Here is a 72,089-nt window from a genome sequence, read left to right on the forward strand (position 1 = left end):
CAGGGCTGTGTGCCCAATGCAGCTATTTTTCATGTAAAAAAGAGACCATGCAAGCCCAGCTCACAATGTTACCATTGTCCTGTCTAGCACAATTCCAAAAGCTTTGCAGTGCAAGCTTGTCTTACTGTTATTTATTCAGAAGAGGCTGGGGAAAGATTATTTCCCATATGCTTTAGTGAAATAGAAACAAGAAGCTAGAATGAAATGGGCAGGGGGTGGAGGAACCACATTGATCAATTTGCACTGGTAAATGCAGTTTTAAAAACAACTGACAAGTTCCTCATTTGCAGTTTTCATGGAGTTAGAAAAAATTATTCTGTGCGAGTAACAAGCAACCCCTACTAATTGTGCAGCCACATCCCCAATCTGTTTCCTGCCACTCTCTCTGAGCTCACTTATAAGAAACTCAGATTGCATTTCTCGTATTTAAAATGCTAACAGCTGGTCTTATCCTGACCACCTGCTAATAGTCCTTGCTCCTCGAAGGGGTTTTTAGATCATTTCAAAGGAAGTTTTTCTATCACTGGCAATGAGCGCTGCCCAACAGCAGGGTGCCTTTTGCCCTGCATGAATAATGCACTGCTTTGGTTGATTTATTTGGCTGCAAGTCTCTAAAGGGACTACCCTGCAATGCATGTGCCCACGAAAGCTCATCACCTAATAAACCATCTTGTTAGTCTTTAAAGTGCTGCATAGTCCTGTCTTTTGTTTCAGCAAGACCAAACTAACACGGCTACATCTCTATTCCCATAAGTAACAGTCACTCTCCTGACTAGCCCTATGACATCCACTGAAGTCAATGGACCGATGGCAGGAGTGGCAATTATTCACATGAAATAACGCCTCCAGGATCAAATGATTAATTTGCCTTACTGGAGGACTGTAAGGGGAGAATTTGCAAATGTTTTTATTTAGCATTCACCTTTAGCAGCCTTAGTTAGGATATAAACAGGAAAAGGCGGATTGCCTTTCTTGTATAGCAAAGCAGGCTGAAGGCCTGTGCATTTACTGGGAAGGATTCCATCAATGGGCTCTTGGATAAAGAGACATTATTTGATCCCATTATGGGTCAATTCTTTCCCCTAACCCATTTTCCCCACCGGGAACTGAACACAGAAACATGTTGATACATCCTTATGGCAAAGCTGTACAGATACAAACACCCATTCAGCTAACGCTAATATTGACACTCTAGGACCCTAATTCTTGGCTACTGCCTGGGAGCACAAAGAGGGTCACAAAAAGGGTCTTTAAGCCTGAAGTCTGATACAACATGCTCATGGATTTCAGAGGCCCATAAAGTAGTTGAAGATCAACAACTATGCCCCCTTTCCCCTCATTCTTTCCAGGACTATGTGACGGACCCTCGAGAAAATTAGTATAGCTTAAGAGGATAAACAACAAGGTGTTTGGTGGCACCTTAAAGGCTAGCAATTTTATTATGGCAGTCTTTTGTGAGTTGCAACTCACTTTGTCAGATGCATGAAGTGAAAGAAAAAGTATCATATAGTAGGGATACAGAGATGGGAGTGTCACATCCCAACTAATCCAAATCCACTATGATTAAATTAGCTCTGTTGTAACACTCATCTCTGTATCCCTACTATCTGTATCTTTCACTTCATCATCTGACAAAGTGAGTTGCAACTCATGAAAACTTGTGCCATAATATAATTGTTAGTCTTTAGGGTGCTACCGGATTCCTTGTTGTTTTTGCTGAAACAGACTGATATGGCTCTTTCTCTCTCTGAAACCTGAAGAAGATAGATGACCTGCTTTTCTCCTTGCTGCATGATTTTTTAAAGGTCTAATCCTGTCTTCCTTTGACAGCTAACTTCTTTTTTAAATAGAACTCAGTCTTTGCAAAATAATTGCTCATATAAAATTCACAAAATGAATACAACTTTGACCCAAGTTAAAGAAACTTCAGCTCAAGTACTTTTCCTTGGGAATTTATAACGTTCTGCAAACTTTTCCATTTTGTCACTAAAAAAGGACCACAGCTAAATAGCACAAGATGAGCTCATTACTCTTTTCCCATAACCAATTCTGACCTTTTCCTTATTCCTTCAGAGGAAAATGTAACAGGCGCAACCACTTTACATAGGTCATTTGTTGCAATTAAAAATACAAATACATTTAAAGTACAAAAATGTAATTTTTTCCACTGATGGCACGTGAGTAGTTTCACCTTTGCCTTTATCTATGGCTATCAAAAAGCCCCATGTGTTACCCTTCCATAGCGTATCTGTGGAAGTCCTTAATGAGATTTGTGTAGGACTCACTAGCATTTTTGCCTTTGTCTGATGGATAGTGATGTTAGACTGACCGCCCAAATATCAGCACATGGGTCTAATCAACTTCAAGTTCTCGTTGTAAACTAGTAAAACAATGCTCCAAGGTTTCATTGCTGTTGAATGACCACACATTTTCCACTAACTGAAGAATTTTTATCAGAATAAAGCATAGTGTTGTTTTTCTCCCTTATATAAAATATATTTGCAGAAGACCAGGCTTTAAAGGAAAGAATTTTCTGGAAGGAAATAGTGTCTCTGAAGCTGCTATTGTTAGGACATCATTTCAAAAGCCAAATGGGCAAAACACTATATTTGCCTTCCCTATATGAATCATGTCACATAAAAATGTTTGCTGTTTTGTACAGTTTCCAACTCTTTGCATATTTTCCTTTGTTTTCCATGGTCTTGATGCAGGGAATCATCTCTATTCAGGATAGCACTTAGACACATGCTTAAATTTAAGCATGTGCTTAACTCTCACGGCAGTTCATGGAAGTCCATATACTTAGAGTTAATCCAAAGAACTGTCCTTGAATAGAGATGGGTAAGGGTACGTGGTTTCCTGAACAGGATGGCTATTATTACAGAAAAGACATGTAAAGTGGAACTGCACATTTTTGCCTGTTTTCAGTGTGAAAAAAACTCTTAAAAATAAATAAATAAATAAACCACACTCCCCACAAGACCCATCTTTGCTCATCAATTGGCCTATTTTCACTGGGGTATTTCAACTCTCAGCTGAAAAAGTTTGCAGTAAGAGGCCCATTTTAGAGCACATAATGAACTGGCAGTAAGAGGCCCATTTTAGAGCACATAATGAACTGGCAGGAGCCTTGAATTTTGAGTGATCTTTTATTTTGTTAGTTATTTTACACCAGAGAAATGAAACACCTGACTGCTTACTGATACAACATCTCATCAGCTTCTGCCTCCATTCATGCAGAGCCTCACCAATTAAGCACCAAGGAGTTAAGCTGGGTTTCTGCGCTCTCACTCACATGTGAAAGCTTACCAAGGTAAAGTTAAGAGCCACACAATTGTCTCAAAAGAGCAGCAGCAAGGGAATAGGCAAAATGTTGCCACACCCAAGGCCAATATGGTGACTATGGAAGTTAACCGCTTGTTTGGAGATTAAGCACATTGCAGCACAGTGCTTTGATAGACAGCAATCACAGGTAACTGTGCCAGGAGAGAAGTATTTCATCGGCATGGATGCTGGAGTGGTGCTGAACTTGGCAGGAGAAACTCCTGTAAAATAGTTGAACTGCTTTGACAGAGAAGAGAATAGCAGAGGCTGTTTGAGCATATTGTATTTTTCCCAATTGGTTCAGCCTTTATGTGTATGTAACTCCCGCTGACGCCAAGGGGAATTTAGTAGGAGACTATGACACAGGGAAAATAGTAGAGCACTCACTGCATATACTAAGGGGAAAATGAATTTATAGCCTCTCCCAGGGTGAAATTTGGAGCCTCCGTAGATGTCACAAACATTCCTGCTGGGGTATGCATCAAAGTGCCCTTCCAAGATTCCTGGTTGCCGAACTATCATACTGGAACCTACGGAGCTCAAATTTGAAGTTTTAGCCTGTTTCCGATTGTCCTGAAATAGCCTATTGACTAGAGCAAGTAACTACCCCGAGGCCATATTGAGCTGAGTAGGTTGTTGCCTTGAAGAACAAAGCCCTCTGTTTAGCCACAAAATGGGAAAAAACAAAGGCAGCAGCCAAACCAGATTCTCCATGTTGCCCTGCCAATGTGTCTGAACATTGCAGACTTAGAAAATACCACATTGCTTGAGACGCGTGGGTCCCCCTAATTCAGTACCATGTCTTCAGCAGGGGCCAGCACCAGTTGCTTCAGAGGCCAGGACCAGTTGCTTCAGAGGCATGCACAAAAGGCTGTAGAAGACAGTAAACCTTGAGCTGGAGTGACCAACACTAGATTTGAAGGAGTGAATTTCCCTTGGCCTGTCTCCTAACACGACCCATTACAGATTTTTTTTAAATGGACCTTTTCTCTGATTCTGTGCTGAAACCATCATTCCATGCCACATGGGCTACTCGAGGGGGTTTCAAATTAAGGGTCATGACCCAGGACTGGGTTGTGAGCTGTCAGGCACTGGGTCTCGCTGCTGCAGGGTGCTAAGGCAGTGACCTGCCTGTCCTGGCACTGCAGACCATGTTGTGCTCCAGAAATGGCCAGCAACAGACTTGGCTCACAAGGGGGGAGGGAGCAAGACTGCATAAGGATCCATGCACTGTCCCTGCCCTGAGCACCAACTCCACACTCCCATTGCTTAGTAACCTGCTGCCAGTTACTTCTGGGCCACATCATGCTCTGCAGTGCCAGGAGAAGCAGGAAGCTGCCTTAGCACCGCTGGCTAAGAGCTGCTTGAGGTAAACTCCTCCTTCTCCAGTCCAGCCCCCTCCTCCAAGCCATAGCCCCCTTCTACAACCCAAAATTCTTATGCTCAGCCCCAACCCATAGGCCACGCTTTAGTCAAATGATGTTAGGTCGCAGCATCAACAATTTTCTTCAACGGGGTCCATGAGGAAAAAAAAAGTTTGAAACCCACTGAGCCAAAGGAGGGTAAAATACATTTTGTCAAAACTGCGGGTGAAAGCCTCATCTCACCGACACCATTAACACAACTCCCCTGGGCAGGGGGCAGACACTCACCTTTCTTTCAGCACAGGGTTTCACTTTTCTGTTGCTCTCTTACAGCAATTTTTTTTCTTTTAAAATGTATGAAACTATATACAGCGCCCCCTTGTTTCCCTCTTGACTCTAGCCTCACGGAGCATTTTGGTCTCAGCATCCAGACTAACCTAGCCCAGGTGTGAACAGCCACACTGCACAGCTCCACCTGTGGTTCTGTGTCCTCACTGAGACTGCATTCACCTGTGCATGTTGCTAGGTCATCTGTTGGCTCAGTCCAAGGTTCTTTATGTTGCAGTAAGTGGAGCTGCTTTAGGATTCTTTCCCACTGACGTGTGGGGGATCTTGTCTGTCATGGACACAGGGGAGAAATTGTGGGTAGATACTAGGTGGCTAGCAGCACAGGAGTGTTTAGCCTGAATCCTCACTGCAAAGTGGGTGAGTTATTAGCAAGAATGACAGTGGATCTTGGGTTGTAAACTCCCCTCCTCCCACCAGGTAGAACTAGCCTAGGCTGAAAGCACCACTAAACTCAGGAGAGAGATCTGGGTGTATGGATGGGAGTAATATGCGGGTAAGAGCCTGTGATTAACTTTGCAGGGCCATTGCTCCATCACCTAGTACTGCAATGAACATACTTTGTTATGCTGTAGTGATATAAATTGGCTATATTTATGTAAAACAGACAGTATCTAAAGACCCCTATAGCAAATTCATAAGCTACCAAGTTGGTTTCCAACTGCTTAGCTGATAGCAATATGAGGTGGTTACATGAGACAGGCCTAATTTTTATGCTCCAGTATTTTTCTCAGTTGTCAGATTGTTTTTCCAGTGTAACTAACTAGGGTCAGTCACTTGACCTTGTTTCTGTGGGAGTCCTCTGCTCTTAAACTTGTACTTCTGTAGGGAAGTTATGGTCTCAGCAAGCATTAGTTCCTTCTTCTAAGGATCTTCCTTTTCCCTTATTTAACCAGATTATTCAATGATTTCCCTTTAGAAAACAAAAAGCAAGTTCAAAATCCTCATTTTGGCTCTCCCTGTCTCTCCAGCTGCTATGCTCTTCCACTCCCTTCCCCTTAATCTTCTCAGAAATCTGAGCAACACACTCTAACTAAAATTCCCTCCTACCCAATGGGGTCTTCCCCCTTCCTGTAACTCCTTTCTTCTTCCTCAGATCTGCCCTAATCCTAGTCTCTAGGGAAGTGGTTTTCAAAGCATGGTCCATGATTGTCTTGCAGGTGGACTGGAAGCTGATGGCTCCCCCCCACCCCACACACACACCACCTGGTCCCACAAACCAGTCCTACTCCCGCACCCCTCTCACCCAGTCCCTCCTCCCCCATTTCACCTTATAGAGGTGGCTCAGATAGTGTGCAGAAACTTGTTTTGCATTTAATGCAAGAAAAAGAACATTTCTCTCAGCTGGGCCACTAGAAAAGCCTAGATTTAATATTTCTGAAGAGAAATTATTATATTTGTGCCTTATTTGTTTTATATGGGCTAACAGATTGGCCCAACTGGGAATATAAAGGCTATAACTCAGTGAAGGAACGCTCCTGGCATGCTCAAGTGAGAGAGCTTAACTCCAGATGTTCAGAAAATGCAGCAGAACTCCAGGAGGGAAGGCAGCCTCATCTGCTTTCCAAGTATGAAGAGATTTATTCTATGCTCATTAAGCTCCTAGAGGCCTTAGGCACTAAAGTTAATTTCTTTGCTAATTATACTTGTCGCTCCTATTTCTTCGGATAGGTAATTAGTTGGGAGTGTGAAGACACTGTAAACTTCCACAAATCAGGGGAGAGGTTTGTGGGGTGCTTTCTGGCTAGTATGCAGAGAGGTCAAGGTTTGCCTTTTCGATTGTCTTTAGACGTCCTTCACCACTTGGTAGCAAGAATGAGTGAGGTAACTGATCCAACCTACTGTGCTGACTCCAGAGACTTTAACCTCAATGCAGTGTGATGGCCACTGGTGTATCCCCCTCAGAGCTTGCAGAAGTCTCAGGTTCCTCTGAGCCTTGTGAAGAGACTGAGTAGAGGAGCCCTCTGCATTGACCCCTGATGGCAGTGTAGAAGACTAGCACCTGAAGCCACTCAGTCTCATGTCCTAGTCCAGGGCTACTCAACTTTGGAAGCCCTGGGGGCCACAGTGATACTGACAGCACATGCTGAGGGCTGCAACTTAAGTGTGGTTGCATATACATGCAAATATATATGCAAATAGCTTCATTCACACTGACAGGCATGAATACAAAACACTTCCCATAATGCACCTTCTCCCTAGGGGCTAGAAACACCGACACCCTGTACCTGTCTGTTCTAGCCAGCCTGTCCGCTTGCATCTATCAATGCTCACACCGCCTGGGAGCTGTTTCATTACTGTGCAGTGTTCCCAGTGGAGGCCATGTTCAAAGGCTCCCACCCGCGGGCCACATGGTGGCTATGTCTATACTCACAGCTCCTTGCGCAAGAAATATGCAAATGAGGCTAAGTGTGGAATATCGCCGAGCCTCATTTGCATACCTAATAAGCCGCCATTTTTGCAGAAGAGGCTCTTGCTCCAGAAGGAGCTGTCTACACTGCCACTCCTTGTACAAGAAAAACCCTTTTGCGCAATGCTGTTACGCCGATCATTTTCAGGAATAACGGCAGTGTGCAAGAGGGTTTTTCCTGCACAATAAGGGGCAGTGTAGACTGCTCCTTCTGGTGCAAGAGCCTCTTCTGCAAAAATGGCAGCTCATTAGGCATGCAAATGAGGCTCAGCAATATTCCACACTTAGCCTCATTTGCATATTTCTCACACAAGAAGCCGCGAATGTAGACATAGCCGATGAGTCCTGCATAAACCCAAAACTGCACCGCGGGCCCTGCGTTGAATAGCCCTGTCCTAGTCCCTAGTACATAAACAGCTACAAAATAGCAGGGGTGGAGATGGGCCGAACCACTCCCATTACAGGAGCCTAATGTCCCACTTCTTGTGTATAGCGCTGCAATCCATCAAAAACCTTTCACTTTGTGAAATGGAGGTAGTCACGTGGTGGAAGCTTGAGACTCTGGTGAGAGAAACCTGCAAGAGGATTTCTTCCGAGAAGCACAAGAGCAAGGCCAGAGATGTTGAAAGATGTCAAGTCACTTGTAAAGAGGAACAGGATCCCACTAAAAATAGGTGGGAGTTTCCGAAAGGATTTTTTCCCCCCACCCCCTTTTTTTTTTTTTTACATTCAGAGCTACATCAACTAGCAAGGCAGTATTGTCAAGGGCAACCAAGCCTCTAGCCTCACTCAGAGTGACTACTACTGCTATAACCAGACAAGAGAACCCTCCACCTCCCTCACTCCCCGTCCAATTCATTCTGCAGTGCAGCCCAATTATGGCTGCGTAGGATTTGGAGAGCGAACTTTAGTGAGAGAGAACATGAGGGAATGGGCTTTTGTTTTCCCCCTCCCTCTAATGCAGCCATGATTTGGCCCCCAGTTTTTACTAGGCCAAATACAACCTAAGTTTCCAGAAAGTCCTAAGTCAAACTGTGCCCTCAAGCAATACACATCATGCTGCTGTCATTTGTCATATGTTTCTGATTTTATTGCTTTTTTTAAAAACCAAGAGTTATTAAAAATGAGTCATTTATTTGAAGGCTTCAGAGAGGGAGACGTCTCATTACAGATATGATGTATTTGCTGTCTCGGTTCACAAGATTGAAAAGTCAAATCCATATGTGTAAACAAACCCAAACAAAAATAGAACAAGTTCAGACCATAGATTATATTATGCAACTTCTCGAATATAAACAACAACAACAACACACAACAAAACCCTCCACCTCAGACTTGCATGGAAGACTTTCAAAACACAGAGGTGGGTGAGAGAAAGAAAAGATGTATTCTTTGGTTTAAAACACAGTATTGCTTAGAAAACATTCAGTGATTATGGATGGTCTTTAGAATAATCAGTGTTGGCATGTATGGGAATGATTTACTTGATTATGTACAATTATGGCCCGGTCATTAGGGTGAATATTTTCAAAAGGCAGCATAGGCTTTGGATGTTCTTCATTTTTTTTTTTTTGCACAATTGAGGCCATACTTTTCATCTTAATATGTAGAGGTGCTGAGAATCCACAATTGCAGTTGAATTCAGAGCTGGAAAGGTCTTGATTCAGAAAAATGTCTCTGTTCAGGATAGTTCTAGTTCCATCCTGAACAAGGACAGACCCAAGTATGTGCTTAAGGCTTTCATCAACCAGAGCTCTAACTGTTTCACTTTCCCTTCCGAAAAACAAGGCCCACAATGGCCACAAATCGAATCTTCAAGCAGCCAGAACCAGTGGTTACTTTTGAAAAGTGTTAGAAGACCGTAAAAGGTCAAAAACAAGCAAAAAGTGTTTAAAAAATATGGCTTTTTTTTCTCCTAGTCATTTGAGTGGAAACAAAATAAGTTCAAAGTTTGGTTTTTAAAAACAATTCTGTCCTTCAAAATGACAGCTCAAGCTGATTGTTCTTCTGAATGTTCCTCACTTTACTGTTTCATCCTTGCTAATAACCTGGAGTATACAGGCGCTGAAAAGGGGAAGGAAGAAGACAGATGTGAAAAATACAATGCACAGCAACATTTCATTCCATTCCCCCCCTCCCCCCCCCCCCACAATTCACACGAATGGGTTATGCTCATTGTGCATGTTTTGGGCTAGCTCCCGAGAGGCAAAGAACATTATAACTTCCACTGACAGTCCAGGGAGCTGCAGGGCTCAGAGCCTCTCTAGGATCTGGTCCTTTAAGTCCAAAGCATGCCCAATAAAAGGGGGCTCTGTTTCTGATCTACATGTCCAGTTTTTGGAACATCATTAAACACTGCTTGCAATTGTATTGTGGCACCTTGGGCTGTCCTGTGGCGCACAAATAGTTTAGACTCCAGAGGACCAAAATGCTTTTGTCTAACCCAAGTTATTAGACTTCATACAGTTACAGCTGGGTGAAATTTAAATGTCCTGTGATATACAGGAAGTAGGATGAGATGATCTAATGGTTCCATCTGGCCTTAAACTCCTATGAAATAAAACTTACTGTCTGGCCTTGTAACGCCTACAGCAGTGTTGGGCAACCTGCAGCCCATAGACCCCTTCTCTGCCCCTTCACCCATGTGCCTCTTATGCACTAGGGCACGGGAGCCCTGTACTTCCTACTCCTCTTCCCTCCCAGCACTTTTGGAGCACACCAATTTCCTAATTTGTGCTTCATCCCCATTTCTTCCCCTCCCTCCCACAGCTGGAACATTGTGAATCAGCTGTTTGCAGATGTTCAAGCTCTGGGAGGGAGGGAGGGGGAAGAGTGGAGACAGAATGTGAATCAGGCCATTTGGTACTCTAAAGTACTGGGAAGGAGGAGGAGGAAGTGGGGGAAAGTGCATGAGAGAGGCAGCAGCTAGGGGGTCCACAGGCTGTAAGTGTTGCCCAAGTGGGCTGTGGGCCACTGAGATGAAGGGGGGCCACTCATGTGGCCCACTTACTCTTCTTGGTGGACATCACTGCCCTACAATATGTGACCACACACCAGCATGAGGGTAGGTAGGAAAATATTATATATCCCTTTAGATGATGATAGCAGGTTCCCCCTGAGTATTTTATTCAGTATTTGTGAAAGAGGTTGAAGGCAGCCTAGCAGTGCATGTCTATTGAGGAAGGGACTGATGTAAAGTGATCAGTGGAAGTTGGTGACAGAGTTCAGTGGGTACAGTAGCAAACCAAGATATTTGAATTTGACTCATAAAAGGGAAGGCTATTCCATTGGTTAAAAAACAGAGGTGCCAAGGGCCACTGAACACTGGAAATATCCCAGAGAATACAAGAGAGAAAGTAAGATATTTTATTTACCTAGCCGAACACTCCTTTGGGAACCCTGTAAAAAAAGAATATTTTAAAAATAATTCTGACTCTTATCTCTATTGGACAGCAATTGATTTTTCCAAGTCTATGGAAAAGACCCAGTCACATTGTTTGAAACTATCTGCAAAAAAAAGTTTGTTAAAAAATGGTTTATATTTTTCACACTTCTAATGAGGAAGCCCATTCAGCAGCAAAAGCTAGAACAGAATACATCTGAAGCCTGTGTTCAGGGGTGTGAGTAGCAGGAAGCAGTTTATACTAGCTCTTCAAAGACAAGGCTGACTTCCTATTTGTGTTTTGAGTACATATGGACTATGATGTCTAAGGGCATGTCTAAACTACATCCTTCTTTTGAAACAGAGATGTGAATTAGACCTATCGAAATTGCAAATAAAGTTGGGATTTGAATTTCCCGCACTTCATTTGCATAATGGTGGCCGCACATTCTTTCGAAAATGGGTATTTCGAAAGTGAAACCGCCGCCTAAACATGGTTCTCTCTCGAAAAAAAAAAAACCTTTTTCGAAAGATCCTGTACTCTGAAGTTTAGAGGATCTTTTGAAAAAAGTGGGTTTTTTTTTCCCCAAGAGAACCACGTCTAGGAGGCGGTTTCACTTTCAAAATACCCGTTTTTGAAAGAACGTGCGGCCGCCATTATGAAAATGAAGCATGGGAAATTCAAATCCTGGCTTCATTTGCCATTCCGATAGGTCTAATTTACATCTCTCTTTCGAAAGAGGGATGTAGTCTAGACATAGCCTAAGATCACAATCCTGTATGTACTTAACTTTATACACAGTTACTTCCATGGATGATTGTTCACCACATTAAGCACTTGCCTTTGTAGGGCCAAACAGTAAAGTCCCACAATGATTTGGGTTCTACTTACTTAAGACACCTCACCCCTGTGCCGCTAAGGTCACCAGGGGAATTACAGATTTTTACAGCGTGCCATCAAATGGCTGGTGAAAAGACAGTCTCAGTGGAGGGACCCACAATTCTGCAACTCCCTTACCTCAGTGCTCTAAAAGCCCTTGGATCTGTTCGTAGCAAGAAACTGTCAGGTCCAGGTTTGAGGTAGTTATGGGGCATAGTATATAGCTTAATGGTGGGTAAGATTCTTCTACTTCTGCAATTGGTCAACAAATTCAACACATTATTTCTAGTTATTACAATTAACATTCTCTAGGAGTGCTTGGCAGATTACAAACAAATGCAGAGGGGATGCTTCCTGCAGTAGAAAATGTACTGGATCTGAACAGGAAAGAGAAAGAATGATGCAATAATGACATTTGAATACAACATATATTGCTGAGGTTTGCCACGTCTTAACAGCACCAGGATTTTATCTGCAGCACGTTATAAAATGTCTTTTTAAAATTTGTTCTTCCTGGCCTATGAGGATAGAACAAGAAGCAATGGACTTAAACTGAAGCAAGGGAGGTTTAGGTTGGACATTAGGAAAAAGTTCCTAACTGTCAGGGTGGTTAAACACTGCAATAAATTGCCCAGGGAGGTTGTGGAATCCCCATCTGTGGAGATATTTAAGAGTAGGTTAGATAAATGTCTATCAGAGATGGTCTAGACAGTATTTGATCCTGCCATGAGGGCAGGGGACTGGACTTGATGACCTCTTGAGGTCCCTTCCAGTCCTAGTATTCTGTGAATTGTAAGCAAGAAAGAGAAGACTGCTGAAAGCCCAGAATGTTATGTAATTAGTATTTTCATAAAACAGAAATTGAAGTTAATAAATATAATTATTCTTAAAAGTTGTTAATAGGTTTATAATTTCTGGAGTGTCCTGGTGCGTGAGGTACATTTTGTTTACCTTGGATAATGAAGATGCCTGTTTGAAGATTTCTAGTGCGGGGTCTGCAGGTTCATCTCCTCTTTCTTGAGGCCTAAAAGCTGAAGGGGACATTTAAACATCATTAAATATATACTTAAAAAATATTTCCTGCTTCCTTCTTCTAGGGTTCTGTAGATGAAATGAGCACAATACATGAAGGCCCTGATTCATTCCTAGTCAGGACAGCACTTTAAGCATGGGCTTAACTTTAAGCACATGCTTAACTTCCACCCATTTCAGCAGCCTGCTTACATGTTTAAAGGTAGGAACGTGCTTACATAGCTTTCTGAACTTAAATGTGAGCCTGAATAGGACTCAGATGAATAATATTAATTGTGACACCACGTGTGGTAAAAATACTTTAAAAAACCATGGGATAATGTAACTGAACTGCATATACAGACTACATGACGGATGGTACGTTGCACAGCTGATCAGAAAATACTATCAAAAGGTGACAACTGTACCTATTCTGCTAATAAAACTTATAGAACTAGGGCATTAGCTACAGCAAATACAACTATACAAATATTGCTTCCTAAGAAACCTGCACAGAATGCCCATTCTTTTAACTTTCTGCCGAGAGAATGTATTTAGTTTTATAAAAATAATGAGCAGTCCTGTGGCACCGAAGGGTGTGTCTAGACTACATGCCTCCTTCGATGGAGGCATGTAGATTAGACAAATAGGCAAAGGGAAATGAAGCCGCGATTTAAATAATCGCGGCTTTATTTAAATTTACATGGCTGCCGCGCTGAGCCGACAAACCGCTGATTAGCGGTTTGTCGGCTCAGCGCACTAGTCTGGACGCTCCGCGCCAACCTGAAAGCCTTTTATCGACATCCCCGTTATGCCTCGTAGGATGAGGTTTCCCGGGGATGTCGATAAAAGGCTTTCATTTCGACAGGGGAGTGTCCAGACTAGTGCGCTGAGCCGACAAACAGCTGATCAGCTGTTTGTCGGCTCAGCGCAGCAGCCATGTAAATTTAAATGAAGCCGTGATTATTTAAATCGCGGCTTCATTTCCCTTTGCCAAACAAACAAATCTACATGGCTCCGTCGACGGAGCCATGTAGTTTAGACGTACCCTTAGAGACTAAACACATTTATTAGGTCATGAGCCTTTGTGGGTAAAACCTACTTCATCTGCTACCCGATACTTTTGATTTATAAACAGTACAAAAGACCACTGAAATTCCTAGCCAGCAACCCATGCAGATTTCTATAGCTAGAAATGTTGACCTACCTGCTGGTTGTAAAACAGTATTCACGGCATAAATTACACCATTAGTGGCCATGATATCAGATTCAGCAACAGGTTCCTTGTTGACGTTTACTACATCATTTTTCTAAAGGGGAAAAAAGTAAAACTACCATTTAACGGATAGACAACCCCCCAAGCCTTTACAATTAAAAATCAACAGATAGTCTAGTAGCATCTTAAAGACTAACAAAACATGTAGATGGTATCATGAGATTTTGTAGGCACAACCCACTTCTTCATCTTCATTTTCACAAAAGCTCATGACACCAGCTACATGCTTTGTTAGTCTTTAAGGTGTTACTAGCCTACTCATTGTTTACGTTTTTCTGGTTACAGACTAACTTGGCTACCCCTCTGAAGCTTTATAATTAAGTTGGCTTTCTACAGAGAAAACAGACTTTTCTTGAGCTCTCAAAGCAAAGGTTACTATTTCAAGACTCTCAGCTCCCTGTAATTATACATCTCCCTGCTAGGGCCGGTGATGGCACTAAGCGGGAGCATGTGTCCCTGTGGATACTGTTCTAACATTATCCAAGAGATCACAACCATTTTCTTGAGACAAACCAGAAAACAAAAAGCTCCAAAGAAACTTCCCAATACACACACACACACACACACACACACACACACACACACACACACAAAACTTACAGAGCTAATTTCAATTTTATCACCCTGCAGAGTCTTCATTCTCACAAGAGCGCCAACAGCTCCACTGACCAAGATTTCCTCCCCAATATGATACTTCAGAATGGCAGCAAGTTCTTTGGCATTCCCTGGCAGACAAAACAAATAGTTACAGAACAATGTTATAGCTTATTCCCTACACCCTGTCACAATTTTAAGAAATAAAAGCCATATGCATACATAGGTGAATATATATGGGTATATCTACACTACAAAGTTAATTCGAACTAACGGACGTTAGTTCGAATTAACTTTCATAGGCGCTACACTAGCGCTCCGTTAGTTCGAACTTAATTCGAACTAGCAGAGCGCTTAGTTCGAACTAGGTAAACCTCATTGTACGAGGACTAAGCCTAGTTCGAACTTACTAGTTCGAATTAAGGGGTGTGTAGCCCCTTAATTCAAACTAGTGGGAGGCTAGCCCTCCCCAGCTTTCCCTGGTGGCCACTCTGGCCAACACCAGGAAACTCTACTGCCCCCCTCCCGGCCCCGGAGCCCTTAAAGGGGCACGGGCTGGCTACGGTGCCTGTGCCAGGTGCAAGCCTGCCAGCACCCAGCCAGCAGACCCTGCACCTGGCACAGCTCGAGCCAGCCACCCGATGCCCCCCAGCCCTCCCCCTCTTCCTGGGACCAGGCTGGCGGCTCCCAGGAGCTTGCCCGGGACCACAAGAGGCGGGCACCCGCCTGGGCTAGTGCGGACATCGTGGACCTCGTCCACGACCTCCGCACTAGGCACAGGAAAGTGGCCGTCTAGGGCAGGAGAGCTGCCAGCCTGGCCACCCAGGAGCAGGTGTGCATGAAAATCAAGGTGGTCCACTGAGACCCCCGACCCTGAGCCCTGAGCTGTACTGGGTCAGACCAAAGGTCCATCTAGCCCAGTAGCCTGTCTGCCGACAGCGGCCAACCCTAGGGATCCTGGAGGGGATGGACTGAAAACAGTGACCAAGCCATTTGTCTCGTGCCATCCCTCTCCAGCCTCTCCAGCAGAGACACCACTCCTACCCCCTGGCTAATACCACTCCATGGACCCAACCTCCATAACTTTATCTCACTTCTCTTTAAACTCTGTTCTAGTTCTAGCCTTCACAGCCTCCTGCAGCAAGGAGTTCCACAGGTTGACTCTTTGCTTTGTGAAGAACAACTTTCTGTTACTAGTTTGAAGCCTGCTACCCATTCCTTTCCTTTGGTGTCCTCTAGTCCTTCTATTATGGGTACTAATGAAGAACTTTTCTTTATGCACCCTCTCCACCCCACTCATGCTTCTATAGACCTCTATCATATCCCCCCTCAGTCTCCTCTTTTCTAAGCTGAAAAGTCCCAGTCTCTTTAGCCTCTCTTCATATGGGACCTCTTCCAAACCTCTGATCATTTTAGTTGTCCTCCCCTCTTCCACCCTCTCTCTTCCGCTCTCCCACCTCCTTTTCCCAGTCTCCCCGAGTTTTGTTCAATAAAGAGAGATTCTATTTTTGACCACACGTTTTCTTTATTTTGTACATCAGGAAGGGGGGCTAGGGAAGGGTAAGTGGAAGGAGGTGAGGGAGGAATGCGGTACGAGCCCCCGATGGGGAGGACTGGGCTGGCTCTGCGGGCTTCTGGGGGTGGAAGCTCTCCTGCAGCCCCCCAATTGCCCCCTCTCCCCAGATGGCAGCCTGCGGCAAGTGCAGCCGGTCTGATGGCCGAGTGGTGTGATGTGCCCAGTGTGAGCACTCAGGGCACTCCAAGCCAGGACTGCTTTGCAAGCGGGGCACCCCTGAGAACTGTCTGTCCAGGGTGGGGGTCGGGTCCCTTTAAGCACAGCCCTCGGCTAGCCTGAGATAGCAGCTCCGCGCTCTAAGTCCTCCTCTGATGCCCTGCCGGCACTGCTTCCGGCCATCCTTAACCCTGGTTCAGGGTCCACTTAATGTGGACATGCTAGTTCGAATTAGCAAAACGCTAATTCGAACTAGTTTTTAGTTCTAGATGCGTTAGTTCGAATTAGCTTAGTTAGTTCGAATTAGCGCTGTAGTGTAGACATACCCTATGTGATACACATATTTATCTCTCTAATATCAAGAACAACATGGCTAAACAATACCACATATGCATATAAAGTCACATCTTCTTCTACAGAAAATCATTCACCTCTGGCAGCAAATGGAAAGCATCATAGATAGCGCAAGAGTACAAAGGTATTTCAGGAAAGTAAAATGTAAATATCCAATCTGGAACTGGTTAGAGTATCAGGGTTAGCACTCATAGGTACACAAAATATCCTAGGATCTTTACCAAGCACAAACAGACAGGCCCAGAGCTGTGCAAATAACAGATTTTTTTTTTTCAGTTTCCTGGCCAAGCAAGAGGTGGGACAGGAGTGAGGGGAGGGGGGGAATTGTCTAAAAAGTTTGTTTCAATTTGAGTCCCCCCCGCCCCACACACACACTAATTCAAAACAATTCAACCAATATTTTTTAAAAAAAGATTAATTCCAAATCAAAGTATTTTACACACATGGTTTTGGGTCAAAATTTCATTTGAGGTTTTATAAAAACTTTTAAAAATAAAATGAAAGTAAAATTCTAAGCAAACTTTGTTTTGAGTTGAAAAATTGAGATGATGTATTTTAAAAAAAAGTTGAAAAACATCTATTTTTTTTTAAACTTAAACCATCCAGTGAATCAGCACAAACTCATGAAATGTTTCAGTTGACACAAAACTGTAGCTTTTAGCAAAGAAAAAGTTTTAGCAGGAAAATATCACTCAGCTCTAGAGACAGCTACTGCAGTGCCCTTGAACAACATACTGAGGTATTGTGTAACTGCTTCCAATAAGTTTCCCATCTTTGTACAGACCAGTACCAATCCTGTTTAGTTTATGAAATCTAACAAGATCACAACTCAGAGCCACTTCTAGTCACTTAAGCAACGTCTACACTGCAGAGGTGTCCCGAAATAGCTATCCTGCGTCTTCACAGTGCACCCATTATTTTGAAATATAATGGGCTCGCTATTCTGACATCCCTGTAAACCTCCTTCCATGAGGATTAAGGGACGTTTTGAAATAACAGATTATTTTGAAATTATTAAATAAACTATTCCCAGATTGACTCAAAATAAGGTATGCAATTTGTATAGCTCAAATTGCATAGCTTATTTCAAGATACAGGTGCAGTGTAGACACACCCATAGTTTTTCCATCATGCCTCTCAAAGTATTTTCTCTCTCCCAAGTTAAGAGTGTTTCTTTCTATTACAGGCAGTCTTATGTCGGATCTTTTCTCGCCCTGGAGGACGCGGGCGGCAGGACCGCCCAGATGGGCCGCGGTCCCGCAGCCTGCATCCTCTGGGGCGAAAAAAGCTGCTCCGCGTTTCCCTGGTCTGCTGTGGGGGTGGCCCCCCGGGGACGCCCCCCAGCAGACCAGGGAGACACGGAGCACCCGGGCGGGGGGACCGCCCAGACGCGCCACGGTCCCGCCGCCCAGGTCCTCCGCGGCTTTGCTCCGCGTCTCCCGGGTCTGCTGGGGGGAACCCCAGCAGACCCGGGAGACGCGGAGCAAAGCCACGGAGGACCCGGGCGGCGGGACTGCGGTGCGTCTGGGCGGTCCCCCCGCCCGGGTCCTCCGCGGCTTTGCTCCGCGTCTCCCTAGTCTGCTGGGGGGGACCCCAGCAGACCAGGGAGATGTGGAGGACCGGGGCGGCGGGACCTTGGCGCGTCTCGGTCCTGCCACCCGCGTCTCCCTGGTCTGCTGGGGGGGGGCAGCTAGTGCGCCCCCCCAGGAGACCAGGCTTTTCTCCGGACACCTGTGATAGAGCAGCTGGGGCACTGCCGGTTGGTCCCGCAGCGCCGGTCTCAGCGCTACTGGAGCAACCCAGCAGCACCCCAGCTGCTCTGCCCCAGGCGTCCTGACTCAGCCGCTGCTGGTCAGTTTCAGCAGCGGCTGAATCAGGACGCCTGGGGCAGAGCAGCTGGGGTGCTGCTGGGTTGGTCCAGTAGCGCCGCTCCTCGGCGCTACTGGAGTAACCCAGCAGCATCCCAGCTGCTCTGCCCAGGGCGTCCCCAAGTCAGCTGCTGCTGAAACTGACCAGCAGCTGACTGCAGGAAGCCCGAGGCCGAGTTGCTCTGCCCCGGGGTTCCTGGAATCAGCCGCGGATCAGTTTCAGCAGCAGCTGACTTGGGGACGCCTGGGGTTCTTAAGTTGAATCTGTATGTAAGTCGGAACTGGCGTCCAGATTCAGCCGCTGTTGAAACTGATCAGCGGCTGATTCCAGGAAGCCCGGGGCAGAGCAACTCTGCCTCGGGCTTCCTGTAGTCAGCCGCTGGTCAGTTTCAGCAGCGGCTGAATCTGGATGCCAGTTCCGACTTACATACAGATTCAACTTAAGAACAAACTTACAGTCCCTATCTTGTACGTAACCCGGGGACTGCCTGTACTTGCTTCATTTCCTGGCATTGGTTGGGAAAAAAAAAAAAAAAAAAAAAAAAAAAAAGGAGGAACTCAGAGAATCTCATCTGCTATTTCAACAGATCAAAACTGTTGCTGATACAAATGTTATTTATAAATAGATGCAATGCTTGTCCATAAGGAGATCAGTTGTGGCATTGGGTGAACATTAGTAACATTAGTTCGGACTAAGGGCTTTAGTCCGAACTAACGCATCCCGGCACGCACTTCCTGGTTCGAATCAGCTGTGATTCGAACTAGCGTGCCGGCGAGATCATGTTAATGGAGCACGGGATATTTAAATCCCCGCTTCATTAACTACTTCGATTGTCTCCATTTGCATCCCTAGTTCGAACTAGGGATGCAGTGTAGACATACCCAAGATGGTTTATTAGGTGATAAGCTTTCGTAGGCCAAACCCACTTCCTCAGATCCAATTATGGAAGAAAACAGGCACGACCATATATACCAAAGGGATATATATATCTATATCTATATCTATATCTATATCTATAGTGTGTTCACTTTTTTTGATTGTATCCCTTTGGTATATATGGTCATGCCACTTTCCTTCCACAAATTGATCTGAGGAAGTGAGTCTGGCCCACAAAAGCTCATCACCTAATAACCCATCTTGTTAGTCTTTAAAGTGCAGCATAGTCCTCTCTTCAGACATCAGATAGGATTCTCTCCTGGGGCTTTGGATCAGGCCCTGGAAGAACCAGGATGGTGTATCCCTCTCAATTTATTTCCTGTTAGCCAGAGAGTCGTGCAATAGTGGACATCAGCCGCTCTCATTTTCTCCTCAGAGATGCCAGTGCCAATAACTAAACTCTAGGTCAGACAGAACATGGGATGCTGAGGGCCAGCTTGGTAAAGATATTCAGGCACATAACTTCCACTAACTTAATGGGAGGTAGGCACTTCAATCCATTTAAAAATCTGGACCGTGGTCCATAATGAAAGCAGCCCATTTAGCCAGATGTCTATTTCATTTCAAGCAGCTTCATAGCAAGAAACAGCAAGTCTTTTTCTCTGTGGTCCATATGAGACAGTTCCCTCTGTATATTCCTGCCAGCATGATTCACTTCACCTTCAGAACCATAAGCTAAATATTTGTCTACAAGAACCAAGAACATTCCAAGCACTCACATCTGGGGTATTTCACTCAGGGGCTGGTTACAGTAGTTACAAAAAAAGAGTTGTGAAATATTTATATGTATAAACACTAGAATGACTGTGCAAGGTGATGTAAGAGATTACTGCTCTGTGCACTTAAAAGGATAGTCAGCTACCATATGCAAATGATGAGGTCACTGCTTGGTTGGATTTCAAAGTCTATTTATACTGAAAACCTGGCATTTTTTCCAAACCACATCCATTTTTTCAACCCAAAAGTGACCATATCCTGTTGCTTCCACAGAAGATGGCTGTAAAAGTTCCCATGCTTTTTCCGTGTCATGTCTGAAACGTCTGTGCTCTACAGGAGTCTGGTCTTTATCTTCCTCTTAGTCTTTACTTTTCTTAGTCCAGAATATCAGTTTCTTTCTTATGGACAGATTGTTTTTCCTCTTTGCCAGCTATTCCATTATACCCATGTACTACGTGCGCACACATTACATGTGTGCGCACACATGTTCGTGTCTTCAGCCATGGAGTGACTAAATTTCATTTCACTCAGTTTTGGGTAGGACACTGCATGACAAATGCTTGGATGGGGATCATAATTTCCATCTTCAATATTAAAAATTTGTCTTTAAATAACCAGGATCTGCGTGGGTCCACACTTAAACTGCTGTACTCTGGGGGTGTGTCTAGACTACATGCCTCCTTCGACGGAGGCATGTAGATTAGCCAGATCGGAAGAGGGAAATGAAGCCGCGATTAAAATAATCGTGGCTTCATTTAAATTTAAATGGCTGCCCCGATCTGCCGATCAGCTGTTTGTCGGCAGATCGGGGCAGTCTGGACGCGATGCGCCGACAAAGAAGCCTTTCTTCATCGGCACAGGTAAACCTGGTTTCACGAGGCTTACCTGTGCCGATGAAGAAAGGCTTCTTTGTCGGCGCGGCGCGTCCAGACTGCCCCGATCTGCCGACAAACAGCTGATCGGCAGATCGGGGCAGCCATTTAAATTTAAATGAAGCCGCGATTATTTTAATCGCGGCTTCATTTCCCTCTTCCGATCTGGCTAATCTACATGCCTCCGTCGAAGGAGGCATGTAGTCTAGACACACCCCAAGTGTCCTTAATACAGGAACACCAGTGGCATGGAGGAGGAAGTGGCTCTGTGTGTTGTTGTTCCCTAACCCCCTCAGGCCCTGCAGTGCTCTCTCTGCCCTCACAAAATCCTTAGTCCATCATATCCTACTTCCCAGAGTTGCCAGATTAAAGAGGTTTGAATGTACAAAGCTCACGAGAAGAGGGCGCAATGATCCTTCCATCATATATATTTACAGGAGCTGCACAAGCAGACTTCAGGCAGGCTCACAGTCCTTGTAATCCTGGCCTGTGAGAACCAGAGACCTCAAGAGTTTGTCTAGACCAGGCCTGCACAACATGCGGCCTGCAGGGGCTCACTCTGTGGCCTGTGCCGACCCTGGTCGGTGCGGCCCCATCTGATCCGCCGGCTGGATGGAGCGCAGCACCGCCAAGGAGGGGGAAGTGCAGTGATTCTCGCCGCTGGGCTACCGGCATGCAGCTCCGGCGTGAGGAGGTAGGGCGCGAGCCAGAGGGCGGGACGCCGGCAGATGCCAGGATGCTAGCGTGACGTGGCGTTGTGATGTCACGGCTGGCAACCACCAGATTCAAAAAGGCTCCGGCAGCCCCGCAAACTGGAAGGCAGAAGCCAGGCAGGGGAGGAAGACAGGTCAGGAGAAAGGGGCAGGCACCAAGTGGAGACACATGTGGTTTTTTTTTTTTGCTCTACAAAAATTTTTAGCCTGCGTGTTCGGTATATTTTAGGAGAGCATCCCTACTTGTGGTCCGCAGCTGTTTTCTTTGGAGTAATATAGCCTTCGCCGCTTCCCAAGTTGTGCAGGCCTGGTCTAGACTACAGGGATTTTTCAAAAAAAGGCCTTTTTTCAAAAAAAAATCTTCCCCTGTGTCTAGACTGCTGCCGCGTTCTATCGACAGTAAATTGAAAGGATGTGGCAGTTTCTGACCACAGAAAACCTTGTTTTACGAGGAAGAATACCTTTTTTTGAAAGTGCTCTTTCGAAAAAAGGCGCTATGTAATGCAAACTGTGCTTTTTCGAAAGGTTGCATCCAGACTGCCTGGATACTTTCTTTTGAAAAAGTGGCTTGCTTTTTCAAAAGTACTGATTGTAGTCTAGATGCTCTTTTTCGAAAGAGGCTTGCAGTCTAGATGTAGCCCAAATGCCAACAGCATTGCTAGAAACATGGAGAGATGAAGCACTTGTGGCTTTCAGCCTGTCTATACTTATCCAGCAGGACTGAGTCCAGGCAGAGAAATGCACACTGTACCAATGTATCCTCAACATTCCCGGAGGTTTTCTATCTGCTTCACTGGAAAATGTAAGACCACTTTTGGATGCCTAGTGATTACAAGCTTTCTGTTGGCCTTCAGCATATATAAATTGGCTATGCAGGAGGAGAGCTTTCAATGAATTTTAAGGATCAAAGAATGCAGCACTGAAGACATTTATCCCAGTCAATCCTTCAGAGGACTTTCAGCATTAAACAACATTAAAATCATTATCTATGGCTATTTACCCATAAGTTTGTTCAGTTCTCCTTGTGGCATAGCTTGGAAAGCTTCGTTGGTTGGAGCAAACACTGTGAAGGTACCTGCCCTATTCAATGCCTCCATAAGACCTGCAGATTGGATGGCAGCCACCAATGTACTGTAAAACACACACAACACACAGCTGTAAGCACTGCTTAATTTGCAATGAAAGAGGAACCAGGGCTCACACAATGTTGTACATTTAATTATGCAGCCATCCCAGAGCAATGAACTGCCAAGCCTACAGGTGCCAAAGCTCAAATTAAGCACAGGTTGTAGGTTTAAGCAAACGAAGCCTTACATTTATCATTTTTCTAACTGCAGAGTAACTGCTGTAATGTTAAAGCTACAAAATATAATAGGTTCTGACAAATAATTTAATTCACAAGAAGTTAAGGCCTAATCCAAAGTCCACTGTCGCCAACAGGAATCTTTCCCTACGGCTCTGAAACACGCTCTTCTCGTATTAACATATGGACGATTCTTCTTTTAGATCCCAATCCCAGCCCCCATTGAGTTGCTCTGGGGCCCTTTGATCATTGGAATCAAGGATACCATTGGGGAGGCAATAGAACAATTATGGACTCCCTTTTTAAACCCCATTTTTTATTTAAAGTTACGCTGCTTTTAATTGAGGGAGACATGCGCTTGGATGGCGATTCATTAACAAGTCACTAGGGGGCTGCACGCGCTGCTCGCCAACCCCCCTCTCGGCTGGGGGCGGGGCGCGCGGCAGGCCAAGGCTGCACCAGCCCAGGTTCTCCCACTGGTTGGGCTCAGATGGTGGAGGGGACCCAGCCCCAGCAGCTCCTCACTGGTGGCACAGCTGGAGCAGCTGGCCCCAGCAAGCCGCTGAGGGCAGAGGTGGAGATGGAAGCGGGGCTGCAGGCTGACGTCATTTGTCGCCCCGCAGGAATGATCAATGAAAATAAACAATAGGAATATTTGATATATGTAGTGTAATGACTACAAATCCAGAACAGAAATTGCTTTGAGAGCTGTGCTGCTACTGCAAGACTAACAGCAAGAACAAAAATTCACATGATCTTTTCCAGTGGTTTTCAAACTTTTTTTTCTTGTGACCCAGTTGACGAAAATTGTTGATGCCCGCAACTCAACATAACACTTGATTAGAGTGTGGGCTCCGAAGTGGGGCGGAGGAGGAGAGCTTTGGCGTGTAGGAGGAGGCTCCAGCTTTGGGGGTGGGGAGTCAGAACTGGGGCAGGAGGGGCTTACTTTAAGCAGCTCCCCGTCAGCAGTGCGGCAGGGTTGCTAAGGCAGGTTTCATGCCTCTCCTGGCACCGCAGGCCATGCTGCACCCCTGAAGCAGCCAGCAGCAGGTTCCCAGCCAATGGGAGAGCGGAGCTAGTGCTTGGGGCAGGAGCAGTGCATGGAGTCCTGGACATCCTCCACCCTTTCCCTGCCTAGGAGATGGGCCTGCTGCCGACTGTTTCTGAGGCACAGTGCAGCGTGTGGTGCTAGGACAGGCAGGTAGCCTGCTTTAGCATCCCTATTGGTCACCTGGGCCCCCTGCAGCAACGAGACCCAGTGCCTGACATTTCACGACCCACTTTGAAAGCCGTTGGTCTATTCTACAGGGGTTCTTATATTGCGCTCGTCATCAGTGTCTGAGCACCTCAATGAAGGTGCATTCAGCAATGCGAGTACACACCTGAAGCGCCGGTCTGCTTTTAGAACATCCATAACTGTTCCTACTGGGGGAGTCAACATTCTGTCCACTGTAAACAAGGTGCCAAACCTTCCTCTCCTGTCGTGGGCAGCAATACAGACGTTCTCAATGCAGAGGTTCTGCAAATATAAACACAGGCAAAAGAAATAATAATTTGAAGGGATAGAAGATTTTAATTGTTACATAAGGGTGTGTCTAGACTACATGGCTCCGTCGGCGGAGCCATGTAGATGAGTGTACTCAACAAAGGGAAATGAAGCAGCGATTTAAATAATCGCCGCTTTATTTACATAAAAATGACCGCCGCGCTGTGCCAATCAGCTGATTGTCGGCACAGCGTGGTAGTCTAGATGGGGATCAGCCAACCCCAGAACCCTTTGTCGTCAGATCCTGTAATCCTCGTTGCACGAGACGACAAAGGGTTCTGGGGTCAGCTGATACCCGTCTAGACTACCACGCTGTGCCGACAATCAGCTGATTGGCACAGCGCGGCGGTCATTTTTATGTAAATGAAGCAGCGATTATTTAAATCGCCACTTCATTTCCCTTTGCTGAGTACACTCATCTACATGGCTCTGTCGATGGAGCCATGTAGCCTAGACACACCCTTATTGTTTGCATTTTTCCCCGTACAGACTTCGTTCAAGTTAACTATTTTTTCCCCACTTATTATGTAATTTAGCCCTTAACAGGCTCACACGTTTCACTTGAGGGCACCATTTGGCCTTCAGAAACTTTCCTACAGATGATGATGGATGGGAAAGGATGAACACAGCTCGACTCTCGGATTCTAAAATGAGTTTTCAGATCTCTGCTAAAATTCTGGCCCCACTGAATTCAGTGGCAAAATCCCATTGACTTCAATAGGGTCCAGTACTTCACCGCTGATGTGTTATCAGTGAGACACTACAAACCTGGAGCTCCCATTGATGCTATTTTACTGAAGCGCTTTGCAGAGCAACTGCCCTGCTACAGCAACAATACTGTCTCAAATTAAGAAAGCGAGTTCAATAGGTACTCACATTACGGTACACAAACACTCTCAGTTCTTTGCCACCCAGAGTTTCTAGCTTCTGTCCATGGTAAAGGTATTTAGAAGAAAGCTGTTCTTTCAGAATGTGATCTAGAAGCAAATTCTTCGTGTTGCTATTGATAGGAGGTGTCCCATCTGCAACAAAAAGCATTTTGACACTCAGGGATTCATTTTAACAGTATCATGAAGACTCTACATGGATCTAAATAATAAATACGGTATCTGTTTTGCGTCTGTTTCAAAAACAGTCCATGCACCCAGCTTAAGTGAGAGAGGTGATATGTGTTTGTTCATGCAGAAACCTCAATGAAGGAAACAGTGATTAACAATAGCAAAAATCTGATACAGAACTCTGGTTCCTCCCAGAAGCAAGATTGTGACCAGAACCAATGGAACACACAGAAGATTTCCAAAGTTTACCTTTGAACACGGTGTTTATTGGGGCAAGAAGCGTCACACGCTCACTTCCAGTGAGATGAGAGCTGAGATCCGCTTGTTTAAAAAGGTCAACAGATATCGAAACATCGGATTCTTTACCTAACTCAAACAAAGTTTTAGCTAAGGAAAAAACAAAAAACATATGTTAAAATATACAAAATGTTTTAATAATTTGTGTCAGCATGAGCACCATTTATTCGTCATTAGAAACATATTCTAATGAAAAATGCATATTGCTAGAAAGCAAATGGATACAAAACTACCACTCATTAGCGCTACTGATTTCCAGAGTATGTCGACTGGGATTTCCAAAGACACTGGAAAAAAATTATGTTTGTTCCCTCTGGGGCATATTGCATTGACCACAGTCAGAAGCCAGGACATTGACCTAGATGGACTGTTGGTCTGACCTAGTATAGACATTCTTAAGTCCAAGAAAGTTAGACACTGAATTTCAAAGAAAGTTGAATGTTTCAACTGTCTCAGGCACCTCTAGAAATCCCCACCTTGTTTTTTTGACTGACGAGAATACCTACCTTCTCTTTGCCCTCTGTTCGGTTATTTCCAACGAATCCTTCAGTAAAGAACTTTAGTACTTGAAATTAAAACACCCCATTTAACTGTAGTGATACATCATTCTATTGAAAAAAGCATATGTCCAAAGTAGGGTTGGAGAGGAAGAGCATAAGGAGACTACCTTTGAAAAGGTCCATGTTGACCTCCCTAAAGGATAATGAAAAACTGTGTATTTGTGCATGTAAATTCAGGTAACTCAGAAGCCAATTATCCCATGACATACACAGTTACCTAATTTGTATGCAGAAATACAGGCTTAGTGTTGAAGACATGTGTGTCTGCATGGGGATGCTTGTTACATTCCCCGGTGAAAATTCCATCATAAAATATATTAAAACCTGACAACATGTTAAAAACCACTCAAAACAAAACAACCCCACAATATACCGATGAGTGGTTTTACCTGAGTCTGGAATCAGCAGCTCATTAACAAAGTGCACTACACCATTGGTCGCTAAGACATCCTTGTTCACAATGATAGGTCTTCCATTCAGGGTGAGGTCATCACCAATGCAGCCAACTTCCAACGTGGTACCGTCCAGAGTCTCCATGGACAAGCCAGCAATAATGGCCTCAGAACACATGGCTGATTTCAATATGTGATGGTTTAGTAGGTCTGGGCGAAAGAAAACACACATGATACATAGACTTTGGAAAGCCATTTTAGCAATTATTATGCATAGTGCCTACAAGTCCTAGTCAAGGACCAGAACCAGTAAACTGAGTGCTTGTGGGCCACTCTGGAGATTCAAATGCTACCCACCTGATTAGCAGAGTAGCCAGAGCCTGCACGATGTTTCTATTGGTGATGCACATTTGCACATGGCTTGGTGCACTCAACAAAATGTATTCCGTACATGGATGGAAAAATTAGGGGGAAACATTGGCCAAAATCCTATACAAAAAGGCTGTCCCAAAAGAGCTTGCAGTGACAGGTAAGATTTTACAGTCTATGGGCCACAAAACCTGCCCAAAAAGGAGTAACTGACAGTACTCTAGACTTTTTATATAGAATACAATCCAGTTCTTGCTACATTAGTGAAGATTTAAATTGAATTCTCTCTCCATTCATGTAAACAGGCAGACATTGCCATCTGTTAGGAGCAGAACCTTCACTGTGCAAGATGTGGATGACTATAATAGGAATGCAAGTGACTAGTTGACTACTTGCTAAGCCTAGGCTTATTGGGTAGTCGAGTCACTACTCTGCTAGTCGCTCCCCTCCCCCCCCGCCACCTCTGTATCAGAGGCAGCAAAGTGGAGGGGAACAGGAGCCATTGTTGGGAGGAGCTGGTTTAAAAGCTGCGCCTCTTCTTTTTAAATGTAGTAAGAGTCCCCAGACAACTGACCCCTGGACAGCCCAGTCCCAGACCGCTGCAGCTCTGCTTTTTAAATGTACAGGCAGTCCCCGGGTTACGTACAAGATAGGGACTGTAGGTTTGTTCTTAAGTTGAATCTGTATGTAAGTCGGAACTGGCGTCCAGATTCAGCCGCTGCTGAAACTGACTGCCAGTTCTGACTTACATACAGATTCAACTTAAGAACCCCAAGCATCCCCAAGTCAGCTGCTGCTGAAACTGATCAGCGCTGATTCCAGGAAGCCTGGGGCAGAGCAACTCTGCCTCAGGCTTCCTGTAGTCAGCGCTGGTCAGTTTCAGCAGCGGCTGACTTGGGGACACCTGGGACAGAGCAGCTGGGGTGCTGCTGGGTTGCTCCAGTAGCACCGCTCCTCGGCGCTACTGGACCAACCCAGCAGCACCCCAGCTGCTCTGCCCCAGGCGTCCTGATTCAGCCACTGCTGAAACTGACCAGCAGCGGCTGAATCAGGACCTGGGGCAGAGCAGCTGGGGTGCTGCCGGGTTGGTCCAGTAGTGCCCAGAGCGGCGCTGCAGGACCAATTGGCAGCGCCCCAGCTGCTCTGCCCCAGGGTCCAAAACAAAAGCCTGGTCTGCTGGGGGGGGGGGGGCACACTAGCCGCGCCCCCCCCCCCCCAGCAGACCAGGGACACCGGGAGCAGAGCCGCAGCGGCAGCGGGGTGCCGCGCCTCTGAGGCTTTGCTCTGGCAAAGTCTCAGAGGCGCGGGACCCCCCCGCGGCTGCGGCTTGAGTCCCGGTGCCTGTGGTCTGCTGGGGACAGTCCCCAGCAGACCACAGGCACCGGACTCAAGCGGCAGCAGCGGCGGTTCCGCGCGCTTCTGAGGCTTTGCTGTGGCAAAGCCTCAGAAGCGTGGGAACCCGCCCGGTGCTCCTGGTCTGCTGGAGACGGTCTCCAGCAGACCAGGGGCACCCGAGCAGCTTACGAACGGGGCTTTCTCCCCCGGAGCTCACAGGTAGCAATCCGCTACCTCGACCTCCGGGGTGAGAAAGCCCCGTTCGTAAGTGCGGATCCGACATAAGTCGAATCCGCGTAAGTCGGGGACTGCCTATAGTAAGATTTAAAATGCTAGGCTCTTACTACATTTAAAAAGCAGAGCTGCAGCGGTTCCGGAGCCAACACAAGTCGGGACTGCTTAGTTCTGACTCACGCTGCCCTTGGAGCTATCCTCTTCATCGACTAGTTGATTAGGCAATGGAAATTCCATTGGCTACTCGATTAGCTTACTAACCACAATTTAACATCCCTAACCTATACTAAATTCAGGAGAAACCATCCTCATTTTGAGGCCACCTAACTCGCAGCTGCCGAGGAAGCAGTTAAATGGAATGGAGGCTCCACTCTTGTCCAAGGTATGGGTCTAACAACTGTTCAGAGCTATATCAATGGAAAACCTGGGAGGAGCTACATTGGCTTCCGCAAGTGTCTCCAGATTCATCATGTCAAAGTTGAGGGTAGGATTTGGCCTGAGATATTTAACTTCTCTAGTAAAAATTGATAATCATCTACTGGCAATAGATAAAGGCTGGAGACCAGTCCCTGACTAATTCCCCGTTGTGCTATCCCAGTAATTCAAAGGGATGCATCCAAGAATTCCCCTCAAGTAGGCTCACTGCTACTCCCTCTCAATCTTAGATGAGATTGGAGTGAGTGACATGCATCCCCAGGCTGCACAACAGCTCCTAGGGGGCCACTACCAGCAGCTCAGAACCAGTTCTAACTTTTACCTGGACTGAATCAGCCACCAGCTAGAAGGAGCACAAAGGTGGTTTAGCCCACATCCCACACAGAGCAACGATTGGCTGGATCCAAGGATTTGAGTCCACGTGGCTATTTATATGGACTGGTAGCTGTTGAACTGATCACATGAGCAAGGCTGCTTGGCCCAGAATTTTACTATATCATTAAACTGCCTGGATGTTTCTAACAAGAGAAATTCTATTTCCTGTCTACACTGTAGCCCAACGAGTGCACTTGTTCGGATCTGAAGACAGTAATTCTTTGTGGCCCATACCCTGCCCCATCCCACCTGGGTGCAGAAGGTCTTCTACACAGCCAAAGAGCTGTAGTTCCACTATGGCATGTGAGCACTGGCAGATGGCAGGGCATTTACACCTGCTGAATGCCATAAAGCAGGGTTCTCGGGACAGTCACACACACTCGCTCTGAAGCAGTAAGGTAAAGCTGGAGGACGGGCTGCTTCGTGTGACTTCAGATCCTTTCCCCACTCAAGCAGAGATAGCTGAAGGGTCTGGAGTCATATTCTCTTATCTCCTGGGAAATCCCAGCCTCAACTGCTCAGTGAACCAGCTGTGTGCTTTGGGGAGTGCATTGCTTCCTCTCTTCCCTCCCCTTCCTGCCTCCCTGGAGTTCTCCTGTGCCTACTTAACACACGCAGTGTGGTGCAGCATGGGGTCATTAACACAGCTCCTTGTGTTTTGTCCTAAAGATAAGGCTGCGCCATCTCACATTAAAAAACAAAACAAAGAATGCCAAGTGGATTATTCCAGTCCATGTCAGAGAGAATTAAGGGTTAATTCTCTTATCAGAAAAAATACTTTTCTATCTTTCAACACAGTTGGTAAATGGTCATTTACCTTTGAGAGCTTCTGGGTCCCCAAGGATCCTGTTCAGTGTTTCTTGTGGGATCTTCTCAAAGGCTTCATTGGTTGGAGCCAAAAGTGTGTACTGACCATCATTTTCTAACAAAGTATTAAGACCGGAAGCAGCCACAGCAGCCTTTAAAGGAATGGGAGGAGAGAGCTAGAACACACTCAAGAACAAAGGAGGAAAACTCATGTGTTTTCACCTAGACAAAGGCTATGGACCAGACTTTTAAAAGCATTTGGTGCCTGCTTGCATTTGTAGGTGCCAAAATACCTTTAACAAAGCTAGCCCCACATACTTAGCAATATCTTACCCTTCAGGCAGGCAATGTTTGGAACACATCAGTCTGGAGAGAAACTTCCTAACCAGTGGTTTAGGGCTTTCTCCAATACCCAATGAAGTCAATGGAAAGGATCCCAGTGACTTCAAACAGCACTGGCTCAACTCCTTAAGCTGATTAATTAGGAAGTGTCTGTGATTAAAAGTTAAAATTAATCTAAAAGATGTGCATTCACAATTAATACTTTAGTTTGGCATGTTATCTTGGTCAGAGTTTCTGAACAGTAACTTCTAATGCCAGGACTTCCACAAGAAAATAAGAGTGAGGCCTGGAAACATTTAAAAAAAAAATGTACCTCTATAACTGTCAGTAAGAGGTGTGATTTGATACTGTCACAGTTACACCAGAAAAAGCCTCAGTGTAGCTAGTTATACCAATGTACGATGCTTTATACTGGAATAGCTTAGACCAGGTCTACATTCGGAGGCAATGTCAAACTAAGGTACACAATTCCAGCTACATGAATAGCATAGCAGGAGTCGACATATCTTACTTTGAGTTAGTTTGCATCCCCACTGCAGGGGGTTGATGGGAGCACAATCAGCTGTTGATTGAGCGGGTCTTTAGTAGACCCACTAAATCAACCCCTTGGATATTGAGTTCTGTAGCACCAATTTCCCGGTAAGTGTAGACAAGGCCTTATTCTGATTTGGAATAAGCATAAAGCAGTAAAACTTTAAAGTGCAGACAAGTCCTTGGTGACATCTAGCCCACTGATATTCAATGGGAGTTGGACACCTTTGAAAATCATGAATGATAGCATCAACTATCCCATGGTGAAGCCCTGAGATGAACTTACCCGAAGAGTTTCAAGACTCTCCTCAATCTCAATGACTTGCTGAATAGTGTTTGTTGTGGTGGCGATGACTTTATCTATCAGATGGACCACTCCATTGGTTGCATGATGGTCTGCTTTCAAAAGTCTGGCGCAGTTCACGGTCACGATCTGCAGGGGAGATAATCCAGAGAGGATAGAGTTCAACTTATTAAAAAAGAACCTAACAATCCACAAACTGCATTAGTACCAAGAAAAGCTAAAAAAAATGGGTGTAATCCTTTGTTTCAAAGAGAATGCCATGGTAATAATTATCAGGAGGCAACCATGTCTTTCTGGGAAACTGCTCTAAGGGGCTATATTACAAACCATTCCTCTATCGGGTAACTCTACTGTTTGCCATCTCTGAGGCTCACCAGCATGCAGCTTGTTTAACATGTCCCACTATGCAGGAAATAAAAACAAATTACTAGCCAAGCTAAAATTGCACAGAAACTACAAGATCCTTCCTCACTCGAGTGAATATTCCAGTGACTGCAGTTTTCCTGTAAACAAGAATTACTCAGGTGAGTAAGGATTGCAGGATGAAGGCCTATATCTAGAAAGATCTCATTCAATTATATTCTGAAGATGTGGTTACCCTTTTTAACTGCTTTTGGATACCTTTAATTACCACTAATTCATATGTGCTAGGTTAGATTCATTATGTAGCTAACTGCCTTTTAGTTTCATACTTAATACTATAATGACTCTGAAATCATGCTTTTCAATCCATGCTCCTGGAATTCAGCTCTGTAACCAGAAGTTCAAAACCATATTTGACATAATTATACTGCAGCAAATCCACTCTCACTGTAGCATGAAGTATAAGCAAATACACTTGGGTAAGCATGCTGATGTTTACATAACATTACTACAGCATCATCTATGGAACTAACCGTGTATAAAAATTCAAGACAAGCTCCTTGTGCACCTACATACTGAACCAGGTGTAGGTTGCACTCTCTGGTCTGGCATGATTTTAGTTAGTTGGATAGACACTTATCGTGGGTGTGACTACGTTTTCTGCAGTCCCATAAAGTTTGTTTACAGCCACCAGTCCTGACTCTCAGTGTTCTGTGTTATTATTTAGCTCTAATTTATCCCAAATGTCTTCTAAGAGCCCAGTGGTAGTGTTGGCAATGCTGCTAAACAATATTGACTTCCTGTGGTTTGGCAAATTGTCTGGTTTGGCACCGGACAGATCCTGAGGGTGCTGCACTAGAGAAGTTCTACCGGTATTATATATATTATTACCCCCATCTACTTATTTATATTTCTTATGTATATCCAAGCATCTCTATTAATCGTGGGCAACTTGTGGCTCATGCACTCCCTGTCTGTCCCCCCTCCCCTAAGCACCTTTCACACAATGGAGCCCCACACTTCCTAGTCCTCCCCCTTCCTCCCAGCACTTTCGGAGCATCACGTATCTGCTGATTCATGCTCCATCCCCACTCCTCCCTCTTCCTCCCAGAGCTTGAACATTGTGAATCAGCTGTTTGCGGCTGTTCAAGCACTGGACAGAGGTGGAGGAGCAGGGATGCAGCATGAATCAGCACATACACGATGTTCCGAAAGTGCTGGGAGGGTGGAGGAGGAGGAGGACGTGAGGGGCTCCAGTGCCCCTAGTGAGCAAGAGGCACATGGGCAGAAAGAGAGGGGTTTGCAAACCACAGATGGAGCCCAAGAGAGCCACAGGTAGCTCACCCAAGGGTGGCCTATGACTATAGGCTGACTCGGCAGTCGCCTAGGGCGCCGCCTTCAACGGCTCCCGATGATGATGTCACAGGGCGCCCGATGATGACGTCACTCCATTGACGGACACGCAGGCAGGGGTGCCGATCATGTGTTCTGCCTGGGGCGCCAGCTACTGCAGCCTGCCTCGGGCTGCTCCTGAGCTTGCCACTAGCAATCATGCAGCCCACAGAGAGGAAGGAGGGCCAATCCTGCAGCCCCCCGCCCCTTCCCCGCACTCATCTTGGTTGCCCATTGCTGATCTATATTCTGCTCTGAATCAGCTCCTTCATGCACTCCACCTTACTGCACTAAACTGAGCTCCAAGAGAAAAGAGAATCAAGCAGAGTCTACTACATGTTGTGACCTGTATGCTCACTTAATTTGGGGCTCAATCCTATGACATGCAGAGGGCCTTCAATTCTCATTGAGGTCAATGGGTATTGATTATCTTCCTGAATCAGACCCTCTTCCTCAGAGTTTTTGGGTCTATTTATCATTAATGTTTTACAAAAATAGTACACTATAAAAATACTGGGGTAACTTGGCATAGCACCAGGGATTTGCTTCAATTTATTCCATTTGTGGATCTGGCCCCCACTGTTATAATAGCGCAAGTAATTCACTTACTCCATTAGGATAGTGGTGGATCTGAAGATCAATATTCTGGTACATTGAAGGAAGAGACATTCCATGTTTCAGCTCATCTGTTAGCACCCGTCTGTTCACCATATGGTAACGAAGAGCATTTAGCAGTTCAATATTAACATTGCTGACCAAAGAATCCAACATTTCCTGAAAATAAGCAGAAATCAAAATATTGCCTGAAAATTACTTTGTGTCCTTACATTTAGTGGAAATCGAATTCTGTCCATAGCAGCACCCCTGTCTTTAAACACAGGGATCTTCCAACATGGATCCTTACTCCTAAATGGACTTCTGCAGAATGCCACACAAGTGTGAAGTTCCCTGGAAACACGTTTCACTAATCTGTTAATCAAAATTTTGTTGAGGAAAAATAGATCTAATATTATTTAAAAACTAAGTTGTGCAAACCAAAGGGACACATTTGTTTTGTACTTTACAGCCGTAACTTTCCAGTATACTTAGCCATATCTTTGTATGTCTCTAGCCATAACCTTTCATTTATGATCATCACTTGTATTGTGGTAGTGCTTAGAAGGGGCATCCTGGAGGTGGGGTGAGTCCAGCATGGCTTAGTGGCTAGGGCATTGCCCTGGGGAGTGGGTGGTGGGTTCTAGTCAGCCCTGTTTCCCCCTGGGAGCAGATAGGCAAACAAGGTTGGTGCTCCAATGTGCTACATAACAAAAAGATGGTCATGGCCCAATATCTATTTATTTACTGTTAAAAATATACACTTTTGGAGTAGTGTCAGCAGACCAGCCAACGAGTCTGAATTCTTTCTCTCTGGTCAGGGCGGCTTGCACACTTGTGCGACATGTGGTGAATGCTTTTCCATTCAATGTGTCATTGAACTATACAACTCACTGTCACATGAAGCTGAAGTCAAAAACTCAAAACGAGAGATTGGACATTTATATGCTTCACGAGAATATCGAGAGTTATCTTAATTAAAAAGCCACAAAAAACCCACGAGAGGGATAGCAACACTCATGCTTCAGAACTTAAGACAATCTTTAACTTGCTGCTGGACTAGATGGACCTAGCTCGGCTCAAACAAGGCAATTCCTATGCGGAAAGCTTACGTTGCCTATCAGGACTGTATCTATCATGCAGACAGAGGACTCTGCTACAAATCTAGACCATTTGGGGAGAGGAAGAGAAGGAAAATGGATTGAATCTTACAGCAGGTAAAGCTTTCCAGGCCTCATTGTTTGGGGCAAAGATGGTAAAACTTCCAGGTCCTTCGATTTCTGGTCTCAGGTTCGAGCTGTCGGAATAAAGTTGTGTGGTGGAGGCTCCAACAATCCCCAGCGTTTCATAGATGTTTGAAAGCGGCAATGCTGAAAGAGGAAAATATCAAATTTGACCACAGTCGTTCTAGCAGGCAGCCACCCCATCTCGCTGCACACCGCTGAATTAAGGACAGAGCTGCTGGCAAAAATATATCTGGAAATGCAACATGTCAGTGAAGTTAGACATTAGGAGAACTATTTGATATAGGTCTGTGCGCTCCTCTCTATTTCCCATGCTTTATTGCACCTGCCCCAAAACTTTGCAGTCCGAAAATGGAGACAGAATCTGATCTTGATTACAGCAGCATAAATCCAGAAATGGCAACCTTACATGGAGGCCCTTTGGATTTATATAAGTGGAAAACTACAGTCAAAATCTGGCCCAAATAACTGGGGTTACAAACTCAAGAACCAAAAGCAGTGGAACAGTTTCACTTGGTCAGTCATCAGACCCGATGTTGCACATTTTTCCCTCGTGGTTCATATTTAGGGATGTGGGCTTGAATTTGGCAGCTTAGATCTTGTACATTTTCTTTTTAGGAGATGTAAATGTACCTCCCTGCAACTGCCCGATTCCCCTTGGGACGCAGTATATCTTCCTGGAGAGTGATGGTGTTACTTTCCCTCAGAGCTGCCCTGATCTCCACTTGGACTCCCTAATATCCTCCCCTCACTCCCATAGAAGCTGCCTATGGGAGATACTGAATTAATGCGTAATAGGGATGTTAACATGTGTTTATTTTTGTAAACTGCTGCTGAAATTTTCATTGGTTACATGTTTACACGCGTCGGGGGCAGGCTCCTGCCTCCCCCCCCCCCATGATGTTTTCCCTCTCCCCCATGGTGCCTCTGCTACGCTCCTGCCTCTGTGGGAGGCAGGTGGTTCGGGAGTAGGGGGTCTCATGTGTACCGGCTCCTGGCTCACCCCTTCCCCTGTGCTGCTTCCTCGGATACAGCAGGGACATCATGCCCATAAGAATGATTCAAAAGAGATGGCAAAGCAAAAACTATTTCTTTTTTACTATAACTGGCGGGTTCCCTGCCTCTTTTTTCAAAGTTACTGAAGTATAGCAAATCCTTTGCTAAATGCATAATCATCAAATCAATAAGCATGCTCTGGAAGACCTGTGTGCTACTAAAGATAGTTTTATATTACATTTCCAATAAAGTTATATTTCCCATTGCAATGCGTATTTTTTAACAGACTATACTTAGAATAATTGTGTTCAATAGTTTGAAGTGGCTAGAACATTTCTCACAACTTTGCATGTCACTTCTGACAAAGTGGGCTCTAGCCCACGAAAGCTTATGCCCAAATAAATGTGTTCATCATTAAGGTGCTGGTTGTTTTTGCCCACACAGATTAACATGCCTACCCCACTGAAATGTTGCAGTACTGTAGCTAATGCGTGCCATAACTTTGTGCTCCGCTTGGTGGGTTTACCCATTCATGGAGGTGAGTGCCCAAAATCCCGCACAATCCTAAGGATCAAATTCATTTTTCACAACTGTCCATGCTCAAGTTGTAGAATTCTAAAGCATCTATAGAAACAGAACACATTTTTACCAGCTGGGCAGCCTTTTTCTCCAGGTACCTTTTCATATCCAGGGCAGCACTCGTAGCTGATCACTCTGTAAGAGAGGGAAAAGACAAAGCAGATAATAGCAAACAGTTTTTCAATCCATGCTGCTTCTATTCAGGCAGCCCAAGATCATCATGGAAGAACAACTGCTGTTGTAACCTTCGGCTACATTTCCAATGTATGCTGTGCTGAGGATCTAAAGCAGATCCTTCCTGGTGAAATAACTAGCTGTTCTTTGGGCACGACTACCCTTAAAATACTGCATTAAGGCAAATATATTGATGCGGTGAGGATGTAGTGCTTACGTGAAGTTGCTCCTGCTCTGATGGGAGAGGTGATAGCTATGACGACAGGAGACGCCCTCCTGCCAACGCAATGCTGTCTATACTGGCGATTAGATCAGTATAACTACGTGGCTCAGATATGTGGATCTCTCTGACGTAAATCTATAGTAGACCAATGTTCCTTCTAACCTTTTCCATCCATGTGCAGAATAATTTTATGTGAACTAAGGCATGTGCAAATGTGCACTATCAGTAGAAACAAAATATTTAGCTCTGCTGGGTGCTCTGCTAATCATCTGGGTGGCACTGGAATCTCTCCTGAGTGGCTGCACAGGCTCACAGGAACATTGGTGTAGTCTCAAGCTTCAGTCTTTGCAATATCCCAGCATAAAACAAACAATATTTCCCTTGATGGTTTGTTCACTACATATCCAAACAGGGGGCTACAAAACAATCTTAGAATGCTAGCTGAGAGAGTAGAAATGGTAACTGATTCACAACGACCATCGCAGCAGGATTAAGATTTTTATTTTATAAAGCAGCCTGGAACTTGGCCTGCTAAACCCAGGGTTGTGAGTTCAATCCTTGCAGAGGCCATTTAGGGATTTGGGGCAAAAATTTGTCAGGGATGGTACTTGGTCCTGTTGTGAAGGCAGGGGACTGGACTTGATGACCTTTCAAGGTCCCTTCCAGTTCTAGGAGATAAGCAATCTTCATTAATTTATAACTCAAATGTCAGTCTTTTTTTTTTTTTTTGGTAGCTACACTGATTCATTTAAAAAAATTGAAGTGTGTTGGATGCAAATTATATTTCTGATGCATGCAGGGACCTACAATGAAAAAGAATTATGAGCCATAGTGGACAAGGATGTAAAATCCTGGTTAATTAGTTAACCAGTTAAACCTCAGGTTTATTATTTAATGAACCCCAAAATCTTTACAACAATGATGCTATGGCAACAAAAAACAACATACAGGATTCAAGCCTCGTCTTCATGCAACATTACTTCCTCACAGGAGGTGAGGCCATACCTTCAAGAACCAAAATAATTGTTCAGATTGCATGTTGCTCTTCTAAAGTCCACAGCTCAATTCTATTTTCTTCTATGGCAGAAAAGGTGTAAGTTGACTGACACTGTACATTAAGGGTATGTCTAGACTACAAGCCTCTTTCAAAAGAATCTTTCAAAAAAGCTTTTGAAAGAGACGTCTAGACTGCAACCACTTCTTTCGAAAAAGCGAGCCACTGGATTCTCTCTTTCAAAAAAGCTCTGTTTGTATTCAAGAACGCCTTTTTTCAAAAGAGCACTTTCAAAAAAAGGCATTCTTCCTCGTAAAATGAGGTTTACCACAGTCGAAAGAACTGATGCGTTCTTTCAATTTACTTTTGAAAGAACACAGCATCAGTCTAGACGCAGGGGAAGTTTTTTCGAAAAAAGGCCACCTTTTTCGAAAAAATCCTGTAGTCTAGACACACCCTAATAGTATGACATGTTTGAGGCAGAGGAAAACTTATTCAATGTTAGTAGTGTTCATTACTTTCTTTGGCTTGGAGTTACAATGTGGTTTAAACAATATCTGGAGAACTCAGCAACAGTCCCTTGTGCCTATTTGGTAAGGAATGATGCAGTAAGAGCCAGTTTACTTTACCACATTAAAACAAGCTATTTTGGTATCTCGTGGGCTTGTGTACCACATTTAATCACAGTTTGAGTAACACACTGCAATTCTATTAGAGTTTACTTTAAAACAATCCAGTGGTCAGCCCAACTCTTTCCTTTAGAAAAGCCATTAGCTCATTTACAGCAAGCTGTAACAGAGCTTTCAGTTTCACCCAAAGCTTTGGAACTTTATTAATTGGCAGGGCCGATTTGTTCACTGACGGCAGTTATTTACAATGAGTGGGAAGGAGAGTCTGCAATATTTTATTCACACTGACAACAGGCGCCAGAAAAAAAAAAAAAATCACTGGAAGTGGCAAACTTAAATCCATAGCCCGTGCGTAAATTACTGCAATATGTGAACCAGTCATTGGTAACATTTAATGAAGTTCCAAGGATTTATAGCAGAGACTAAACCACTGATTGATTACAGAACTGTCAATTTCACTTCATCACCAAATACTTATTCTCTGCCTGGTCTGTTATATAACGAAACAGCCCCAGCAATAAGCCAGATCCTCACCTCACTGGAGTCAAGCAAGTAACATTGATTTACAGAGATTTACATAATTAGGACACTGCCATTTGTTTACCGTTCAATAAATAAGTGAAGGCAGATGACATGTTTTCAGATCTGTGCCCTGAAGAAAATGTGCGTCCATATCAACAGGAGGGGTGGGGGAAATGCAAACAGAATCTTACAAATTTGTTTTTTCTCAGAGGTTTGTTTTACTTTATCTTCTCTGCTGTTCGACGCGGACAAAACAATGTGATCTTAGTGTCGCCACAGTGGAGAAAAGCAAGCATCCCTCTTACAAAACATTCTTCCCCCACTCCTGCATTTCAAAGTACAATTGGACTGGAGGTAAGTCTGACATTGCAACCCCAAGAGCTGAGTTTCAGAGAGCCGGGTTACAAAATAAAGGAAAATCCAGAGCCTTCATCATTTGAACACTGTTTAAAAACAAACGAACAGTGAAAATGCCTTGAATTTAAAATAGAATTATTCCTCTGAGTTATTAAGCATCAGTAAGTGAAACAAATACCTGCACTTCTGTGACAGCAGCAAATAAATTCTGTGTCATTGTTTCCTAACCGCATTACAAAGCAAATCCAGACTGACTGTCTAGACATTATATATTCCACGCGGGAAAGCATTTGCCTAAAGCAATCACTTCCTTGGGCTATTTGGGATCCTAACACCCTGCAGTTCCACTTCTCAGTTACCCTATTTTCCATGTTCATTAGTAACACACGCTTTTGTCTCCCCTTGCCCTGCCCCCATAACTCTACCTAATTTCCATTTCTCTTTTTCCACCAAAGAAACTAACTCAAGTCTAGACAGTTCCTCAGCGCAGAACTGTAATCGAAGGCAGGGAGCTGATGAAACAGAAATCATCCCCAGGCTCAGCATCACTATTCTTGAGCTCTGATGTACGTCATTAAAAGGTTTATTTACAGATTGATTACAGATTAATGAGCTATAGCCAACAGAGCAGGAAGCTGCTGATACGCATCACAGAAAATGGTCTAAACGCTTTCAAGGAAAACACTGAAGGAGGCTGCGCCCAGCAAGCCAAAGGCTGCTGAGGGTGGTATAGTTAGAACATAAGAACGGCCGTACTGGGTCAGACCAAAGGTCCATCTAGCCCAGTATCCTGTGGGTGTGTCTAGACTACATGCCTCCTTCGACGGAGGCATGTAGATTAGCCAGATCGGAAGAGGGAAATGAAGCCGCGATTAAAATAATCGCGGCTTCATTTAAATTTAAATGGCTGCCCCGATCTGCCGATCAGCTGTTTGTCGGCATATCGGGGGAGTCTGGACGCGATGCCCCGACAAAGAAGCCTTTCTTCATCGACACAGGTAAACCTGGTTTCACGAGGCTTACCTGTGTCGATGAAGAAAGGCTTCTTTGTCGGGGCATCGCGTCCAGACTCCCCCGATCTGCCGACAAACAGCTGATCGGCAGATCGGGGCAGCCATTTAAATTTAAATGAAGCCGCGATTATTTTAATCGCGGCTTCATTTCCCTCTTCCGATCTGGCTAATCTACATGCCTCCGTCGAAGGAGGCATGTAGTCTAGACACACCCTGTCTGCCGACAGTGGCCAGCACCAGGTGCCCCAGAGAGGGTGGACCGAAGACAATGATCAAGCGATTTGTCTCCTGCCATCCCTCTCCAGCCTCTGACAGACAGTTGTATCGGCAGATAAAAACTGGAACCTCTTACTCACAAATGAGCACGCCATTGGGGCCCTCAGTCAAAGATACTAACTGGAATGAGGTAATGGCTCTAGCGGTGACTCCCACAGTACCACTTTCTGCCTCTGCCGAGAGTGAATCCTATAGTGCCGGTGGCCTTGCAGCTATTGGAAGGCATCACTTACCAGATGAATGTGCCTGGAGAAGCCACTGTGTGCACCAAATATGCCCATTGTCTTCTCACCTTGCTATCTATTTCCTAATTGCTTTCCCACACTATCCCATTTTCAGTTTTAAAAAACTGCATATCCCTCATCTCTCTCCCGTTGTGTCTCATCACCTGCTGCCATCCTTTCCTGCCTCTGGCCAATGTAATGGTCAGCTCTTCCAGGTAAGGGCCATCCCTCTTCTTTCACTTCTGAGAGGGACCATACTGAATTTTTAAATTGCTGACATCACAACATCCCTGGGGAGGCCAAATCAGGACTGTAGAAGAGTTCTAGCCATCAGCAGCCAATCAGAGGGCACCAAATATTATTACTGGCCAATGGAACGGATGACAGCCTAGAACACGCTATCAATCCCAACCATCAGGGTCAGAGTTCTGATCTTCAGTTGAAGAGTGGCCAGCTCCATATCAGCTGGAAAAGTAAAAAATGCTGTACATCCCTCTTCTCCAACCTGGAATTTGTGTGGCTATAGCTATTTAGGTCTTTCTATGGTGCTCAGACCTGTGCCACAATACATTCTAAGATACTTCAGTCAGTACAGAAGGTGGGTTGTTAAGTATTAACACTGTAGGCTGTAGCCCTTCTTCTCCAGAACCTCCCCTATATTCCTATTAGCTTCTGGGACAAGCCAAGTTGTTGATTTTCATCTATAAAAGCCCCAAAAGGTTTACATCCTGACTATCTGAAGGAGGCCTCATGGGGAGGTTAGCTGGGGTAGATTATCCCTGTAAGCAGGTGAGATCAGCTAATGTGCCCTTGCTCTAAGGATCTTGGTGCCACAAGCAAGGAAAGTATTAAGTAGCTCTGGCTGTGAAATTGGCTCTTGCAGTCCATCAGAGCCAGATTCTAAGCTTCAGAGCATGAAATCAGGCTGACTGCTTTTAACTTATGAAGACTGATGCTGCGGCGATCGATCTTCTGGCATTTGATTTAGCGAGTCTAATAAAGACTCACTAAATCAAATGCTGAGGGCACCCCAGTCAATGCCAGAACTCCTACTCCTCACAAGGAATAAAGGAAGTCAATGGGAGTATTTCTCCCATTGACCTCCCACTGTGAGGATAACAACACTAAAGCTTGGTTTAAGGTACATCGACTCCAGCTACATTTTTTACATAGTTGGAAATGTGTACCATAAATCAACCTTCAGCTGTAGTGTAGACCTAGCCTTACTCTTTAAGGTGTCACAGAACTCCTCATTGTTTTTGTAGATATAGACTAACATGACTACCTCACTAAAACAGTACTTCATTGGCTATCCTTGTCTACACTTACCCAGACATCAGTACTCCACAGACTGATCTTCCAGGGTTTGATTTACCAGGTCTAGTAAAGGCAGACTAAATCAAATGCTAATGGTGCCATCAATGACTCTGGTACTCCACTGGGTTGTGAGGAGTAAGGAAAACTGATTGGATGGCTGCAGTGGGGCCATCTCACAAATTTGATTTAAGGTCCACTGACTCTAGCTATGCAGTTCTCACAGCTGGAGTTGCATATCTGAAGTCAACTTTATCCTCCAGTGTAGACTTGGCCTTTAAGAGTGAAAAAGAAGTGCTCCTCCTAATCTATAGAACAGTTGTTGGTAGCTGTACTGTTAATGTCTAGGCAGATGAAACTGCAGAAAGATAAGTGTAACGTAAGAGTTTTTAAAGATATCTCTAGCAAATGGAAGGTTCCAAAAGAGAACCAAATTCTGCCCTCTGTTAAATCCATGTACCCCCAATTTAAGGCAACATGTACTTTTTAGGCAAAATTTTGCCCATAATAAACATAATCCAGTATGAGTCTGTATGAGTGTTAATAAACAGTGTAAGCATTCAGTTAGGTTTTGTTCTTATACGGCTATATATTACATAGTTTACAACAAAAATCATGAAATATACTTCGCAATTTACAGCACAAGCCAGTGGTATGCTATTTGACAGCACTTGAGTTTGCCAAATACAGTGCATGTTTATGATGTCTGATCATTGGTTACAGATCATTACATCTCAGCAAGGCTGGTGCCAACTATGCGGGTTAAATAAGCAATCCCGTCAGAATGCCCTCATACAAAGAGTGTTTGTCATACGTTCTGTAATGCCTTGTGACCACAATTTCCTGCCCTCCCAGTCAACTAGTTTTAAGTAAAATCTTTGTAGTTCTAAAATCTGATTTAATTTTCAAAAGACTATGCTGTAAAATCCAATATGCAGTAAAACTTGCACCGAGCTTTCTCCATATTTTATTAGCCATTGTTTCCTGCTGTTGTGTTGTTAGGGTCCAAAATTAAAATTTAAGTGCATTTTTCAAAGCAATAAAAATAAGCACAACCATACATTACCAAATAAAGTTCCATTTATAATAATTTCCTGTAATTAACCCCACATGTTTTGTTTTATAAACAGAATCAGAGACTTGTTCTTTTCCTGAGCTGGAGAAATCACATCAGACAAATGAATAATGTTAATTCAGCTCAGGAACACAGGAAAGTGCGAAGGGGCAGCTTTATAAGACCAGTAATTTTTGAAGGCTACCTTTTTGTTCTTGACTAAACTTCTTACTGTTCTGTTATGCTCAGGATTCCAAAAGCATAAGGATCCAATAGTGCTGCCATTGGATTTCGGAAAATATAAATACAGATAGATAAATAAAATATCCCTTTGCCTTAGTATTAACTATGTAACTGAAAGTGGAAAATTGTATAATTACTAAAGCAAAGATCTTGCTCATTATGTCAAAACAATATCAGACATCTTGCTCACTGTTTTATCCCAGACCATCTAATTTCTTCCAAAAAGCACAATCCAACTCTTTAGCAAAGAACAGAACACCAACAACGCAGTCAAGAAGGCTGGAGCCACATTTGAGCCATCTGTTGAACTGTCCAGTTTTATTCATCAGACACAATATATTACACATATGCTCAAATATTTCACAGCAATGGTGGAAAATGACTTAAGGGTATAAGCCTGTAAGAACTTACTAGCAGGCGTGTGTCCCCTACCATAAGCAGTCTGTTGATAACTATGAGACAACCCCATCTAATACAAGTTAGATGGGGCTACTATAAGGTGGGTGCATAACTGGCTGGATAACCGTACTCAGAGAGTAGTTCTTAATGGTTCACAATCCTGCTGGAAAGGTATAACTAGTGGGGTTCCGCAGGGGGTCTGTTTTGGGACCGGCTCTCTTCAATATCTTCATCAACAATTTAGATATTGGCATAGAAAGTACGCTTATTAAGTTTGCAGATGATTCCAAGCTGGGAGGGGTTGCGACTCCTCTGGAGGATAGGATCATAATTCAAAATGACCGGGACAAATAGGAGAAATGGTCTGAGGTAAACAGGATGAAGTTTAATAAAGACAAATGCAAAGTGCTCCATTTAGGAAGGAACAATCAGTTTCACACATACAGAATGGGATGTGACTGTCTAGGAAGGAGTATGGCAGAAAGGGATCCAGAGGTTATAGTGGACCACAAGCTGATTATGAGTCAGCAAAAAAAAAGTGATGCTGTTGCAAAAAAAGCAAACATGATTCTGGGATGCATTAACAGGTATGTTGTGAGCAAGACATGAGAAGTCATTCTTCCGCTCTACTCTGTGCTGGTTAGGCCTCAATTGGAGTATTGTGTTCAGTTCTGGGCACCGCATTTCAAGAAAGATGGAGAAATTGGAGAGGGTCCAGAGAAGAGCAACAAGAATGATTAAAAGTCTAGAGAACATGACCTATGAAGGAAGGCTGAAAGAATTGGGTTTGTTTAGTTTAGAAAAGAGATGACTGAGAGGGGACATGATAGCCGTTTTCAGGTATCTAAAAGAGTGTCATAAGGAGAAGGGAGAAAACTTGTTCATCTTGGCCTCTGAGGATAGAACAAGAAGCAATGGGCTTAAACTGCAGCAAGGGAGGTTTAGATTGGACATTAGGAAAAAGTTCCTAACTGTCAGGGTGGTTAAACACTGCAATAAATTGCCCAGGGAGGTTGTGGAATCCCCATCTGTGGAGATATTTAAGATTAGGTTAGATAAATGTCTATCAGAGATGGTCTAGACAGTATTTGATCCTGCCATGAGGGCAGGGGACTGGACTCGATGACCTCTCGAGGTCCCTTCCAGTCCTAGTATTCTATGATTCTATGAACCCACATTAGCATTTGCACAAATGGATCCTATCATAGTACTACTCCTGTGTTTTAAACCATTAATGTATCTGGATTCCCCTTTTGTGCCTGCAATTATGTTCAGGAACAATGTGTATTGTTCAGGGATGTAACTACTCCACCAACATATGTATAAACGCTAAGTCTATCCCCTGGGAATTGCAGCTACAACAATACATACAGGCTGTAGGTGGAAAAAAGGAAGTTTGCCCATAAAACCCAGCCACTCATCTCCTAATGCCTGTGATCACAAACAAGTTACATCAAAATCAAAGACAGTTTAAGTGCTGCTAAGTCATGTTAGTTTAATAAGAGCCATGTAATATGGCCTTAAAATATGCAGTTTTTTCCTGCCCAGTTGCTGCAGTGTCCTTAAAGATGTTCTGTATCTTAGGGTATGTCTACACTACCACCCTAGTTTGAACTAGGGTGGTAATGTAGTCAACCGGAGTTGCAAATGAAGCCTGGGATTTGAATTTCCCGGGCTTCATTTGCATGTTGCCAGGCGCAGCCATTTTTAAATGTCCACTAGTTCGGACTCCGTGCCCGCGGCTACACGCGGCATGAACTAAGTAGTTCGGACTAGGCTTCCTATTCCAAACTACCTGTACTCCTCGTGGAATAGGAAGCCTAGTCCGAACTACCTAGTTCGTGCCGCGTGTAGCCGCGGGCACGGAGTCCGAACTAGCGGACATTTAAAAATGGCGGCGCCTGGCAACATGCAAATGAAGCCCAGGAAATTCAAATCCCGGGCTTCATTTGCAACTCCAGTTGACTACATTACCACCGTAGTTCGAACTAGGGTGGTAGTGTAGACATACCCTTAGGGCTTATCTTCATGTCTACACTACCACCCTAGTTGCACTTCCATCGACTCTGGTACTCCACCAGGACAAGAAGAGTAGCTGGAGTTGACAGAAGACCAGCCCCTGCCGACCTTACTGCATTGAAAACACCATGGTAAGTACGTTGACTTCAGCTATCCTATTTTTGTGTAGCTGACATTGTCTAGCTTAGATTGACTGGAGGGGGGGAGCATAGTGTAGACTAGGCCTTACGGTGCACGTGTTCTGCAGTTAATGGATCGTCAGGGAAACCCTTTGGAGATGGTATGCTCAGCTATCATTTACTGCAATGCCTTTTTGGAGAGCTCTCAAACTCAATGAATAGAGTTTTGCTAATGTTTCTGGGGTCTCAATTTATTGTTCATTCAAATGTTGAAGACATCCATGTTTGTCTTCACCTCCCAGAGGTACTGGTGACTCATGTGAATTCATACTTTGAAACTTTAATAGCAACGTGCTAGATTTCTGTGTTCCTAGTAGGCATTACATGTCAACTTTGAAACCTCTTGTGGTGATGCATTAATACTTGCACTGGTGACCCCACACTTCCATGAGTGGTTTAATTTCCTTCAAATGTGACTACTCACTGGAATAAGAGCTCATCGGCAGGCATATGTGGCACAATCTGGCCCTCAGAATTTGGTTTTTGCTAAAATTGCCAACAGCATCAAATAGGATAGTGGTTTATGTGACACAAAGACTCACCTATTTGGAATGTGGCTCCAATCAAACTCTTTTCACAAAGATCTCTACATAGCTGTCAGATGCTCATGGTGATTGACCCCTTTAAGATGGCATACTGCCTGTGTGCGGGGCTGTAGCACCACTAATCCACAGAGTCATCTAGATTTGCTCCTCCTGAGGTTTTGCTGTTATCTTGGGGGGGAGGAGTTTGGGGGGTTTGGGGGAGAGAGAGGTTGCATTATTTTAGCCTCTGGTTGCAGTAAATGTTTTGGCATAGGTGAGCGAAGCCATTTGAGATTACTTTATCACACTGAAAATATAATCTAGTCCTCAGGTTTTAATGAATTACAGGATCTCCACGTAAAGAGTAAGGAATCCACTCCTTTGAGATGAATCAAATGAATGAAGTGTGCTGAAAGTTCAGAAAGTGTGCTAAGTGGCAATTTCTGGACTTCCTACCTCTTCTCTATACAATTAACACAGGGGACCAAACATGAGGCTCAGTACATCCAGTTGAACTAAGCTACTGTTTGTTTTATTTAGAAGCCAACTTAAAACTCTGGTTTGTTCATTCATGATGACGCAGTGAAAGGGCTCTCAGTTTGCTATCTAGCAAAGAAAGAGTTTATTTCATTTAAGTTCAAGAGACAGCGAAGACATGCCAAAATAGTTAGTTTTGTACTGGACTGAGAAGTAAATTTTTTTCCAATCATTCCATAAACATCTGGGCGATTTGACGTCAGAGCTCTTGACTAAGTGATTTCTACATATAATCTTAGTCCAGTAGAAGTTGCTAATCCTTTCATTTCAACTCTTGCATTTATTTTAAATTAGCATGGGAACTTTTGTTTAACATTGGTGCTTGAAAACAAAACTAGCTCACATAAAACCTTCCAACTAGCTTCTATCTTCCAGAAGCTTATGAAGCTACCTTAGATCCCCATATTCCAACTTTCAGAGACTTGCATAATCTTATGTCTCTTGGAAGATGGGCAGACTTTATCTCATGTCTGGCAGCAGAATTTTACATTGGGTTTAAGTTGTTTAATCAGGTAACCAGTAAACATTAATGTTTAACTGGTTAACTGCTTAAAAGTGGGAGGGCAGTGGGGGTCCTGTCTGGGGTGGAATGGCCTCTCTCTCGCAGTGTGATGGGCCCAGCCGGGCTGGAGCAGCCTAGTAACTAATCGGTGATGCTAATCGGTTAACCACCGACATTCCTAGCAGAAAGCATGGCATACACATTCTTAATTATTTGAAGACTGCACCTTCCAGAAGGATGTGCTGAGGCTGGTTGCACAGATTACTCTCTGTAACAATTGCTCAAATATAAATATTTGGAGGTTTGGGCATAGAACTGATCTGAATGCTTAATTTTTCCTGCAGTCCTCAAAGAACTTGTCGTAAACTGAAATCCACCCCCCTTCTCACTTTGGTTTTTATCCTCCACCGAACTATCTGTATATATAAATGCATTTTATGTTGTTCCCGATACCCATCATCCTTGAGCTGCTTCTTTATAGAAAAGCAACACAGGGCCTAGGCCTGAGAGAGGCACAGTTAGGTACTTGTTCCTGTACATACTTCATTGCAGCACTGAAAACACTGTAAGTACAGAAAAATCTCTCTCAATCTATAACTAAATGGGCTTTGGATTTATAGAGCACTTTCCACCCTTAACGTATTGAAGTGCTAGAGGATCACGATCAACATTTTACAGATAGGAAATCATGAGGCACAAAGGTTTATTTGGAAGCAAATGAATGCTGACGACTCAATGTCTAATGCATAAAAAATAAGAAGGCTCCCTGTGTTTCTATTTACTACTGGGGGGAGGGGGAAGCAGCGCCGAACCACACTGTACTCCCCTCTCCAGCCAGCCCTTAGTGCAGCTCAGGGCTCTGGCAGCTGCTGCAGTAGCGGTGGAGCAACCAGGAGCTCTGGGCTGTTTTGAATTGGCAGGCTCAGGGGCATTGCCTCTTTTGTCCCATTAGTGGGCCTGACTCACCAAGAGTGAAATTAACACATCGGTGCCCTTACATGTTCAATGATTTCCCACCTCTTGAGAGTCTTTCGTGTCTGGCTATGCATTCCCGTTGGCAAATGACAAGATGTCTGGTAAGTACGTGTGCCTTTCCTAAAAATGCACGGCTTAAAAATAAACGTGAATGCTGTTATCAGCATTCAACGGAATTGCTTTGAAGCGCCTAGAAACAAGAAGCCCTACCCTGCAATCTAATGTCCAGCGTGATTAATAACAGCTGTTTCTTTTTCATTACAACACTTTGCTTTGAGCCAAAAAAGTCTGATGCACGTATCTATACTGAAGCTTATTTATTTATTTTTTTTAGATTTCTGGATACCTCTCAAGTACTTACGTTGACTTTCCACAGACTTTTCTCTGGTACCACTGTTTACAGTTTGTGTAGTATTTCCTGTTTGTTCCAATAAGTTTCTGCACAGCACACACGTTGGGGCTACATATAAAGAAAGACAGAAAAAAATACTTTAAATTATTCCCTCATTCAGACATATAAGAGTTACCCCATTGACAATAGATCTGAAAACAGTACTTTGATTTTTATAAAGGAATCTTTTATAGCTGCAATTTACCTAAGAGATCAGAATGTATGAGGACTGCTAAAAATTAAACTAAACTGAGAAAGAGCTCGCTTTTCATCGAGCCAGGATGTTTTCTTTGCTGAGTCCAAAACCCTGACCTTTTTCACACATCCTAGAAATAAAAAATGACAGATAAAGTGACAGTTACATCATGTTTCTACAGTAAACCTCCAATAGTCCGGCATCCAATAGTCCGGCACTCCTGATAGTCCGGCATCAAAATGGCAAGAGCCTAGTAAGTGAGCTTCAGCAAAAAATGAGCCACAAGGTAACAGCGGCGGCAGCTGACTGAGCAAAAAGGTAAAAAAGGCTTAAAAAACTAAAATATTACAATATACTGTATACAGTATGTACAATAAAAAGGGTTAAGAACACTTTATATACAGTATATAATGTATACAGTATGTATATAACCAGCTTATAGTACCTCCTGATAGTCCGGCATATCTGATAATCCGGCACCACCTAGGTCCCATAGGCTCTGGATTATCGGAAGTCTACTGTAATAGGTTATAATGCAGTGTTTCTTAAATTCTGTTCCGCAGAACACTGGTGTTCCATGAACAACTCGCAGGTGTGCCGCAACCTCTTCTTTGCTTCTGTCTTTTTTTGTCTAACAACAATTTTTTTTTTTTGAAAAAAAATTTTCATAGGTGTTCTGCATAAAAAATGATTATCGTTTCATGTTCCGTGGACTCAAAAAGTTTAAGAAACACTGTTAGAATGAGTTAGGCTTACTGGTGCTGGTTAACCAGTAGGGCTGGAGCAGTTCTCTGCCCATCCTGGGTAGAAAGCTGTTCCAGCCTCGCAGGATCCCCTGGAGCAGCCCGTGTCTGTGGTGGGCCTACCTGCCCCTTCTCTGCTGCAAGTGACATATTGACTCCCCAGGAGAGGAGCCGGCAGGGGCTGTTGACTGATTGCAGGGAGCTGGCTGCAGACCCCACAGTGAAGCCTCTGCGGGAGCAGGGCTGGCAACAGAGCTTTCCCCCCTGGAAGCAGGGCTTATTTAAGCTTTATACCGCAGAGCCCAAGGTGTGTGCATCCATTATGAAGTTTTAGAAGTTATACGGTTACATTCTTAACCACATGTTTACATCCCTAGTCTCTACTAGGTGTGTGAAAAGTTAACCGATTAACACCACCAGGGCCAGCTTTAGGCCAATTCCACCGATTCCCCTGAATCGGGCCCCGCGCCCTAAAGCCGTGGTCACCAACCGGTCCTGCCTGCAGCTTCGCGCCACTTCCGAGGGTTCCAGAAGTGCACTGGCTGCTCCCCTCCCACAGCTCTGTGGCATGCCGGGCACGCTGCGGGAGGGTGCATTGGCCCCGGAGGAGGAGTCAACTCACCCAGAGGGGTGAGTCGAGCATAGAGGTTTCCCTGCGGTGTTTGTTGTTGTTGTTTTTTTGCTCAACAAAAAAATTCTGGCTGCCAGGGCCCCGTTGAAACTGTTTGAATTGGGCCCCGCACTTCCTAAAGCCGGCCCTGAACACCACTCTTAATGGGTGATGCTTACTGGTTCTGGTTAACCAATGGGAGCTGGACCAACTCCTCGCCGGCCACGGGCGGGTGCTCCAGCCCTGCAGGGCCAACCATGGACAGAAGTGCTCCAGACTAGCTGGAGCATCCCCTGGCTGTGGCAGGCCTGGGTGCATCGCAGACAGGAGCTGCTCCAGGCCAGGCCCGCCTTTAATCAGTGAACTGGTTAAACATCCTGGTTAATCTGTTAACCAATTAAATGGGATTTTACAACCCTAGTTTCTACTCTGGACACCTACTCATTAGGAAAAAATAAGCTCTGGATAAAGACTTGATAGAGACGACAAACAAGGTGAAGATATTTAAAAAAATGTAACCAAAAAGATAAACTATGTTTAAAATAAAATATATCAGGGTAATTAGCGGTAGATCAGACTAGAACTATTTTGTATGTGAAAATAGAATTGTTATATTGCTAATAATGAACTTGTGCTAGTGTTTCAACACAGTGACTTTTCCATAGTCTGGATCAGTATTTCTCAAAGTGTTCTGCAGGCCGCTGCTTCCGGCAGCTTCTCATGGCTGGAAACGGCGCACTAGAGTCAATGAAAGTCACTAGGCTCCGTGGCTACAGACCCTTTAGATAAACAAAGCAACAAAGGCCGCTAGTAGCTTTCCCAAAACGGGACCATGGAACACTTGGAGAAACACTGGTCTGGATTAAGGATGTTAGTTGTTTAAACGATTAATCAATGAACCTGGGCTTATATGTTAATACGAACGACTACATGTACCCCCGCTGACTGCCTCTCACAGGGGCAGCAGTGCAGAGGACAGGTGGGAACCAGTGTTCGGGGTGAACCAGTTTAATTGCCAACTCCCCATGAGCACCAAATCCTGCAGAGCCACCTGGCCCCACCCCGCTGCTGCCTCTGTATCACAGGCAGCAGCGCTGGAGGAGCAGGCAGGTTGCTGGAGCAGCCTCTGTGGAGCTCGGACACTTGGAAGCTACTTGGAAGCTCCTCGGCGCTACTGGACCAACCCAGCAGCACCCCAGCTGCTCTGTCCCAGGTGTCCCCAAGTCAGCTGCTGCTGATACTGATCAGTGGCTGACTCCAGGAAGCCCGAGACAGAGCTGCTCTGTCCTGTGCTTCCTGGAGTCAGCCCCTGATCAGTTTCAACAGCAGCTGAATCGGGACACCTGGGACAGAGCAGCTGAGGCGTTGCCAGGTTGGACCAACTCAGCAGCACCCCAGCTGCTCTGTCCCAGGAGTACCCAAGTCAGCTGCTGCTGAAACTGATCAGGGGCTGATTCCAGGAAGCCGGGGCAGAGCAGCTCTGCCTTGGGCTTCCTGGAGTCAGCCGCTGGTCAGTTTCAGCAGCGGCTGAATCGGGGACACCTGGGGTGCTGCCGGGTTGGTCCCGCAGCCCCGAGGGGCAGCACTATGGTACCTACCCGGCAGCACTCCAGCTGCTCTGCCTCCGGCTTCCCCGATTCAGCCGCTGGTCAGTTTTAGTAGCGGCTGAATTGGGGAAGCTGGGGGCAGAGCACCTCCAAGGTCCGGCTGCCCGGAGCACTTCCGGGTTCCTGATGGTGCCAGACCATCAGGAGTGCCGGACCATCAGATGCCGGACCATCAGAGTTTTACTGTACAAGGTTTTTGCACAAAAACCTGAAGAGCGTCCACAACTCAAGCGCACTTTTGCGCAAGTAAATTGACAGTAAAACAGCAGAACGGAGGTCTTTTTGTGGTGTAGATAAACCTCCTTCTACAAGGCTACTGCTGTTGCACAAAAAGGCATGTGTGGATGCTCTGCAGGGGTTTCTTGTGCAAATAAAACCCATCCGAAAAAGCACAGGTGCTCTGATGGCCATTCTGTGAATGACCATCAGATCTTTCTTGCGCAAGAGTGTCCATGCAGTGTGGATGCTCTCTTGTGCAAAAGCGATGCGCTTTGAGGTGTGGACATGCTTTTACGCAAGAAGTTTTTGCGCAAGAATTCTTCTGCAAAAAACTTCTTGCGCAAAAACCCTGCAGTGTAGACATAGCCTGAGAGTCAGCATCTTTCCCTAGAGTGCTCTGCATCTTACAGGAATCAGCTGAGTTTTAATTCACAGAGCCACAAACCTAGTGTGTGTGTGGAGGTGGGGGAGGACAAATCACAGTGGTCTCATGTTACTCAGACAAAATATTCTATGGCCTTGTTTGCACATGTGCTCTGAGGAATTCTAAACAATGCTTACTTGTCAGGCTTAACACAGGAGATTCTGTGGTCTGGTGTGGATTCATCCTCCCTCACCTGTGTGCTGCATATTTTCACTATTGCGCAAGAACTCAGTTCTCCACAATGGTTGGTCTCCCAGTCATTAGTATGAATTAGTGGGAGCTTGGCTTTTCTTTAGTAAGTCTTTGTTCATCTCGCTGCACCATACATCTGTAGAGATAGGACCTAGTCCTGCCAGGTGCCAGGCACTTCTGCCACCCACAGAAGTCCATGGAAGTTGAGGGCTCTTAGTGCCTCGCAGAACTGAGATCACAATTTTCATCACTGCTGTCATTTCCAATAAAAACTGCTTGAAAGCATTCCTTTCACTTTGCCAAATGGTAGGAATGCAGGGGAGAACATTAAAAGCGAACTCAGACTGTCTGCTCTTCAGCTGGTATAACTTGGCCCTGCCACACTGACTTCAATGCCACTATGCCAATGAACACGAGGGGAGGAGCCAGCCCCACAAGTACAACTCACCGACATTCCCCAACCATCTGACTCAGCCTACCTTGTACTGCAGTGAGCAAATCGGATTACTAATGCATGCCAACCACATTGCTCCTTGATTACAGCGTCCATTTGATCGGTAGGGCATAAGCCCTCCAGGATTCATCCTTTACGTAGCTGGCTACCAGAGAACTAGTTTGAGCGTTTCTTTTGCTTCCTTGGGAATGGTCTCTTACTTGTTTAAGAGGCTGCTGAAGAAATACTTTGCACTCTTGAGTGCTGCTTTCATATTAACCAATTATCCTTTTTAAGAGAAAATTCTGAAGCAACATGCAGCTGCTTTATCAATATAGTGTCATGCAGGTTCAGCTCATGTCCCAGGAAAGAAAAAAAATCACTGTTCTGTGCTTTCAGTGATCCTCATAACCAGGGCCTGATTAAGGAAGTGCCTTTAGGGGCTGCAGTCCTGGGCCTTCCTCAAAAATATCTTCAGATCACCAAAACTCCTGATCTTTTTGCGAGGTCTCTTAGCCTGGGGCTCTGGGTTGCTGTTACAGAAGTCCCTGCCAGAGTGTGCATTATCTGGCCCTGGCTGGCCAGGGGAGGAGGGTAAGGGAACTGGGAGAACAGCTCCACAGCCCAATTTGCACACTTTAAGATTAAAGGCTTTGATAAAATTTGGCTATTTTAATTTCAAGGCATATGTATGTGGAGGTCTACATTGCATATCAACTACGTAAGGCAGGCAATAGCCTCCAGAACTCATCTATTAAGGTTCTATGTCTCATTGAACACAAGCTAACATGCTGTTTTTACAACAGCTGATCTAGTTTCCAAGGCAACATGTTGATTGCAATATTTCTTTGTGGTTTTGGCTCTCACCCCCCTTCTACCTTATAGTGTCTCTTAACTACAGATTTCACAACAGATTAACATGGCCGAGACTTTTTTACAGATGTCAGTTAGTGAGAACAATACATCAATGTCAACAGAACCAGCATCAGGACTATGTTCCTAATAACGTGTTTCCAATCGAGGAGAAGATTTCTACATACATTTTTGGATGCTCTTTAGGAAGTATTCACTTAAAGAACTCCAGTTGATTAGGAAAAAAGTATTTTAAAATGTGTCTGACTTTACTGCAGGGTATGTAAACTTAAAATTAATCCAGAAATAGCCTTGGAGACATCTTAACTCTTACAGTTTGATGTTTTGCAGACAAATTAAAACTTCATACAAATGCTCCATGTTATAAAATTCACTCCCAACATCTTCTCTTCCTCATTTTTGTCTAGGTCCTGTAGTCTTGGTTTTATATAACATTAAGTGTGGATAATATATTTGTGCCTGCCAACAATCAAACATTAAGATTGTTCTTGCCCCAAGGAGCCAGCAGTCTAGAATCAGACCTGAGCCGGGGTCTTTATAAACAAAAGTTGATGATAAAGCCCTTGCCATGAAGGGACAGTCTAAATAGAAATTATTTTAGGAATGATTGATAAATATTAAATTGTAAACTGGTCTAAAGGGACCATGCAATACAAAGGCACTAAAAGGGGCATCAAATCTGTTGTTAATTTTACTTTGACACACTCTCACTACTATTTACATTTCAACAATATGTAGTTATTCATTTTGCAAACATTTGTTCAGAATAACAGCAACCATAGAACTTTGCTTTTATGTAAGCACTTTTTGTCCATGCTGCTCAGGATGCCTTACATTACAGCCATCAATAAAACCTCAGAGATACATTAGGTGGGAAATGCAGCAGGCTTTAAAACTATGGAATTTGTTGTTTTCTCACTGAAATGCCATCAAGGTCAATACTTTCCAACAAATTCTTTCCTTCTTCAAGGCCCAGAAAGACTAAACTCGGCCATATGTGACCACAGTACATCCTCCAGTATTCTGAAGTTCACCATACTGGCATAGATGTGGGGATTTGGGGAGCAGGGATGCTGCAGCATCCTTGGACTCCCAGCTGAGGACCTGGGGTCCCAGCTATCAGCCCCACATGCCAGGACTTCTGCTGCTGGCTCCATACACCTGACTGCTGCCCTGCACAGTAGGGACTCTGCTGCCAGCCTCAGGTGCTGGGGTCCTGGTTCTAGTCCTGCACGCCGGGGGCCTCTGCTGCTGGTCCCACATGCTGGCGTCTCAGTCTGAGCCCCCAACATCAGAGGCTTCTGCTGCCAGCCCCATGCCCAGGGTCCCAACTGCCAGCCAGAACTGTGCTCCCAGCTGCAGCTAGGGGGTGGAAAAGCCTTAGGGGCCTCATCACCCCCTCTTAAGTTCCTGCCCCACTTCACACTGGAGTTAAGCTGAATTGTGGTGCCCTCTGCCATTATTCCAGGTTGTAACAGCTGCATTCCTCCTAGAGCACTTACAGTTTCAAAAGGGGTGACCATCCACACACTCCCCCCTTGTGAAAGGCTGCGTATGGGCCTGCACACCCCCCTGCTGACAGTCCTGCTGACAGGCAGCAGCGCCTTGCTTGTGCCGTTCTGCGTCTGACTGTCCCGGTACCAATGCAAACAAAACCCCGCAGACTAAACATCTAAGCGAGGACCTGCAAACCGGGGGGGGGGGGGGGGGGGTGAGAGTCTCTCTCCTCGCCTTACAGCAGCTCCCTGCACCTGGCGGCTGCACCGGCCCCGCGGGCTTGAATCATCCACGAACGAGCCTCACTCCCACCCAGCTCCGTCTGGCGGAGCCCGGGGACCCTCCCGCTCCCCCGCGGACACGGGTCCCCGCCTCGCTGCGCAGCCCGGGTCGGCGCCTTACCCGTGCTGCCGGCCGCGCAGCCGGCTGTGCTGCAGGACCTGCTGGTAGGGGGACCGGGCCGCGCCGCACAGGCTCAGCCCCAGAGCCGCGGCCAGCGCCAGCAGCAGCACGCCGGGCTCCATAGCGCCGCGGGCAGAGGCTGGGCGAGTGAGACCCCGACGGAGCGCCCGGCCGCGGCTAAATAGGGGACGGAGCGAGGCTGGGCAGGGGGCGGGGACGGCCGGGCCGGGCAATGGGAGCGCGTTGCCCCCGGGACACAAGCTGCCCCCTCTTCTCCGCCCCCCCCCCCCCCGACGTCCGCAGGAGGGAGCGGGGGTCTGCCCTTACGGCGCCCTTTGCCTGCAGCCGCCCCCCCCCCCCCACATCTGGCTGCTGCGGCATGCGCCCGCCCCTCTTCTCACCCTGCCCCCAGCAGCGCTGTGAAACCCGAGCGGGGGCGTCCCGCAGCAGCCGCATAAGAGGGAGCAGGACTCCCCCAAGCCAGGGAAAAGGGGGGGGGGGTCGATCTAGTTCCCCCACTCTCCTCCTCCTCCCGCCTCAGTCCCACCTTCCCCCAACCTGCTCTTCCTCCCAAGCCTGTGACCCTTTCTGCTCTGGCCACCCAGCCTGCCCCCTTACTGTGGGGCTGGAGGGAAGCAGGAGGAAGGAGGGAGAGAAATGAAGGGAATAAAGGAGCCGGTTGGGGACAGCGTGGCAGATCTGCAGCAATAGAAATATAGCAAGGATGGGCTCCACCGCATGGGACCAGATTGTTGGTCCTTAACAGTAAGAAGGTTGCAGAGCAGTTTTTTAACTAAGGCCCTTCTCCAGGTATCAGAGGATCCTCATTCTGGTGATCGATCTTCTAAGGTTCACTCTAGAAAAGACTCACTAAATTGAATGCTGGGAGCTGCACCATCAGTTCCAGTACTCCTCCCTGTTGTGAGGATTAAGGAAAGTTGGTGGGAGTATTTCTCCCATCGACCTCCTGCTGTGGAGACTGTGCCAAGCTCTCCAGCTATGTTATTTCTGTAACTGGAGTTGCATATCTTAAGCTGACCTTCTGGCTCTAGTGTGAACCTGGTCTTAGGGCTGAGGGAAAGCTGACAGGTGTGGAGAGGTACATGGATTGGACAGAGACATCCCTTAGGGGAGGATCTATTAAAAGAGCTTTTCTATGGTTTAGTAAAAAGGAGAGCATGGAAGATAATAAACTATAAGTAAGATCTGATGAAAAATAGGCACATGAAAGAGTCCCATCATGCAATGGCAGCTAAATAGTGACACATTTTTAAAGTGCTTATATACAAATGCTAGAAGTCTAAATAATAAGCTGGATAAACTGGTATTGAATAAGGATATTGATAAAATAGGCATAACAAAAACTTGGTGGAATAAGAATAATCAATGGGACACAGTAATAGCAGGGTATGAAATATTTCCGAAGGACAGAACAGGTTGTGCTGGTGGGGGAGTGGCAATACATGTGAAAGAAAGCTTAGATTCAAATGAAGTAAAAATCGTAAATGAACCAAACTGTTCCATAGAATCTTTGTGGATAGTAATTCTCTAATAATATGAATATAGTAGTAGGGATACATTTCTGACCACCTGACCAGGATGGTGATAGTGACTGTGAAATGTAGAGGGAGATTAGAGAGGCTATAAAAATGAAAAAAAAACCCTCAATAATAATAGGGTATTTCATCTATCCCTATATAGACTGAGTGTATATCATCTCAGAATGGGATGCAGAGAGAAAGTTTCTAGACACCTTAAATGACCACTTCTTGGAGCAGCTGATTCTGGAACTCACAAGAAGAGAGGCAATTCTTGATTTAGTCCGAAGTGGAGCACAGGATCTGGTCCAAGAGTGACTATAGCTGGACCACTTGGAAATAGTGACTATAATATAATTTAATTGAACATCTCTGTGGTGGGAAAAACACCACAGCAACCCAACAATATGACATTTAATTTCAGAAAGGGGAATTACACAAAAATGAGGAGGTTAGTTAAAGAGAAATTAAAAGGTACAGTGCCAATAGTAAAACCCCTGTAAGCTGCATGGAAACTTTTCAAAGATACCATAATAGAGGCTCAACTTAAATGTAAACCCCAAATTAAAAAACATAGTAAGGGAACCAAAAAAAGTGCCACCATGGCTGAACAAGCAAGTAAAAGAAGCAGTGAGACACAAAAAGGCATAGTTTAAAAAGTGGAAGTTAAATCCTAGTGAGGAAAATAGAAAAGAGCATAAACTCTTTCAAATGAAGTGTAAAAATATAATTAAGGAAGGCTGCCATATGAAGAGAGATTAATAAGACTGGGACTTTTCAACTTAGAATAAAGAAGGGGGGACATGATGAAGGTCTAAAATCATGAGTGGTGTGGAGAAGGTAAATAAGGAAAAGTTATTTACTTGTTCTCATAACACAAGAACTATGGGGTCACCAAGTTAAATTAATAGGTACCAGGTTTAAAACACACATAAGTATTTCTTCACATAATGCCACAATCAGCCTATGAAACGCCTTGCCAGAGGATGTTGTGAAGGCCATGACTTTAACAGGGTTCAAAAAAGAGCTAGATAAATTCAGGAAGATAAGTCCATCAATGGGCTTAAGCCAGAAAGGTGTCCCTCGCCACTGTTTGTCAGAAGCTGGGAATGGGCAAGAGAGGATGGATCACTTGATGATTCCCTGTTCTATTCGTTCCCTCTGGGGCACCTGGCATTAGCCAGTGTCAGAAGACAGGATACTGGACTAGATGGACCATTGATCTGACCCGTTATGATAGTTCTTATGTTCTTATGAGAATCCTGAGCTGGCTTGGCAATAGGGAGAAAAACAACTGAAGTGATACGAGAGCCAAAACCCCCACACATTCTGATCATAACCCACCTGCTGGAGCACTTCCTCCTGTGATTAGCTGACATTTCAAGGTGTCCTCCCTTGGGGCTCATCTAGACTACGCAGAAGATTTGAAAGAGGATATGCAAATTATGCAGGAATATCTTCTTCTGATGTCGCTTTCGAAAGTGAAAGTAATCAAGATGCGGTTTTTTTGGCACCTCCCCTTTTTCGAAAAGCCGCTTTTCCTCAAAAAAATGAGGTTTATGCAGCTCCGCTTTCGAAAGTGAGATCAGAAGATATGCAAATTCCCACTGAATTTGCATATCCTCTTTCAAATCTTCCATGTAGTCTAGATGAGCCCTTGCAGATTACATAGAGCCAGGTAGAATCTGTGTAATACACAATAAAGGGCCTCATTTTCAGGGGATCATTTTCAGATCAGATTGGCATGTGGATTTTTTTCATAATAAATTTTTTCCAGGTTTGTGTTTTACTTTTGGCAGTTGGCGGGTTATAGGCTCTTTCTCTGTGTCTCTGGTTTAAACTACACAGTTAGGTCTCTATGGGTATGTCTATACTAGCTCGGTAGTTCGAGCTAGGTAGGCAAATGAGGGCAACCGGAGTTGCAAATGAAGCCCGGTATTTAAATATCCCGGGCTTCATTTGCATCTTCCCGGGCGCTGCCATTTTTAAATCCCCCTTAGTCCGAACTCCGTGCCCGCGAAGTGGTTTTGACCACCAAAAACTCATGATACTACATATATTTTTGTTAATCTCTAAGGTGCCACAGGACTACTCGTTATTTATCAAGTGCTATGTTTTCCTAGTTTATCCTCAACTTTCATTTGTTCAGAGCTTAGTCTGTAGAGTGGCACTGAAGAACTTTTGAGGACTTTTCAGCCTCTGCTTGTTGTTACTTCAGTTGGCTACAGTGTTCTAAGAAACAAACAAATTGATGTGGAAAGCCTTTAAATAGTCACTTATTTTGTTCCTTGAACACTTGTAAAATCAGATAAAATTCTCATCACCACCAGCAGATGACAATGAAAATTAGACAACACCACGGTATCTTTGCAGACTAAGCAAACAAGTTTTGGTTAAAACCACAAATTGAACTAGCCAAATGAAACCAGGTAATTCCTTTTGAGTTGTTTGCTATTTTGTACTTCACTTTCCCAGAGAGTGAGACACAGCCACTTCTGTAAAGCAAGGATTCTGACAAGGTGCAAGTTAACCATTTGTTAAATGATATAGGAATAAAGAGAGTAAACCAGTGAAATGCTGGAGTTGGGGTGACTCAGCATCTGGGAGGATCAAGTCAAACTGTTACAAAAACAAGCAGCTGATTTAAATCAGTTCAAATTCATTCACGTCAGTGGAGCAAATTCTGATTTACACAAACTGAGATCTGGCCCCTCAGTTTCATAATAAAACTGAGTTAAAGGTCATGTGAACCGAATTCTGCTCACTTTACTGGCTTGAGACGCTCCACAGAACACAAGCATATGGACTTAGGGGCTATGTGTGTCTCATCTTCTCCACACTTCTTTCTCAGCTCAAGTGTCTGCACACGATCCCCTTTCTCATTTTTCATATTCACCATTCCATGGAGAGCCAACTATGTAAGTTCTCATGCTGGCACAATGCATGAGCTGGAGAAAGGTAATGCCGGCCACAAGTCAAGGCTTAGTTGTTTTGTTATTTCAGGAAACACAAAGCAGCTGTTCAGATTCTAGTTTGTGGGCTGTTCCCTTAACGAGACATAGTCCTGTGGATGGCAGAAGATCACAGTGAACAATATGCACAGCTAGCTGAGCAATGTGTCGTGGGCCTAATCCTGCAAATAATTCATTCCAGGTTAATGGGACAACTCACAGCACTTGGCTCTCTAGCTACTAAATGTTTGATAGATTGGGCCCTAAACCATTTTACTGTTTGAAGATTCATATAATGTGATATTGCATCAAGTAGGGTGGACAAAAAGGGCCGACACTCTTCTTTCTAGCACACTCACCGTACCAACCTACTCCCCTACTCACTTGATGGGTTTATTGAGGCCTCATCCAAAGCCCTTTAAAGTTACTGGAAAAACTCCCTGTGATTTCAGCAGGCTTTGATCAGGCACAGAAACACATATCCTCAAAGGTGCCTAACTCCCACTTGCATGAATAAGATGACCCAAATTTGGGCCTCTCTTTAAAATTCCAGACCATAGATATTACCCTGAAGAAAGTTAAATATGCACATTAATATTTATTTTCAGTATTTGATATTAATGTCTTATCCTCTTACTACCCTGCTTCTTTCTCTTTCTCTTCTGCTTTCCATATAAATATCGCTTTTAGCCCTCATCCTTTATCCTTAGTGTTTCCTTTCCTTTTTACATCTTTAAACTCTCCCTCTCTCCTGCATTTACATGTATGCACACGCAGACAGACAAACATACAGATACATTGTTTTGTGCCTGCTTTCCTGGCTCTATGTGTTAAAAATATTACAGATGCCTTTCAGCACCAAACTCTTGCCTTCACAAATGGATCTGGCTATAAAAGGAAACTGATTAAGATCACATAATGCTATTTTAAATCCTAGTAAATTTCCCTTTCCAGCCAGCTCTCTATTATGTATCCAGAGCTTGTTGAAGGAGGAAACTAGTTAATCCTAATTTCCTTTTGCAAGCACCCGACACACACAGCGTGCTGCAAAGGGGGAATTGACGAGATGTATGCCCCCATTCCTTTCAGATCCTGGGCTATCAAGCACTGTGTAAAGTATTATTATTACATGGAGTAATACCCAGATCAGATAGCTGTTCAGTATGGACATAGCAATATTAGCTTTCTCTATAAACTTTGAAAAGTCTGCAGAATAACCTCACTTATTAAAAATGTAACTTGTTCTTTTAAGTATACGTTTTATTTAGGGATGTTAAATATTGGTTAATTGAATAGTCGATTAACCTCATGAATTCTTATCGGTTACTCGACTATTCTATAGTCCCTCAGGGTGCAGCAGGCAACCACTGCGTTTTGGCCCCACTCCTGAAGAGCCCCCTGCCACTCCGCACTGCTGCCTCTGTATCAGAGGCATCAGCATGGGGTGCCAGGTGGGAGCTGGTCTGTGAGGTGAGCCGGTTTAAAAACCAGCTCCCCTCGCAGACCAGCTGCCTGTTGCCCTGTGCTGCTGCCTCTGATACAGAGGCAGCAGCATGAGGTGGCAGCAGACCCTGTCCAGAGGAGCGGTCTGAGCTCTCAAATCCAGCACAACTGAGCCAGGCTGCCTGCCCTCCTGGCTCCTAATACACTTCAAATGCAGAGCCACAGTGGGGGTAGGTCCCAGACCCGGTGCAAGCCAGGACTGAGCCAGACTGCCTGGCTGCCCAGCTCTTAACACACTTTAAATGCAGAGCTGCAGCAGGAGTAGGTCCCGGACCCGTCTCAAGCCAGGACTGAGCCAGGCTACTGACCAGCCTGCTAAAAAATTTACTGGCAAGTGGTGGGAGGGGAAATGTGTGTAGTCTATAGCATTAACCAATAAGCTTTTTGCTTATTGGTTAATCGGTTAATCGACTACACTATTACATCCCTAATTTGATGAATTCCATTACAAAATGTTGTGAACTAAAAAAAGCCATTCAGTTTTGGTCAGACAGGTACATAATAGTAGAATGAAAAATGGGAACTAAATCCAAACCCAATACAAACCAAATTGGAGCATATTTTGATGAGTTAATTTAAGCCCTGGGATGTTAAACTCGGTCTAACACGGTCTCTCACCCAATTCGTATTTCATTATTCAATTACTTAATGAAATGGGAAAACCCCCAATAGGAGAGACTGAAGGATCACCACATCAGACTGTTGCACAGCTTCTACTGAGGCTCACCAATGAGAAGTGGCTGATCCCTTTTCAAATCCCTTCCCTTGCTTCAGGTGTGGGGACTGGAAGGAGGGGGTCGCCCCGATCTTGGGTGCACACCGTGTCTACAAGGCTAAATGTTACAGTGTTCCCAACCTTTTCTATACCGTGGACCGGCAAACCCATTCACAAACTTTTGGCAGACTGGTAACATTTTATTTGCAATTTGCATGTTCATTATGCAAATAATGAATATGCAAATATGCATATAAAATGTTACTGGTCCACCAAAAGCCTCAACCTTCAGAGCTGCCATGAACAGCCGGCTTCAGCTCTGGCAGTCACCACGTGGCAGGTGGCTGCTGCAGCTGAAGCCAGCTGTTTGTGAAAGCTCTGGGGTTAGAGTACACCACAGCCCCAGAGCCCCCCCCCCCGTGCCAGCCTTAACCCCTAGTGCCCCCCATCCTTCCACTACCCCCCAGTGTCAGCCCCCCTATTCCAAATGCCTCAATGCCAGCCCCCTGCCTCTTAGAACCCCCCACCCCCAGAGCCCTCAGTATTATCCCTGCCCCAGGAGACCCCAGTGTCTGCCCTGCCCCCTCACCTAGCCCTGCACTGCCTCCCAGCCGCCAGCTGAATGCTGCTATCTGGGTCGCAGCTGCTCTAAGGCTGCTAGGCCAGGCTCCGCATGACCCTCCTGCTGCACAGTGAACCGCTCTTCTGAATCCGGGAGGAGACCCTGCCCCGGCCCGGCGCTGGTTGGCTGAAGGGTGGGGCAGGACACACCTATCCCAAGAGGTGCAACAGGAGGGGAGGCACTGGGCAGTGTACCCCAGCCTCCCAGAGCCATCCCAGAACAGCAGCCAGCAGTTTGCAGCCCAGCGGTTGGGAACCACCGTTATAAGAGATAGGCCCTCCACCATCTTAGTAGTTTTGTGTGAAGCGCTTGATCTGGCAAGAGGCCTCTACACATGCCTGTTGGCTTGGTCCCCTGCACACAACTTCAGCAACCCAATGCCTCTCCTGGTCTGTGAACTGCTTTGGGGATTAGGCAGAAAATAAGCACCCAGATGTCAAGAGTGTGGCGACAGTGCACACGGTTAGGCTGGAGAAAGCCCGTGTGTCTAGAGTCTGGCTGCAGTGTCCATGCCCAGGGTCAATAACATAGATGCTGAATGAATTTAGGCCCCGACGAGGTGAGGCAACTGCTGAGGTGGAGTTGTGTGGACCACAGTGTTGACTAAAAATGGGACTTTGACAGGATGTGGGTGCCTAAGAGCATTCATGGATTGTGCCAGTATTCCCTCTAAGATTTGCTCCAAGCATGAGCACTCGCGTTTTGGCTTGCGTACTAATATTGCACAAGCTCTGGCAGGTGCACTAGTTTGGATGTGTGCTACCCTGGCACCCAATTTATTAACACACACGTGTTCCCAGCCGCTGGAGCAGAAATATGCCCCCCCCCATGTCTCCCGCCATGCATCATGTCCTGTTCCCAACCACTGGAGCAGCCCCTACCCAGCCATGCGGTAAGTCTTGTTCCAGGCCCCAGCCACCCAGCATGTCCTGTTCCCAGCCACCGGAGTAGCCCCCCTCCGCCACTCAGCCATGGCAGGTCCCAGGCTCCCACCCCAACGGCTCCTTCCCTATGCTGTCTCAGCCGGCCCTGCCTGCTGGAGCAGCTGCCTGCTGTGTGAGTGCCGCCATGCAGCTCTCCAGAGAAGATGGGCAGAAGAAGAATTTTTTTGTGCGCAGGTGCACACCTTAGCAGGAGCTATGGATTGTGCACCCTGAAAGCAGCCTCTCTTATCAGTGTCTTCACTATGAATTGTACGGATCCTCAAATGGTGCATTTAAATGCCTCACTTAGCGGTTGATGCTTAGCAGGTAATGGTTAATAATTATCCAGGAGCAGTCTGCAGGCACAGGGCTGTTCTAACCCACATGGTTGATATTGTTAATATTGTTCAGCAGCATTACCAGCACTTCCACTGCTTACTGGGCTCTTAGGAGACATTTAGGGGGAAATTGGAACTAAACAACAGCACAGAACACTGGGAGCCAGGACTGGGAGCTGTAAAACTTTATGGGACTGAGGGAAAGTGGACATCGGGCTAACTAAAATCATACTGGACCACGGATGTTGCCAGACCAGAGAGTGCTGGACTCGAGAGGTTCAACCTGTAGCTGAATGAGGTGATACATTAAAATTATGTAGCAATGTAACAATGTAAGGGAAGTCAAGCTCTATTCAGAAGCAACAGGGCTACTTACCCATTTACCCCATATAGGATTATGGGGAAAGATGGAGAGAGATTGAAAACAGTTCCTACCAAGCATTTCTAGGACTCATGCACCCGTATACCCTGAAACACTGTATTTATTTGCATTTAGGCTAACAGCATAAACCTTGGAAAACTCCACAGCACCATGGGAGAACATATCACTTTGAGAGTGGAGTCTTCAGATCTCAGAATGGATAAAAGAAAGTTTATTCTGGCTCTTTGTAACTGATTTAAACGTTTGATAGAAGCCCAACGTTAGTGCGGTAATCTGCTGTGGTTGGCTGTAGGCCATTTTGTAATGTAGCAATAGAGTAAATTTTCAAGTGTCCTAAGCCAAACTGTAATAGGCTGTTATTTTGGGAGGAGACACTTTGAAATCTGATTTCTTTCACTTTATTATGACCTATTTCCTGGGGAAAAAATGACATTCATTAGCTTTAATTAAACAACCAGAGACTGAAAATTCTTCTGAAGTACAAGGAAGATAACTATTTCTTGCCAAAAAATGCATAAACCACACGGTGTCAATAACATATCCCATATCTAGAAACGGGCATTGGCAAGAACACTGCTTCTGCACTCCTGCTAAATGCGAGAGAAATCCTGATCCCACTAAATCTATGGTAAAACTCCCACTGAATTCAGTGGGGCCTAGCTGGGACTCCAAGGTCAAAACTCCAGAGGCAGGACTCCACAATTCAGCATGAGCATTTCCATGTGGCATTTTAAGGTGACAATACCACCATACAAGCTTTTTTCCTATCTCCACCTTATAACTACATATTTCCCCCCACCTCCCAGACCCATGGGGCTTGATTCGATCCCTAATTACTTAATGGTCATAAGACATCGTCATGGTCACCTGTTTCCTTTCCTTTTTGGAGTATTTCACGTGGAATTACTGAAATTAGAGATGGTAAAGATCTATTAGATCATCCAGTCTATAGTTTAGTCAGAGCAAGATGTTCCCTACTACATATTCTCAAACGTATTAGGATTACATTTATGAGGTAATCCAACAATTTTATGTAAACCATATGGCTATGTTGCAGAACATATTATAATATTGCAAACTACAGAATGATGGTAAGTCAAGAAACCCATTTGGAAACTAGTATAGCATGTCTATTGAACAGCATGAAAGATCAGCATGTTTTGTTTAATTTATTTCACAAAAAGAGAGGAAAATTTACTTCTCAAAAGAATAAAGAACCTTGTATTGGTAGATACTTTGCACCATATTCATGGTGCTTAATCTCCAGGAATCTCAAACTTGTATGCACATTTTTAACATAATTACCATGATTGGTCCCCAGGAGTATTTGAAGGATTGAAGCCTAAATCTTCAGTGAGAAACTTCTGAGAAAACTGAGTTGTAAAGAGGGTTTGCTTCTTTTTTGACAAAAAGAAAATTTGATTGTTAGAGCACAATAATATGGTCTTCTTACTTTGTAACTAAACAGCATCTGTTTTGTTCAATATTCTATGGCAAGCTATGAAAGTCTTGATCATGAACTTTTCCATCCCCCTTCTCTCAAAGGTGTTTTTTTCCCCCTGTAGGTGAATATTCATAGTATACATTTCTTGGTTCATATGAGTACTTTCGTATATTTTATCTTTGCCGTCTGCGTGACTACATGCCATTGGCATTTTAGAGGTTTGTCCCAAGCTCAGTGAGTGGAAAGGTGCCATACTCCTTCTCCCACCATTACCCAACAGTTCTATGCTCAGAGCACAAGTTGGCCAGAAGCGCAAGTGCACGCGCGCACACACACACAGACACACACAAACAGCCTTTCTTAGAAGTGATTGAGAGGCGGAACAAATGGTTTAATTGAATGGTAAGGACACTGTAAGATGTAGTTAAGCTGATAATTTGTAAAAGATGGTCAGAGCCCTGCACAGCTACAAAATTTGTATCTGCATCCGCACCTGTAGCTGCAAAAATGCACATGTAGATCTGCGCATGCACAACCGCACAGATATAAAATGGATATCCATAGATTTGCAGGGCTCTAGCGATGGGACCTATCTCTGAGAGGGAGTGACTAATAATAAAGACTCAATTTACAGGTTTTGCAAATGTCCCACTTGTCCCAGGACCAGGGGACTACATGTAAATTTCATCTCGCCACTGCCAGTTGAGAATGGATGTCACACTGTGTGTAAAGACAATTTAATGATGAAATTATTTTTTTCATTATGTATGCCTAACATGCAGCAATGTGCTGTTTCCAGAAGAACCTGAGTCCATGTGGCCTATAAGGGGCCTCATTTGGAGAAACTATAAAAGAAGTCCATGTGTATTTCTCTGTCAGATGGTTTGGCTATGCAGGGATAATCCCTTCATGCTCCTAAGTCATGTGTGGCTCTGTCATTGTGACATCCTCAGTTTGACTCAGCATATTACTAGCCATACTTAGCACAATGCTGTGACTGTATAATGGGCTATAGAAATGCTGAGCACCTTCTTCCTTGTGGGAAAGCCAGTTGTAAGTTAATCTATTATGGGACATAAACTTGCAAGGTGGTAAATGCTTCCAAGGAGTGTGGTGAAACTTCAAGGCCCTTGTTTCAACAGCACACCTAAGCATGTGCTTATAGTTAAGTGCATGCCTGAGTCCATGCCTACTCAGCAAAGCACTTATGTTGAAAGGTAAGCATGATCTTCACTGTTCTGCTGAATGGAGGCCCTAGCCTTTGTCACTGATAGGATACTATAAGCGGGTGACAAAGCTCCCACCAGGACTTGGGCAGACTCCAAAGAGTGACAATCTGGAAAGATTCAGGCTTTTACACAAGATCCAACACATGCCACAACACAACATTGTGGAGCAAATTCAGCTCCTCTTATTCATGGAAGTAACCCATTTCTTATTTGAGTAAGGCAAGCACAACTTGACTCTTGGGACATTTTAATAGGTAGATCTAGACCCACAGATATAATCAGAGAACCTGCTAAATTTTTTTAGATTTAGTATCCTAAATTAGTTCAAAGCAATCAGAAATCTGAAATGCAAATCTAGCCACATCTCAAAATATGTAAGAAGCTCTTAAAACCATGGAACTCATTGTTCCTCCATTGAGATATTTAAAAAGGAAGTAATCAAATGTTAATTATATGAATAACTGATGCTCTAATCAGGTAAGATTTTTTATTTGTATTTTTATTCTGAGGTTGCTTTTCACAATAGTTTGGCATCTTCAGTGCTCACGACTGTCTGACACGTCAATTGGCAAGTGGAAACGTTTTGTTTCTCAGTCTATTACACCTCAGGGATGTGCTAAGTTATGCTAAGAATCCATTGTGTCTGCTCAACTCTGACAAAGTCATAGCAAAACCAGTGAGGGTCTGCTTTCCTTGCCAGTAGCAAGCACACATAAAGGAAAAAGACTTACCAGACAGACTTGTAAATCATATGGGTTTAAATCCTTAAAGCAAGGTGAAAAACATCTCCCAGGATGAAGTCATCATTGGTTTTTAATCATCAAATATACTTTTCCTAGAGGCCACATCAGCTGTTAGTGCGCAACACAATGTTTCTAGGCACTGATTCTTGGATGGGGTGGGGTGGATCTACAGATTCACAGACTTTGACTGGACACACAGACTACGTCTAGACTGGCATGATTTTCCGCAAAAGCTTTTAACGGAAAACTTTTCAGTTAAAAGCATTTGCGGAAAAGAACATCTAGATTGGCACGGACACTTTTCTGCAAAAGCACTTCTTGCAGAAAAGCATTTATGCCAATCGAGACTCGCTTTTGCGCAAAAAAGCCCCGATCGCCATTTTCGCGATCGGGGCTTTTTTGCGCAAAACAAATCTCAGCTGTCTACACTGGCCCTTTTGCGCAAAGGATTTGCGCAAAAGGACTTTTGCCCGAATGGGAGCAGCATAGTATTTCTGCAAGAAGCACTGATTTCAGACAGTAGGAAGTCAGTGTTCTTGCGGAAATTCAAGCAGCCAGCGTAGACAGCTGGCAAGTTTTTCTGCAAAAGCAGCTGCTTTTGTGGAAAAACTTGCCAGTCTAGACACAGCCACAAAGTTTAGAGCAAAGGTTCCAGAGGAACATTGTCTCACCACCACACAGCGAGAGGTATCATCTGAAAGGCAGTGGTGGGGTTGGATAAAACTTTTTCATCAAAACTTTGACAGAAAATGGATTTTCATACATTGAAAAAAAACCATGGAAAAAAGTTAAAGTTTTTGTTGAACATTGTCAGAAAACAAAAAATCTGAACAAAAATTCAGATCGGGGGGGGAGGGGGGTTGTAAAAATCCATACTATGTAAAAGAAAAATATGTATAAAACCAGTAGTTTGCTCTTTTCATCAAAATCATTTCCCAAGCAGCTGGAGCCTGGTATAATTGTATGGGGGGTTGTGGGAGTTTTGGTTTGCTGGTAGCTCCTCTCCTTTGTTTTAAGCACTTTTATCTTAACTCAGCAGTTCAATAATTTCCCTCAGAACCATTTTTTTCACATATCGATATGAAGATACCTCAGGGGGGCCACCAAGCAGGGCCAGAAATAGACACGCTAGGGCCCAGGGCAGAAAACCACAGCCTCACATGGGGCTGAAGCCTGGGTCTTGAGCCCCATCACCCAGGCCTGAAACTGAAGCCTGAGCAGTACCGTGGGGATCCTGCGGCATGAGGCCCCAGACAATTACCCTACTTGCTTCTTCCTAACACCAGCCCAGGCTTTTACATACAAAAGAATAATGATTGTGGCCCAAGACATTTTTATGGCATGATGGAGGGGGCCTCAGAAAGAAAAAGGCTAAGAACTCCCAGGGCAGGAGACTTGGCTAGAGCACCACTGGTCATTTCCAGTCCAAGGACTCTTAGGGTATGTCTAGACTATACCTCTCTGTCGACAGAGAGAAGTAGATTAGGCATGTCGAAATTGCTAATGAAGTGGGGATTTAAATATCCTGTGCTTCAATAGCATAAACATGGTCGCTGCTTTTTCTCAAAACGGAGCTTCTTTGAAAAAAACAGCAGTCTAGATGCAGATCTTTCAGAAATACAACCCTTTTTCGAAAGATCCTGTAAATCTCATTTTTGTGGCCATGTTTATGCTAATGAAGCGCGGGATATTTAAATCCCCACTTCATTAGCAATTTTGACGTGACTAATCTACATCTCTCTGTCGACAGAGAGGTGTAGTCTGGACACAGCCTCAGATCCTAGCTTAGGATTTTATGTGGCTGTCACCCACTGTAACAGATGAGCAGTACAAACAGCTCTGTGGATGTCTGAACTTGCACACCCAGGGTGTGTCTAGACTACATGCCTCCGTTGACGGAGGCATGTAGATTAGACAGATCGGCAGAGGGAAATGAAGTGGCTTCATTTAAATTTAAATGGCTGCCCCGCTCTGCCGATCAGCTGTTTGCCAGCAGATCGGGGCAGTCTGGACGCGCCGCGTCGACAAAGAAGCCTTTCTTGATCGGCACAGGTATGGCGCGTCAACGGAGGCATGTAGTTTAGACGTACCCCCAGTGACAGCCCCTAAGCAGCTGTTCTGCAAGCTGAGGAAAGCTGGAGCAGAGGAATAGAAGAGGCAATGCGGCCAGGAACAGGTGACACAGAGCCAGGTACCCAGAGCCAGTTTTCCATTCCGTCTGCATAGCTGAGGCCATTCGAAGGGGACAGAGTGGGGGCAAAGACATGGCCATAGGGTTTTGAACCTGTTTACTTCAAGACACTGTCAATATTAATATGCCCCAGAACTGGGTAGTTTACCAACTTTCTGATCGGGGTCCTTTATTTTCAATATTTGTATTCAAACTCAAGCTGGGGGATGTGAATTGATGATTCCAAAAGAAAAAAAAAGAGAGAGAGAGAGAGAGAAAAGCAGTATCACAAAGAGCAGACCTTAATGACTCCTTTCTACGAAACCACTTCCAGATGTCTGCAGCAGCAAATGTATCACACGTTGACGTGACCTACTGACAAGTTACTCCCTGTTCATTAATGACAGCTACTGTTTCCTGGCAGAACAATGCGTGCATCTGTGTTCCCTCTCCCCACCCCATTTAGGTATCTAAAGTAATGCTGCAGGGAGCATTTCTTCCTCTGCTTCCTTATTAATCGAACTTCACCAAAATGACTACAGTGGATGAAAAATTTAGACTGTACTGCAACTATGTTCAAAGATCTCAGCTTTGGAGGAAGAGCGTTGACCCAAAACAAGCTACAGGTGCTTGATCAATACAATTATTTTGATGTGGAGAATTTTAGGATTTTAATATCCGTTTGAAAACAGCAGATTTTTAACACTGTCCATATTAGTTAGCTACTACACACATTAACAGAGCGCAGAATGTTATTTTGTGTGGGACAAATTCTATAATCCTTACCTAGCTAACGTGTGAATTTTGCCTGAATAAAGACAAAGATTTTCCCTGAAAAATATTCTGCCAGGTACAACTTTCATAAACTTCAATTGGAATTGTACACTCTCATTCGAGGGAGTTTAGGCCCACCATCTATTTAGCTCCAAGTGTACAACATTCACTGGCATT

The 72,089-nt window shown here is 44.7% G+C and overlaps 1 protein-coding gene across 1 annotated transcript; it reads right to left on the reverse strand.

Moving 5' to 3' along the window:
- Window positions 1–8,508: 8,508 nt before the first annotated feature.
- TGFBI (transforming growth factor beta induced) lies at window positions 8,509–56,748 on the reverse strand. The gene is made up of 17 exons (XM_075900435.2): window positions 56,581–56,748; window positions 49,355–49,453; window positions 36,906–36,970; window positions 35,229–35,386; window positions 34,032–34,196; window positions 31,650–31,796; window positions 30,501–30,642; window positions 26,933–27,145; window positions 25,936–26,073; window positions 25,505–25,650; window positions 24,465–24,601; window positions 22,780–22,910; window positions 14,593–14,717; window positions 13,924–14,026; window positions 12,657–12,736; window positions 10,818–10,842; window positions 8,509–9,507 (listed from the first exon to the last, which is right to left on the reverse strand). The coding sequence occupies exons 1-17, from the start codon at window positions 56,700–56,702 to the stop codon at window positions 9,467–9,469; spliced, it is 2,037 nt and encodes a 678-aa protein (XP_075756550.1). The 5' UTR covers window positions 56,703–56,748; the 3' UTR covers window positions 8,509–9,466.
- Between the last annotated feature and the right edge of the window lie 15,341 nt (window positions 56,749–72,089).

This window comes from Pelodiscus sinensis, chromosome 16 (genome assembly GCF_052426305.1).
Source record: "Pelodiscus sinensis isolate ZL-2025 chromosome 16, ASM5242630v1, whole genome shotgun sequence".
NCBI classification, from domain to species: Eukaryota; Metazoa; Chordata; order Testudines; family Trionychidae; genus Pelodiscus; species Pelodiscus sinensis.

Coding starts and splice junctions, on each gene's coding strand:
- TGFBI (XM_075900435.2), bottom strand. CDS start 56,702: ATGGAGCCCGGCGTGCTGCTGCTGGCGCTGGCCGCGGCTCTGGGGCTG. Junction 31,797..34,031: donor TCCACCACTATCCTAATGGA/GTAAGTGAATTA, acceptor TCTCCCCTGCAG/ATCGTGACCGTGAACTGCGC. Junction 10,843..12,656: donor AGGCATCTTCATTATCCAAG/GTAAACAAAATG, acceptor CTTTTTTTACAG/GGTTCCCAAAGGAGTGTTCG.